Source organism: Fulmarus glacialis, unplaced genomic scaffold (assembly GCF_000690835.1).
Source record: "Fulmarus glacialis isolate BGI_N327 unplaced genomic scaffold, ASM69083v1 scaffold27800, whole genome shotgun sequence".
Taxonomy (NCBI): domain Eukaryota; kingdom Metazoa; phylum Chordata; class Aves; order Procellariiformes; family Procellariidae; genus Fulmarus; species Fulmarus glacialis.
Genome location: NW_009187737.1, coordinates 3,508 through 70,705, shown reverse-complemented (window position 1 = coordinate 70,705; position 67,198 = coordinate 3,508). Strand labels below are relative to the sequence as shown.

Here is a 67,198-nt window from a genome sequence, read left to right as displayed (position 1 = left end):
GCGTGATTCTTCATTCACGGGAGCGCAGGGTGCCGCTGGGACCGTGCCTGGGGAAGCAGCGCATCACAGGTATTGTCGCTAAAACCCACCGCAGCAAGGCTTCAGACGCAATGCCACCCCTCACTAACCCACAGGCTCATACGGATTCCTTAAAAAAAAACCCAAACCAAACAAAACCAACCCCCCGCCCTCCAAACCAAACCCAAAGCAAAAAATCGCACCCAAAACAAGCATGCAGGTAACTCTTTAGATGCATCATACACATGCTAAAAAATAACAAAACGAGGAGCGTACAGGTGTGCAGTTATCAGCAGGGGAATCTAGCGGAGTCCTATTTAATCACACAATGCTGCTCTTCAGGCTTAACTGGCTTTATAATTTTATTTTGATTTACTGCACTTTTCCTCCTATCTGCTAGGAGATTTGGGAGACTGTCCAGTATTTTCTAGCGTGAAAGAGAACAAAATAGAAACAACCATTTAAAAAATAAAATGGGATTGATTAGACAGAACACAGACAAAAGTGGGCAATGGGCACCTGTCTCATTAAGAAATAAAAGGTTTCTAGAAAGGACCAATATTATTTATTTATTTATTTCCAAGTTGGTCAAGGAGGTAAAGTCTGGGCCAGCACGAAACAGTGGACATGGATGTGTCCGTCACTCTTACAGGGTAGCAAAACCAAAGCTCAGCTTCAGATCATTTCAGGATTCCAACAGGAGAAGTGTTAAGGAAGAGGAAAAAAACAGCCTGGGAAAGGCTGAGGTGACTGTGAGCGCATAAAAAAGAGGGTAAGTGGACAAGCTAGGTGGAAATTAGGTTGAAGCAAGAACATTGCTCCGATCAGGTGGAACAAATTTAGGTGATAGTGAGAACAGCGCACTACAAAGTGGACAGGTTTTCACCACTTCTCAACTTCGCAAATCTGTATCTTACCACTCAGCATCTCTACCTGAGGAGAAGTGGGGTAGTGTTTCCCACAGCCAAGTAGGATGGGAGAGGCCATCTCCCCACCATCCTCAATGGATCACTGCTGAAATCTCCTGTGACATTCTCCCTATGTAGTGACTTTCAATATAAAAAGAGCATGACCTAGAAATAATGGGTCAGAATGAAGCTTCAGGGAGCCCAGTATCTTATCTCTGACAGACAGCAGAATCAGGTGTCTGGGGAAGGATGCAAGATAGGGCAAACAAATACTACCACCTACTCCTGTCCAGGCCTCCAAACATACAGACAGAGAATCTGTACATTTAGTGACTCAACAAAAATTTCTCTCCCTATAAACTGCTCCAGTTTCCACTTCAGCCCTCAGCATCTACAATATGCTTCGGCAGGAGTTTCCAAGAGTCTTTCACTGTTTGCATGAAGATTCCCCTTTTTTTGTTACGGCTCCCGCTAGCTTCATTTGACACTCCCTGGTTCATCATCTCTTCAGATAAAGGAATATTCAGTCATTATTTTGTCTCTGCCGCATCACTCAAATATAGAGACCTTTGTTACAATCATGCTAACCATTACGTATCAGTTGTAACATTGCCATGCTGAAAAGCCTTCCTCTATTTTGTTATTGTCCAAAAAACATTCATTTAATACTTGTTACTAGCTCTCATCTTTACTGTCCTGAGTAACTCTCCATCATTGGCATCATTTGTCACCCCATCGCTTACGTTTTTCTTCATGTCATTTGCAAATACTTTCAAGAGCAAAGACCCAGCACAAATCTCTGCAGAGCTCAACTAGCATCCTCCCTTCACCGCAAAAGCTGTTTACTCCAATTGTTTTGTATCTTCTGACCATACAATATCCACATTGTCCATGTGAGATCCTCCTTCTTAGCCCATGTCTACTTGGTTTCATTTGAGGCTATTAGTAAGGAGTTCCAACAAAGATTTCTAGAAATTCAGTATAAACAAGATGACTTGCTGACCTGACAAACTTTGTGGTTGGTAAGGCAAGATTCCTTCATAAAAGCCATGCCGACTTTCCCAAAGCACGACATCTTTACCCGCAAGGCTGCTCATTCTAATTCTATTCTCATTAGCTGGTATTTCACACATCCCACATTCCAACACACCAGTGCCTCTCTTTGCTGCTGAAGCCAAACTACTAAGCAAGCACACGAGAAATTCAAACATTCGTCCAAATTTTTGGAATGTTAATTTGTTTTAGTTATTAATGGTTAGGTATAGTTTCTTACAAGCAGGCATAAATGCATTAGTGATTTAGGGAAAACCTGTGTCTTTATTTCCTATAATCACTATTTCAAGCACCTGCAAAAGCACATCAGCCATCTGAAAGAAAGTGTCTAAAAATTACGGTTGTGTATCTTTAATCTCTGTGGAGCACATTAGTCCTATTTACCTAGAGAGATACCATGTTTATAATTAAAGTCTGCTTTTCTGTCTTTTGTCAAACAGTTTGATGACACCATGTGGCAGGGAGTATTTCACATAAAAATATTAATCATAGTAAACTGGCTTTTTACCTCTGGTTTCATTTTCAGTGAAAGTTGAAGATTGAAGTGACTGTAATACAGTGAACACAAAGATTCTGAAGTTTAAATCATTTGGTGGGATTTTTTTAGGGTAAGAATAAAAAAAGATAATAGATTGAAGCAAGACTCCTTGGAGTGGTCAACTATCATTCATGCATACAATCATTTAAAGAAAGAGAGTTAAACGTTCAGACAAGTTTTATTTTTCTTTTTCAAAACTTTATTAGGTAGACTTTACTAGATGACATTGTAAAACCCCTTGTGTGCAAGTGAACGAACTCTACAATATAGGTCTTCCCGCAATTCATTAAATCCACCCCCACCCCCCATTTCTGAATATTGATTCTAAGACGGGTGGAGTGCATTCAAATGCTACTTTACATTCTTCCACTTCATCATGGGGAAGCACTTTTTCAGTTTGTTGGTAACAGGGGCTTGGGGTATCAGTGTAAGTGAAAGGAATGCGTTTAAAGGAAACAAAGTACCGTAAGTTTTGACTTACGAACTTCACTCTCAATACGGACACCAGATTCATCGCAGAGTCTTTTAAATTAAACTGCCTACCATGACCATGATTGTAATTAGCAAAGTGAAGCAGTACAGAGACATACCTACTACTGAATACTAGTGAGGTAACATTTTGAAAATAAAACTGTTAAAAAATTCACTTACTTTCAAAAGATCCTGTCCAGCAGGACAAACATTGGCAGAACACCTTCCCTTGTATCCATGCATGTACATGTGCATATACAACCTGTGTCTACTATAGCTTTTTAAAGAACAGGATTTTAGTTATACATTCATCAGGACAAGTTTAAAAATCAGACATTACTATGGTAGATTCAACAGAAGACTTCAGTGAACCGTCTCTAGACCTCCTAAATTAAAAGGCACTCTGAAGAGGGTAGCAAGAAATAATCCTTACAAAAAACATTGACACGAACTAAAGCAGCCACAAAGGTAGCACACTCAACAGTGATTATTGGTATACATTTAAAATACCAACTTGAAGATGGATTATTTGTAAAATATTGCCCAAGACTACCGAACATTTTTGTCAAGTTATTACAGCATGAAGACCACTGTTGCAGTACTATGCAACAAAAAATACAGTTATCAGCTAAATGCAAGAGAAAGATAATGGAAAAACCTTATCAGCATTTTGGTTGTGTGCCTGCTGGTTGTAAGAGAGAAGAATTTCATTTAAGGAAGAAATAAACAGTAACTCTCAAAATTGAAGAAGTATTTTGATACATGGTGCCTCCTATTCAATGGGTTATAGAATGACTTAGTTAATGCTAAAAATCGGAGATAATACTGAAATATTAAGATATCTGCAAGAGTGATAATTCACTTATAATTTTATTGCAGTATGGCTCTAAATCAAATTCCCTATCACCAAAACCTTCAGATATGGAAGCCGAATCCTGATTAAACACTCATGGGTGATGCTTCATGAAGAAATAACACTGCAAGTGACAGCTATATTACCAATTAAGAACTCCAGAGGGAAAAAAACCCGCCTCTCCTACAGTTCTGAGAAACTCAGGAATTAAAAGGTTCCAAGAGATACTCTCATCTTCATTTCTCCCTCTTTTCCCTCCTTCCTTCACAAATTCTTAGTGCAGGAAATTGAACATAGTAAAACCACATTTTATGATCGTGAATCTACAATAAATAGACCTTCTAAGCATAATTTTTCTTCTTGCCCCCTTATTATTAACCCAGTTTTCTTCTGATAATTACCTTTTTATAACTTCAGTATTTTTTAAAAGATAATTTCTACCAGAGGTTCATATAATTCAAGATAATTTTAGAAAAGTAGCTTATTCTTGGCACCTAACTTCCAATAGATGGACAAAAGTGGGAGCCATGTTAGTAAGAAAAAAGTGGTCCTTCAGAAAATCTAGATCATAAAAGGTAAAATTCCACTGTCTTCTGGGAAAGGAAGTACTTCCAGAAGAAGAAATACACCCTACAGTATCCATTTTGAAGCTATCTGAAGATGGCAAAATGAATACTATTTTTTCAGATCATACCTTCCACCATGCAATGAAGAGCTGGGCAGAGATCCCAGAGCTGCTCCACCAAGCTTGTTTGATGGTTTAGTCCATTAAGATACCCACCCCAGAGGAATTACCAACTTGTACTAACAGGGTATGTTAGTTCAATTTGGGTACCACTGAAATGCTGTTAAACTACTCCAAGTCCCAACCTAGGTACATCTAGGCGCATCTCTGTGCGCCATGCTCCTCAGCGCTTCCATCTTCATGAATTAGTGCGAACAGGGCCCGTTTGAGCCCTGCAGTTTGAAGGTACACATACCACAGGTTATGGTCTAACCTACCTTCAGCTGAATTCTTTTCTCCAAAAAGTTGTGTATCTTTAAGTGGTTGAAAACTCCTAGCTGGTTATGCTGGAAGACCAAACTCATTCTGACAACACATATGAGATGCATTTCTGCAGAAGTCTGAAGCGAGATGGGGGTGTGTGTGTGCATGAACAGCAAGTTAAAAAACTCAGAAATGAGATCAAGATCATCAGAATTAAAACAAGCATGCCAGATTACTTTTCTAATTTGTAAAAAGATAACTTCTTCACTAACATAACGTTTTTCAACTTTCTGAACAAACCACTATTGGTTACTTTGGCTTAACATGTCTGTCTGTAGGAGTCCACGTAACAGAAATTCCCATGTTGCTCTATGGAGGGGAACATCTTTCATTTGTTTCAAGCAATAAGGCACTTACACATTTAAAATTTTTATACAAAACACACTGAATACTAGAACTGAAGCACTGATTACATGTGTATTGCCTACCCCCAGTTTTTATAACTTCTTAGTCATCAAATAAATATACTACAGAAAGTTCTAATCACTGATGCATCTAGTTTGTATATAGCCCAAATGTGGAGTTAGAAATTGCTTTCTTAATATATCTGGCAGCACCCTAGTTGTGCCAGAAGCCTGTACACTAAAAAGGATGTGATCTATCATCTCACTACCCTCACCTCCTGCCATGCAAATTAACCCTATTTTAAAGGGAATTCTTCACCTTAAAATATATAAAAGTAAAGAGATGGGGGAAGATTTCTCATTGAATTGTCATGGAATTAAGAAGTTGAGCTTGGACAACATTCTAAGAAACAGAGATCATGTTTTCTTTTACTCGGCACCTATTATTCTCATCTCTACCATAGTCAAAAGAATTAACAAATACCTTAAAAAGTTATTTGGACTCAGATGATTACTTATGTAACAAAGAAGATTGTGGTGTTTAAATTTTAAAAAAAGCAAAATGAAAAGCCCTGAGGAAAAACAGATTTCGGCATTTTGCTTTTACGTAATTTAAATACAACAAATTATCTTTCGCTGGTATAGCTCAGCAAAGCATTACTGAAACGACTTCTTATGAGATCACATTTTCCAGGTCCAATTTCATCTTCAGCCATTTTCACAAGCCAGTTTCAAATTATGAAATTTGGAAGAGAAAGGAGAGCATTGAGATATAAAGTGTGTAACAGATGCAAATATGGTAAACATTTTATTACGAGATGGTAAACACAGTGAAATGTAAGTCTACCCCTGTCCTTGGAATTTCTGGACACGAAGCAGCAGAACCTAAACTGATAGGAAGAACTCTTAAGAGTGCATTTTTTATGCAAAAATATAGTCCATGACTGGAGACTGCTTACCCAGAGCTTGCATAAGGCATGAAAATGTTTCTTGTCTGCATCAGCACTTCTACAGGACAGGTTTAAAATATTTGAACAGTTTGTTTGGACTCTGTAAGTAGACTTTCCTTCTAAAAATGAGGTAAATGTGGCATTGCATTGCCACAACATCATGCTCAGTGACAGCAGGTTAAAATTTCAACAATGCTGTTTTCAGTCTGACAAATTTTCAACAAGATACACATTGAATGGGGTCAGCATGCAGCCGCGTTTAAGCAGGTATGTGCAAAATCCATGTTTATGCTAAAAATATAAAATATTTTACACAATAAATTTCTCCTCTTCTGACTTTGATCCATCCAAAACACTTCAGATTCATTTTTCAAGTTTTGATAAGCCAAATAAGCTCCAAAAAGGTTTTCTTTTGCACAATATGCATTTTTTAATAAACTAATCGCTATTATAACTACTTTTTTTTAAACAGATATGAAATATTAGAAATCAACAGCTGGAATTATGCTTAGAAATTTATGTATTTATTTTTTGCTAGGGAGTAAGTAATTAAACCTTATTACACATTATTACCTCTGAAATCAGAGCATACACTCCAAGATCAGTTTTTATTTCCCTACCTTATCATATTTCACCGTCAGGCTAAGAGGAGCATCAGTGATTAATTGCCTAATATAAGCATTCCATCCCTTACTGGAGAGAGAACATACAGATCCTGAGCCCTTATGCACAGAATGATAAGGAAGAATCAGCCAGGAAGCTACAGTCCTATGTAACTGCAACAAGCTGCATTTGTTAGTTTTATTAAGAAAAAAGTTTGGGGGTGTTGTGTTATGGCTGGAGCAGTACTTAAGTGAAAAACACTGCTAGTCTTGCAGTTGGATCAAGGCTTAGCTGTTTTTTCATGTAACAGTAGCAAGACAAGCCACCAAATTTATCAACAACATAACTTTTAAAATGTTATGTGCCCTCTTTTTCAAGTTTATGTGTTAAGTCCAAAAAATACTGAAGAACTGTAATTCCAATTCTTACACTGTGCTAGTATCTGTTACACTGGAGAAAGCAGAATGTTAGATATGTTATTTAACACTGTCCATGGATGTTGTTTCTAACTTTATTGGTGACGCAAAGCACTAAGAAGAAGGTCTCTATTGTATTAAAAGCTAGTATTCATTTCTCACAATTTGCTCTAATAAGAATGTCGTCTGGAAATTCTTCCCTACTCCCTTCCCTCTCCTGCACTTATTAAACAGCACTAGTATCACTCTGCAAGTGAGAGGACCAGCTCCATAGTAGTTTGCACTTCTGAAGAAGTGAACCAGATTTTCAAGTTGCTGTGCAATGGCTATTAACATGCTTCCAGATATTTTTATCGAAGTATTCGGGGCCAAATTCCATGCTGGCATAAAAATGGGTATGACTTTTCTGGTTTAATGGAGCTATGGAATGATGTCAGGAATGGAGCTGACCGCTGCAACTATAAGGCTGCAAAATTAAAAGAAACTAATAGTTTATATCTAATAGTTTCCTCAGGTAGGATTCTTTTCATCAGCAAAATCAGAGATCTAATATAGATTATAAAAGTAACAGTAATCCATGGTTCTTACCCACAACTTGGAGCTACGCAATTATCATAGAAAGCATTATGAATGATGCAAGCTTTGCTCAAGAAACAAAACACCACAACTAAATTTTAAAAAAACTCAGTCTGCATGGCAAACTATTTGGCCATTGAATATGAAACAGTTTCTCAGATCTAACTGGCAAGAGAAACTGTTCAATCACTGGAGAATTTTTATCTTCTGACAGAATCACTGCCCTACGTACACACCACTTAACATCACACAAACTATGGAAGTCTTTGGAAGAGCAGGAAGCCCCTTGGCTAAGAAGAATACCTGATGGTGATCCAAAACACCTTCTAGTCAAATTGGCAATAGTGCCTGTGAATTAATATTTTTAATAAAGTAAAACTGCATGTTGATCAAACTTTCAGAACCAATAAATAAATTAAAAAAAAAAACCCCTAACATACCAGGAAGAGTTACGAAGTCAGCATTAGTAACATCAAAATCCTCCCTTACTTACACATTTGCACTGCCCCAAAAGAAGATAACAGATCACTCAAAGTGCACTGTATTTTAATGACATTTGAAAGATATTAATATGCTGTTTATTACAGAGGGGGCAAGAACTGAAGACTAACAGACTTTTTTGTATGGAACTAAACCTGATGGGTCAACTAGAGCACGAGGCTACTCAGAACTGCACTTCTGCCTCTCGCTTGTATTCTTACTCAGTTTTTTCTTTTCACTGGCTAATCGATTTACACAAGGAAAAGCACAATTATTTTCCAGTCGCAAGCTCCTCGGTAAGTTCTGCAAATATACCTAACTCTGCTCAGAGAGGCCACAGCAGTCAGACGCATCCTGCCACTGACATGGCTGAGCAGCCCTGAAACTCGACCCAATTAATGAAATACAACTAATTACTCTTAGTGGGGAAAGGGAAAGCAGCCCCCTCCCGACTGGCGTGTCCAGCCCGCCCTCCCTAGCGGGAGCAGGACCGGGCAGACACAGCCCGGCGCCGTGGGGAGGACAGCACGCCTGCAAGGAGGCCTGAGCGCATGGGCAAATCCATTTCCAGGCAAGCTAGAAATAGAAGGCTAGCGTAGAGTGGATTTAAGCATTTCCTAGTCTGAATACAGGTATCGGTGAGCAAGAACTTCATGCAAGGATAAATAATCTTAAATATTAAATGCGGCGAAAGCAATCCCGATGATCAGCATACAGTAGCATGAAATCTGCCTGAGCAGGTTAATTCAGCTGCCTTATGAAGTTTTCTGCTAATAAAGATGGAGTAGAACAGTCTGATGGTTTCTTTAGAGTACAGTTACAAAAAACAAAAGATGTCTACATAATGAAAAACATCCTTGCATTTCCTTACAAAGTTCATTCCATTTCTTTCAAACTGATAAATTAATGCTTGTAAAAAAATGACATGACTTTGATGTCTGTCCATTTACTATGATAGGAGGAGAGCTGTTTAAAAGTTAACATTTTATTGAATGAAGCTTTGTACTAAACTACTTTTCACATTTCAGTTGGTTATGTTACATAATATTGATGAAAAATTGTATTTATATACTATTCAAGTGGGAATATTTTTATATTGATGGAAAAAACTTCCATATCCCTACTCTGCCTGGCTCTTGAAATTTTTTCCTGTTCTACAGAAAAGCAAAAGCAAGTATTATTGTCATACCTATTTTATTTTCTACAGAGAAAGCAAGATTAGACTCTCTCATCTTTACAAGGTCAAAGATGCCTCACTTTGCTATGCGTAGAAAATGAAGAACCATTTCCCTTTCATTTAATCTGTTCCGATAAAATCAAAATGGCCTAGATGAAATGATAATGTAGTAGCTGAAATGTGTGTTCCTTTCCTCCACCCACAATGACATGCTTTCTGAATATAAATAAGTGCAGATCTATTATCTTCCCTTTTATGCTCTTTATTCTAGCATCTTAATTTCAGATCTTAATGAACTCCCATCAGAAACTGAAAATGGCAAACACAGCAGAGTGAAAACAGCTACAAAGACTGTAAGAATATCTCACATATTTATAAAGAACCAGGAAAAGAAAGGAAATTAATCCACTGTATAGTTAATTACAGATAATCTCAAGTACTAAAATATTCTTAAATGGAATAGTTTGACACCATATTACAGACTGCATCGCAAACCCAAATCTATCTATCTATCTCACTCTCTGAGGTCTGAAGGTTTTTCTAAATAATACAAAAATATCTTCATTATTTGACATTTAAAGAAAGGAATAAAAATCCCTGAGTAAGCCAAAGACAACTGATATGTATAGACTCAGAAAACACACTCAAAACCAAGGCAAATTTTAAGGCAGCTTCCAACCTCAGACAGAACACAAATAGAAAACTGATGTGTCACAGAAGAAGAAATCTAATCAACGGGTGGATCTGCATTGACAATATGCTTTAAACTTTACTTCTAAATGTCATTGATTCCCCGCTTAATTTGCAAATCTTAAAAAGATACTATTTCTACTATTAGGACAACAGGGTCACCATGCCCTTAAATTCAAACAGAAATATTAAGTACTTGTTGACTACCATGGTGTGCTTGTACACACTGTTTCAACAAAAAAAAAAACCCAGAAGCTGACAGAAAACAAGCATACTAGCCAACTATGGTAAGCTGGTATTTCTGTTTCCAGGTAAACAAAATTCATCAGTTTCTTCCACCGAGGCTTTGAAGTCAAAGTTGAGTATCTTATAACAGTATTACATTGGTGGGGCAGAATACTATTTACTTAAAAATTACAACTAGATTCACACTTAATAACAATTTTCAAAGAAAGCGGTGCAAAGTATATCTCAAATGATATGCTATTTGCGGGCGTAAATTTTGAAGTCTGTAGACTCTTTAGGACATTGCCCATCTCCCTGCTTCCCCCTCTCCCCATATATACGCAGACACACACACATATATATGTATCTTCAAACACACACACTGAAAAAAAAATATCTTCACAGTACAAATCTAATCTGCTTTTAAGATCAGCTTGTATTTTTAAAGTATAAAGTAGATTATTTCTCTTATTTAGTTCCTTTCATTATTCAGTGTTCTGCTTACACAAATTTATTTTATTCTATTTTTTTCTGTAATTTGTACAATAAATTTGGATTATAACTGAAAGTGAAAAAATTCTCAGTAGCTGATTCCTAATGCTGAATTACATTGCTCTTGTGGCGATGTGCTGAGAAAGAGGTCTGGTAGCAAACAATGGTACTCTGAAGTTAGGACAAAAGAGCAAGGATAGCTATTCTCTTCAGATCTGTAACATGCCAGGAAGAGAAACACTGGAAGCAGAGAATAAGAATGAGTAAGAGTAAGAATTCATGACCCCTCCCCTCACCTAAAATTCACAGATTTTCCTCACGAGACATCAGTGGATGCTCTAAGACTTATGTAGCTTACTTAAAACAAACAAATGAACAAACAAAACGTGCTAATTCGGTTATAAAATTTCATCAACTCCATCTTCACACAACTAGTGTGTAGCATGTATATTATATGCTAAGTCAGAACAGAAGAGCAGGTTTCCAGCTTCCCTGCAAACATGTTTCCTTGTACGTTCTGTATCACACTTCAGGGATATCTTGGGACAAAACAGGCCACTGATAACTTCTTGTTATCTAAAGCCTTCAGATTTTTTCTGTACTGGGAGAGTTACAAAATGCTATACTCTAACAAATCTGTCACCCTCCCCCCCAATCAGTATTAATAGACTGTCATAAATTAAATACTAAAGTGAAACCAATCAGCATATTTGTAAGTATCACGGAGCTTCAATACTAAGGATATTTCCCTCTGAGGCACTGCAGTTTGGCGGTAGCAATCTACACTCTTGCCCACTAGCAGGAGGACTCAGAAGATAACCAGCTGTCGTGCTCTGGCATGTGACGGAGTTTCGGTATGCTGAACAGAATGCTGTGTGATGGAAGTTATTTACAGAAGTAGTTTTTAATACCAAAAGTAGTATGCTCAGTATACAGTAAGAGTCCAAACACTTCTAAGCATTTCCCCCTTAAAGGCCAACACTGAAGTTAAACGGAGCACATGTTAGCAGTTAAATGCTTTCTTCACAGGCCAAATCGGTAGTAGAGTTGTGGCTACAATACAGACTTTGATTGTCTAGTTCAGAAACTTAGACTCAAAAAACCCTCCGAAGTAATAATTAAAAAAAAAAAAAAAAACAAAACCCAAAACATTTAAAAAGCAGCAGTCAGGGGGCCCATCTTTTTCGGAGTGCACCAGAGCAAAGAGGCTTTCTGGTCTGCAGTAGTGTTTTCGGCTGAGGGAAGACGGCAGGAGATCCCCCCATTCTTCTTCCAGGGCGGTGGCTTTGACGCTGTTACCAACACTGTATTGCTCTGTTGCACAAAGCACTTATAGCCCTTGCAGGACCAGCTCAGTTCAGGTGAGTAAGGTCCATCCTTACCAGGGCATACCTGTCCGTGACCTTTTCCTCTGCTTTTTACAAAGGCAATAGATAGGAAACACAAATAAACCTGCCAAAAGAAGAAAATAAGAAGAAAACCATAATTAAATGCAATCCTTTGTGTGTGCATCGTGTTCTTTCAATGTACGTAGAGTATTCAGATGTGGCTTTCCACGTCTCAAAAATTCAGACACGGCATTTGGACAAGCAGCAAAAAATATCAGCCTGCAACAGTCTCTTCGGTAACGAGTTAAACTACACTTTCTGTTTACTTTACAACAAATTCCCGCTAACCCTACTCCCATCTCTGACAAACTAATTCCTGAACCATGCTGTTTTGTATAAGACACAAACTTAAAACTTTTAAAAGCACTTTGGCAATCCTTAGATCTAAATCCAAGGCTGATTTAACTATACTAGTTTTCAACCAGTTTCACATGCAATAGAGGTAGCATGTTATAGCTTTACTTTTTTTTTTTTAAAAATATTTATTTTTACAAACATCCTCATCTATTGTGAAGTAATACCAAATGTTTATCTTTGCCTGGGAGGGAACTATTTATTCTTAAAAGTCTTTTGAGAGAAAGGAAGCTGTAAAAGGAAAAATAAATAAATAAATCAGATTTATTCAAGTGAAAAATAGTTTGTCGTAAGAGGTACTCTTTAAAACCCAAATGAGAAGCATCTTCCCCCCTTCTCTTGCCACCAGCTGACTGAAATGGTGAAAGGTTTCCTTTTCAGACACCACTACAGTAACAACATGTAATAAAAGACTACCACAGTCACCAGGGTCCTTGCTTTGCTCAATAGGCTTGTAAATGGTGTAAAATGGTTTTCAGCTATGACACTGAGATTACTTTAACAGTTGTGTTGGCAGCAAATATTGCTGTAATTACCTCAAAACCAATCGATGTCTCTGGAACGGCTCATACCGCTGCTCTTGATCGTATCTTATCGGGCCATACGTAGGATGGGACTTCAATGGCATACTGGGTATTATTGCTATTATTGCTATTGTATTACTGCAAAACCCTCTTTAATATAAGCAAAAGAGTGAGTTTTTTCCAGCACAGATTATACCAGATTGCTGAGCAAAATATGCTTTTATCTATCTACCTATACATATATATAGATATCTTCAGTGAATCCAACTCAGAATATTGATACAGGAAAAAGATATGTATTCTTAGCCTAAATACTGAAATTATAGCAATATTCCTTATTTGGCCAGATGTAGTCTAGAAAAACTGTAATGGTATTTTGGTTATGTGCTGATTGGGTATGTACAATATTATTAGTGTAACTATCTTGGTGTATTTTGGCTTTATTATATCAAGATAAAGGTGCCACATCCAAACATGTCTCAGGGCTGGGCATACACTGCAAATTTTCAATGGAGTAAGTCGTTTGGTGAAGAGTTGTGAAGCTGTATGATCCCCAACTAACATATTACTGCCAACATAAATAGTGGATATGCACTTACATGAGCAAAATTATACATTTATCGTTACGGCTTATTTCATTTCAACAGGAGAATTCAGTTAAGCCAGGCAAAGAGGAGATTTGCTAGAATAACTATATCCACATTAATACAACTACATTAACAGAGCTTTGATACTATATCGAATGAGTTCACAGTAACGGATTTTGTGACGGAGTCCAATTTGGCAGCCTATGCACTGAATCAGATTTTGAGATTGACTCATCCCAATTCGCCGCTTTGTTGTTGTTGTTGTTGCATCTTCAAGCTGGAGGGCTCTTGGGACTATGCCTAGTGCCCCAAAAATCTTGTCACGCACATGGCCAAGATCTTAGAATTGTGATCCACTGGGGTGATTAAATGCAGGGTCGAAGTCAGCCAGCCCCCAAGACTATGTTTAAATTACTTTGGCATTTTTACTAGTTTAACTATACTAGTTAAAGATTTTGGTTCAGAAAACCAAATAATTGGGGAAAAAAAAAATAAAGCTAATAAGCATAAAATGCAAGTAAGAAAAAAAGATTGTAAAGACAAATTTTTTAGAAAAAAGTAATGTGCTTTATACTAAAACGTTATCTATGGAATTTGTACTTTGTGTCCATCTCTTTGAGATGAAAATACTGAGATGTCATACAGAAAGTCACTGCAAAATCAGAATTAGACTCATTCACATATGTAACTCTTACCTATTACAACAGCTATGGCTCCCAGTGCCAGTCCCAGAACCAGTATTAGGGGTGTAATGAGTAGTTTTCCAGCTGAAATGCAAAATTCGTTAAACAATTCAAAGTAGGCATTTTATTTTTCCCTTTCCCACCATCCATAAATATTTCAATATCAGACTCACAAAAGCTGGTTCATCTTTCTAATACTTTACCAAGATTCCTATTTGTAAATTCATCCCACTAGGATGCTAGGAGCTATCACCACTCAGCCAGCTCCCTGCACACATTTCTCTGCACCCTCTTCATCCACCGCAACTCTCCGAGCGCAGCTCATTTTGTACGTTAACAGTTAGCTTGCATTTACTTCTGTTTCCATTCTGAAATCCTCCGGCATCGACAGGAACGTGACAGCTATAAAGCTGGTATCATTTGGCTTCTCCGGAATCCTACTGCACAGCAACCACCCTGGAAAGATGCCAAGCAAACCAGCATCTTGGAGAGTTTAGGTTAGCTCAAGGTGATGAGACCATCACCTCTAAATATGCTCCTGCTTGCTTTAAAAGGCTATGGTGAAGTCCTCATGTACAGTTGTAATTTAAGTCTATTTTGGATCAACATTTAAAAGGATATGTTGCTGCTCTTACATGAGTAAGGCAGCGAGGTTGTGCAGCACACCGGCTAGAGCATAAGGCTAAGAACAAATAAAGCGTGCTCATATTCTTTACTTCTGATGAGTTCATGATCTGTAGAAACTCATGGAGGGAAAGCAGGGCTCCTTCTGAAACACTGAAGTTGAAACTGAACTTTGAATCCAAGTTATCCTTCTTGTTTGCATGCTTTCAACAGAATGGCAAAATTTGCCTGACTCTGTTGGCTGAGCGGTTGGATCAAAGATGTCACTTGTCTCAGCTGTTTGAAAATGCAGCAGGGCAGGCATTTTTACTGATACACCAGCAGTATGATCAGGGATTTGAAATAAAGCAATTCTCTAAGTTAAGCATGTGTTTGAAAGACCACCTCTAGAAAGGGAGGAAAAGTTGAGTTCGTTACCTCTCTCTTCCCTGCCCTTCCCTCTCTCAAGTCACTTGTATGAGATTTCAGTAAATGGATTACTTCATTCGATAATGAGGTAAACCTCTCCATAACCTGAGCCACTAATTTGGGCAGTCTGAGGGAAAAAATGAGGTATTTTGGAAATATTTACAGTGGTTAAATGAATTGGTCCTTTTCATGCTCTGTTTCGATAGCTTTTAAATTTCATAGGAGTGTTGTGGGTGGGAAACATTAATTCCTAGAAGAAAAAAATTGGCAAATATTATTGTATTACTCTAGTTGCTAGGCTTCCTAATGGTAGACCTTCTTGGGACTCCACTGCGCTGCATTCTATACACACAGAAGTTGTCAAATAAATTATTCAAGTGTAGACAGGAGAAGGAATGTAGTGTGATGGAAAACCTCAAGAAAACTCCAAAAATGAGCGATTAAGAACATTTAAAAACATTACCAGAGCTTTTAACAATTTCAAAGTAAAGTTTATAAAAGATTGTTTTAAGGTATGAACTCTCTTTACTTTATTAATAAACATGTAATTAGAATGTTAGAAAATTATGATGTTTGGTACCAAAATTATTAAAAACTTAAACCACTGAACTGGTGACTAAGTACACAGAAACAGAGGCTGCAGAAAGGGCTAAGCTAGCTTTTGACTGGAGTAATTTCTTTGCAGACACAAAAAACGGTTCATAAGCTAACTCCGTTTAAGAACTTGTTTACTTACATTTAACAAACTAACTCAGAGCTGAAATAAAGCATGAGTGAGTGTCTTTTTCATTCTGCCTGTGAATATGAAGTTATGAGTACTGTGTAGTTCTAAGACCTTACAGGATAAAATGGTCTTTCATCGTCATGGGACAATATCTTCTTTTGGTTATCAATGCATTCTTTCTTTCTAAAGGTTAAACTTTAAAAACAAAACAAAATACCTTTTCTCCTTATATATCTACCACATTTAAATCCTTTATCTTTCTTTACCTTTGTAAAATAAAATCAAGGAACAAGTTAACACGAGGTGAACAAGACTTGCACAAGTTACCATCAGTAAGAGTACAAACAGCATCAATCACTGCAAAGCAGCAGCTATGTACCTTTTACTCCCATCATTTTTATCAGCATTCTATGAAACGATTATAAAATGTTCTATTTTACACATCTGAATTGACATTATTTTATATCCAATTCCAGTTTGACACGTATTATTTGTCATAGTGTGAAGGATTATGAGGCTGTTAATCATAGAGGGAATCGTGACACACCAAGAAATGCTGCTGAGACTAAGGACATTTATTGCAGGCACTAAACTTCCCAAAGATCCACTGTCCTATGTCTGTTAGCTCTGAGACTGCTAGCAGAGAGAGCAAATGTAAAACTTGCCTCAAAGCTGAATAAAATCTTGGGTCATTAGTCCAGGTGGCGAACTCAGCAGTACGTTACAATAGCCAGTTTGGTAACATTCAAAGCTAGTTTTTAAGGATAACTTAAAAAGAAACAGTTGTAAATAGAACAAGCCTAAAAAGGGAACCTTTTTACAATTCTACTCAAATTAATGGCAAACAATTTCTCTACTGGGTTACTCAGCATGAAGATTTAGACATCTGTGGTAATCTAGTAACTGTCTTTGCAGGTGTCTCAGACAGGTTGCATTACTTGTGATACTTGATAGAGAATGATGTTCTGCAAAACGAAGAAATGTTCAGGGAAATATGAGGGAGTATTTTTCCCTTGCATAACTTTGGGTTTGGTTGCGGGTTTTAGGGTAATATATACAAACCCCCATAAATCCTTAGAGAATTCTTTGTCATGTAAAAAATTAATACACCAGTTTTAGAAAACAAATTTAATCATTAGCAGCATATGAGAAAAAAGTTTTGTCTTCCAAGTCTAAGTATCATTAGATGTTTAAGCAACAAAGCCACTGAAAGTATCTACTTACAAATCAAAACAGTCATATCTATGTAGATTGAAGTTCTAATACAAGTTTGCATCTGTTTTTAAAGAGTCCTATCAAGTGTATATAGGAGACTTCTTACAAATCAGACCGACTTAAATGATAAAGTTGCTAATGAAGGTTGGATCCCAGAAATGCGTGCTTCCTTCTGGTACTCAAAGCCATGCATACATAAAGTGAATCATGCACTCTGTCTTGGGACAGGAGTTCATGTCAGACCTGAAAACAGGCTGCTTTCAGAATCCTGTTTGAAATAGGATCCTATTTGCATGCTGTTTACCATGCAAAAAACTTCATTTGCTTTAATAGCATCATTACCTGTTGTGTCCTGTTACACATCCATGAAGTACCTAGCAATTGATTTTGAATATAATTCACCCAACTGAATTCAGGTGGCACTTCAGTGGCATCTTAAGTACATTTAAGACAGCTGAACATGTTTCTCCTTTCTGTGCAATTCATCACTAACTCCAGTTATAACCAAACATCCTGCCTTCAAGAACTTAGCCAAATAATTACTACGAGAATGAAATCTCTAAGTCCACTGGGACTGAAGGATAAAAGCAATTTCACCTTACTGTCCTGGTCACAGCCAAAGTTTCTCTAAAAAACATGCTGGCTAAAGAGGGAAAAGAAATGTCATCATATTCAGAGACCACTTCTGCTCCCAGTTTATCTTCTTCTCCCTGTGCTTTCTATTACCTTTACAAAACCATTGGTTTATGAAGAAAAGTACGTTTGAATTTATGCAGCCATAAATGCTTTTCCCTTATTTTTATTACAGAACAGTTTGTGATTGTAGGCAGAAACATTTGATTCTCAACAGAAACCATGACAGCATGCCAGCCTGCCATGAAGTGTTCTTTCCTTTCTACGCACCCCACCCACCCAGATTTGGTAGAAACAAGCCAAAGAACTTTCACTACAAAATCCCCACATTTGCTTAAATAAGTATTTCCTCTCCATAGCAAGACAATAAACAAAAAGTCACAAAAGAAAATCTATCTAGTAACACCTCACCACTCTCGCACTGACAGCCAAGATAATGTCCTTTTAATTTCCACTACTTAGCTAAGTATCAGAGGCTTTTTACTACATGAAATCCAACCTTTATTTCTTCCTACGTGTTACCTAAATTTAGAGACTACACTTCTAATGGCCTATTTCTCTGCTACCATCTCCTCTTTTTAGCATCCTCTGCTCACTCTCAGAATATACAGTAACACTTGCTGATGATAATGCTCCACTCTTGCCTGGTAAAGCCTTAATGTATTTACATTTACAGTTCTAGCTATTGGGACATCTCTGAGCCTAGGCGTGATCTCGAACTGGAATTAAACATTTCTCAATTTTCAACTTGATCTTAGATGATTACGACTAGAAAGCTTCAGTTCAAAACAAAGCAACAAAAAAATATCAAACATCATGACAAAGAAGAATCTGATGGAGGGTCTATAAAAGAAAGATATGAGAGGGTAAGCAAGCTATTATTTACTCAATTTTATGACAAAAGTAGTAACCAATGAAATTGTCAGCAACCTATTAAAAAAACCAAATCACACAAACACACAACAGAAGGATTAAAGTACTTTCTCTACATGTGACAGAGGTCTACATAGTGAAATCCTACAGCCTCTGCCAAAGATAATGTGGAAGCCAAAACTATAAATAATTTAAGAACTGTATAAATTAGTGAAGGATACATCTATTGATAGTTATTAAGCAAAGGTTCAGATACAAACCTTAACTAAGGAAGCATCCAAAACAATAATTACTGGAAATACACAGTGAGTGAGATCTTATTTCTAATTGACCACCGGGGGACAAGCTCACTGTGCAGCCCTTCACACTCTGCCATTAATTTGGGTTTTTTTTTTTTACTCCCCCCCAATTTTACATTTGCCCAATTTGCACAGATCAATTCTGTTGAAGTTTTACAAGGATAGCAGATCTTGTCAAATTTCCACCATTCAAGATGGCAGAATCCACAAACTAAACTGACACTGTATCACAGTTTGGGATTATACTGTCTCAAAAGAAAAATGACGGGAGATATAACCTTACAACAACATAATGCCTTCTTAAAAAAGCATGTGCATGCCCACACGTGTGCTTGTGTGGAAAAAAGTTAAAAAAAAAAATCAAGACTGGCTCACATATGCCAATCATAGCCAAAATTTAATCCAATGGAGGAAGAGTAGTGAGCTGAATTCCTAATTGTTTAAACTTTTCTTTTTTTATTTTCAAGCGTGAATTCTGTTAGGGCTCTGGAGTGTTTTGGTAGTTATTCATACATTGTATCAGGATCAATATTAAAATAGAGAGCTCTAGAGATGACTGAGGAATTTAGGGCCATGGGTATCAATTCACAATTCTTTGAATCATTGTCAACTTGGGTGTTAAGCTATTGTAAAAATGAGGGCAATTACTACATGTGCTGACAGGCTCAGCTAGCTCTGTCTCTATTCAAATGATGACCATTCCTGTGGAAAATAACACTGTATGACAGAGGTAGTCCTGGAGAGAAATTTTTAACAGGCAACCCTCTGAGAAATTTAAGCTGAGGCTTTAAGCTTTGCTAATCTTTCTTGGTTTACTAACTAAGGCAAAACACAAGTACATAACACTGTATGACAGAGGTAGTCCTGGAGAGAAATTTTTAACAGGCAACCCTCTGAGAAATTTAAGCTGAGGCTTTAAGCTTTGCTAAACTAAGGCAAACCACAAGTACACTGGCAAACAGGAAATGAAAGTAAAATATTTTATACCTTTTCTATGCGTGTTTTTATAAATATGAACATATACATCTTCACCACTGAACTTTGATATATGCACTTCCACACCGCTTTACTGCCTCCAAGTCACTGTTTGCAAACAAACTAATTTTCTTTCTTACTAGTAAAAGCTGTTTCTTTTTAAAAGGAAAAGGTTGTGCATTATTGTTTCCTAAAAAAACAGGGAAAATAGAAAGTAATTTTCAGTTTGCAAACAAACTAATTTTCTTTCTTACTAGTAAAAGCTGTTTCTTTTTAAAAGGAAAAGGTTGTGCATTATTGTTTCCTAAAAAAACAAACAGGGAAAATAGAAAATAATTTTCATAGTAGTTATGCACATGCAGTACATGCACCTGTATCTCAGACCTCGTATGTGGCATTAAAACATGCCAACTGCATATTCAGATACCTTTAATTTAAACCATTGCAAAAATTAAGACAATAATAATGTTATTTTTGGCAGTTCTATGTTTTGGTAAGAAACATTTATTTTATATTTTTGTATCAATTGTATACAGAAGGTTTAATCTTGGAGTAACGTTACCCATGATTCTGCATGTGAGCAGCACAGAATTGGTAATGCCTCTGAGCACAACCCCTTGCCATCACAGACACTAATTCCACCAAACGTACCAAGATCCATTTTAAAACAGCTTACATTGTTTGCCATTGTGGCTTTTACTGAAAGCTCTTCTGAAACCTTACTTTGAGACAGTCCTTGCAATTTAAGCTTAGATTTATTCATGAACAGTTTATACACATGTGCTCCAGTGCCAGCACTGTCTTTAATCTAAACTAGATCTTCACATGTGTTGGAATTTATCTCTACAAAAATGTATCAGAGTAGGCACATCCAATCATTTTGAATTTTTATCCACCTTCCTATTTACTTCTGTATCTTTAATTCACCTCTCTCATAAAGTTTGTTCTAAAGCCTTGCAAGTTCCTGAGGTCAAACTGATGGGCCTGGATGACTTATTGTCATTTGTTAAACAAGCATTCCAGGTTTGCAAGTCTCCCACAACTTTGCAGATCAGCAAGATTGGCATTCTTATTACCAGGCCTACGTGTCTGTGTGCCAACTCTTGCGTTACTCTAAAATGGAAATCACCTAGTTTTCTTACTGCAACATGTTTGACTCGGGAGTATTGTCTTCACCGCAGGTCTGCTGACTGCTATTTCCACACGTTCAGTGTCTTACCTTTACCTCTACATTCAACATCACCAATTGATAAGCTCAAAGCATTTCCTCATCCTAGGTGAATTCCAAGTCATCTCCTATTTCTATGCCTTCAAAGTACCAAAGGTCCTATTGTCCTTAATAGGTCCCCAGTTTTTGACACCTAATACAACCACTTCCTATAATGTTATAGATAGCTTTACATGCTGTAAACTCACTATGATGACTGAAGTTAATGCATATGCAAAATACAACGTAAGGTAATAATCTACTTTGTTATCTATTTTTCTTGTGCTTCTATAGGTCAAGACAGGTATACACCTGCTTCAAAAGCAAATTCGGAGTGCCTTTTTTTTTTTCCCCACATAAAAAGGGAAGTCAAGCTTTTGGCCTTATATTCCTGAGAGATAAATTAATGTATACAGTTGTATTTTGTTCTAAGCTGGATTTTATCTGAACAAAGCTAACAGTTAAAAAATAAGTGTCCTCCTATTTAAATGGGCTAACCTGAGTAGTTTGGTTTTCAAAACCAGGTCAGGTTCAAATCCAAACAATGCTTTATTCAAACAAATCCTTGACACAGAAGATCATTTAAAAATTTAAAAAAGGTTCCTGCTCTGATTAATTTCCCCTATATGCTTTTAGAATAACGATCACAGCCAGCAACATGCATATTGACAGTATTTTTCCAGTTTGCTTACATATTATTAAAAAGGGTTAGGACACAGAAGCTATCAGAAGAGGACACAATACTTTTCATACACAGTCCAGGGACTGCAAATGCTATATATTTAAATATATTTAATAAACCACCTTTTACATAGCTGAACAACAGGCTACCCATCCGATACTTTAAACCAATAGTTTTTATTTAACTGTTATTGGTGTCCCCCCACCCAATCACCTCATTGTGCAGCTCTCCACAAGGAACATTTATCCACTCACCACAGACAGAGCCTCGCACTAATCTCCTTAAATGTGGTCTCTCGGGGAGGTAGCGGTATTTGCATCCAAAGATACTGAGGTTTGAGGTGTGATCTCCGAAGAACCGGAGCTGGCGGTATCTCTCCCCACAACGATAACAGAAATTAGTGTTACACTGTGAACAGGTCATGTGGTCACACCCTTCTGTTCTCTGGATGTGGATCTGTATGAGTGGAAGAAAAAAAGAAAAGATTATTTTTTTCCCCACTCCCTAAGCACAGGAAGGTAGGCACTACCCCATGCAGTCCATGCGTCAGATGAAAAGACACCACACGCAACCCCCCTGCTTAACTCAGCATTTGCATTAATTAATACTGCAGCTGTTCTAACACAATAATGGTTTTCTAAGGCATGTTTCAGAGCATCAAACATGAGTTATAGTTGTTCCCAGATTTCCATACATAATTTTCTATATAATGCTCCTTCTTTGTTTAAAGACTCTTTCTATCAGATGAGAATCTGAGTGATCCACGCTTACTGAAAATTTGGTTTTTTTACTGAAGTAGACACATTAGCACCAAATTTTATTAAAAATAAAAGCAGCACAGTAAATATAGTTATAAACTCTGTCTGACCCCTCCACGGGTGGGTTTCCCTCTTATGCCACCTGTGGCCCCATTCCCTTTCCCATTACCATCACGAATTGATTTGGCATTTTGTAATAAACACCAGAAAGGCTCTGCTGTTAGAGTGAACGATTTGAAAAGTATGGGATTTTTTTTTCTTTTGTAAAAAAAAGAAAGATTCCACAAACCATTTAAAAGAATTACACTAAGCTTTCATAATGCCAGCAGTACAGCATGAAGCTGGGCTGCCTAGGTTCTACATCAATCTTTCTACTGATTGCCTACTTTAATAGCTCCATTCCTGTATTTCCATGTACGCTTCTGCAAAACTGGTACATTTACCTATTTTGCACAGATTTGCTAAGGCTTCAGTTTTAGTTAATAGTTCTGAGAGCCTTAGGAGAGAGGGTAGTCCTAGGTCTGAGTATTTCACTAAATCAACTACGATTACACACCTACTTCTAAATCTTGCCAACTAAAAATATAGCTAACAGGGTCGTAAACACACACTTTTCCTAGCTCACAAAATTGCTAAAGACCCGCCCCCGACCTGAGACCATGCTCCACAGTGGAACAGCAGATAAAATTACCTAATAATGGATGGTTGGAAGTGACCCTAGGAGGTCATCTATTTTAACCCCTGGCTCCAAGCTGACCTAATTTCAAAGTCAGATCAGATTGCTCCAGGCCTCATCCCACTAGATTTTAAAAATGTCCAAGTATGGGTATGTCACAGTCTCTTTGAGCAACCTGTCCCATGCTTCACCACCCTCCCTGGGAATACTTATTTCCCCTTACATCCAATTGGAATTGTATTTGTTGAAACTTGCGACAGATGAATGAATGCCTCCTGAAATTCTTATCCATGTCTACATGTATTTATTCTGCAGGGAGGTACAGGTAAAGACAAGGCATCACCCTCAGTGGCCCTGCAAGCACCAGAGACGCTGAAAGCTCAGGTACAACTGAAGCCTCTCACCTCAAGAGAGGCTTATGACTCCTGGGGTATCCCACATTCTTGAGGGGGCCAAGTGTGTTTGTTCTCTGGTGCTGATCAGGGTTCATCTGGGATCTGAGAAATCTCACTTACCCAAACAGCTACTGAAACTGGCACTTTATACATGTAACAAAGTGATATTTTCCACCAGCAATACTTCTGGTAAAAGATTCCAGGGCAGATGTAGTTAACAGTAGTTCCAGGTATACCTGCCAACAACCCTGTGCCAACATAGTGATCTCAGAATTCTTATTTCTACACTTTCAAATGCTTCTTTTACACATAAGAGGGGAAAGACATTCACAAAAGAGAGGACTGGGCTATAAAACATTACTTTCTAGGCGGCAAGTATTCTAGTGGACTTGCACTCATCCCATAGAAGGGATGCAAATAGACTGACCAAGCAATTATCCCCCGCTACCCTGAGGAAGCCTGCTGTATCACAGGTGCCCCATTTTCCAGAAGCACCTGGAAAAATACCATTGCTGATGAGCTTTATAAGCCGCTTGATTTCAAAACTTTCACATTTAAGCATTGACTGCAAGCAAAGTGGAAAGAAAACTTAAGCATAACACTATTTTCTTCTAAAACGGATAGTCAGTTTGACTTTTGCTTTTACTTTCCAGGTTTTATATGAAAAAAAAGTTGACCCTACTCAAGGAGCCACAGTTTGTTTAATTTAATTCCTAAGAGATTAACCTGAACTGAAATTAAGGAATTTTAATAGTGACTTAGTGTATTTTAACAAATTAACTTTAGAATTTAATTCCAATGAGTTTTTCAGGGGACTGAAATTCAGGCAGCAAATATACAGAATTTTGTAATTTTAGAGGTACGTTTCCTTATCTGATTCAGTGACATATGTTTATGTTAAAAATGTAAATGAGGGAATTAGATCTTATGACACTAATGAGAATTAACTGGTTGTTTTCTTTTCTTTTTGAATCAAGACTGTTGAATTCTCCTTTCTCTTCTCCACCTTACCAATCCACTGTATTAAGTTACCATCCATCCTAACTGAAAATCTGTACAAGCCTGGATCTGTAAAAACCCTCGATGCAAACAAAAACTACTTCACATTTCAAAAATAAATTAATTTTCTTTGGTAGTAAGAACTTCAAGGAGTTGCTGGCAATAGCTTTATACATTTACCATCAATATCTTTCAGAAATACCCACCTCTTGGACACTGCCTGCCATCCTTCTACACACGCTTTCCTAGAAGCATCCCAGCTCCAGTCAGCCAGGCAGCACTCCTAAATCACTTCTGAATCTATTTGTTTCTGCTCTAAATCCTCCAGACATACTGTCCTCTTAAAACATAAAGAAGTTGATACAGGATTTATTTTCTTACAGACACATATTGCAATTACATGTACTTTATTTTTCCTTCTTCAAAAAGTAAAGTATTAAAAATTTTTTAGTGAATACTTACCTGCATATATATAACTGTCTTCAAAAGCTGCAAATTTGGAACAACTGGTTATACTTGCCTATATTTTTTGTTGCAAAAAACTTTCCGTTTTTTAGTGAGGAGAGACAACATTAAAAAAATGAAATAAAAAAACCCCGCAACCTTAGATGTGGGGCTTGGACTCCCTATCATACGCACACAGACTGACAACGCCAGATGAACTTCGTATGATTCAGTCAGGCTGCTTTCATGCCTGAGACATGACATTTCACCAGATCAGCTTCAGGTCTGGTTCACATGGACGTGCCTCCCCCCCCTCAGGATAATCCACTGACAGAGATGGATTACAAATCTATAGGTTGGGAAAGCAATCACCAATGGGTCAGATATCACACAAATGTTCCTGCTCCGTTGGCAACGCCGCGGCATGCAGCAGGCAGCCGGGGGAACGCACGGGGCCGGGAATGCGGCTCGCTATAGTTAGCTACAGGCGTGCGGGGTCCAGTGCCTTGTAACTGCAGGCTCCCCAGCAGCACGGTATGGGTGGAGGAGGCAAGGTGAGAGCACAATGACTGCAAGCCCAGTTTCTGCCTCCAAGCATTCAGTCAGTGCTACTGGCTTCATCCTGCACCCAGAGCCTGCTCAAACCCAAAGACATACCCTCACCTTACGTGGAAAGGTTTAGTCATTCAGAAACCCAAGAATGGCTCCCAGAACAAGAGGGGTGAAAATTACACACCAATGACAAAGCACACAGAGCTTAGAGTTTTAAGGAAACAACTGAAGTAGCACAGTGGCTATTTCAGACCCTCACTTTACCCCCTCTGCATGTTACATGCCCTCTCACAGCAATCTTCCAGGGAAATCACTTCCAAGAGATCTGAGGATGAGACTGGTCATTTCTCCTCCGCTCCTGAAGAAAACCTGGTGCACAGCTTTATCCCTTCATATACAAAAGCAAGGACTCTTCTCCCTCCAGAGGATGAGAAATAATTTGCAGAGTGCCTTCAAAAACTATGCCCCGAGTTATTTGACAATGCTCATATTAATCAGAACTGTGAATCCACAGGTAAGAAGTACATACTCCTTGATTTGCATTGACATCCTTGTTTACTTAAATTCCTGCCACTGTTTGAAGCATCCTAAGCTAGAGCCTCTGTTTGGTGTTTCCTCAGACAGTGATGTTTTTGAAATCTGTGGTAAGATAACACCAACATGAGGTACTTCCTTGGTTTGCTGTACCGTAAAAACACTTGCGGAAAAAAAGGCATTTTGCTGCAAACATATTGTTGCAAGAAATTGTAAAAAATAAAATAAAACCTTAAAACAGTAGTGGGGAAAGACAAATAAGGTTATAGATTTTATGAAAAGCATCTAATAATAGGTAGCAAATTTGCACTCATTAGCCAGCTCCCTCTAGAACAAGACCAGCACTTTTTGGACAAGTCTTGTTGAGAAAAATGGTTTATGCTGAGTTTCTCAAAATAGTGTACAATAAATTTGGAAAAGGTTCCATTAAAAACAAAAAATACGTCAAAATTAATTTAAGATATAGTTTTTTAAAAAAGTAGCATTTTGTAGTATTTCCATACTGACATATAGTCACAACATGAATCTACGATTATGTATTTTGACAGCCTGTAACATTTTTATTTGCTTATGTAAGCATATCTTAGAGAGACCAGGTAAATATAAACCATTCCTATTAGACGCACTAAAGCTGTGTCCACGTACAGGAAAAAGTAATCAAGTTTCAGCTTATTTAACAGTGCCTGTTAGTACTACTAGCACACTACAAAGGATTGTGTTCTCTCAAAGCACTTACCAAAACCACTGAAAAACTTGTGAATACTTGCCTAAGGATCTGCCTATATATACACACCCACCATGAGAGTGTTCCCATTTTCTCACCTGCACGCCCAGACAAGATAATTGTGCATTCTACTTCTCCTTGGTACAGCTACTTAAAGAAAGAGTCTGTGTGTATATGTGTCTGTGTGTATATATAATTATCTCCAGAAGATATCTGTAAAATATGGTAACAGTTTACACTGTAATCAGTATCACATTTTGGAAGTTACCAGTAATTTTACAAGTTATCTCAGTAAAGAAATTCTACCTCTACTGAAGTTTCCACCTCTAATTTCCGTTAGCTTCATTTTTGGTGTAAAGATTGAATACTAGTATCTTGAGATTGAATACTAGTATCTTGACGCTTAAAATTTTATCTTGACTTTTCCTCCATCTCTTTGTCAATTTTGGCTGCTGCAAATTTTTAACCAAAACACGAAAGAGGTTCTTTAAGTAGAATACATGCACATATCAAAATAAAGTGTGTTGTCACCTGAAACATTGCTATATGGATCTAGAACAAGGATAAATCAAATAGTATATTACCAACTCCATTTTCTCTGTCACTCTTTATTTGGAAATATGATAGTCATCTGATTCAATGTTATTTTATATAGAGGTTTTGGGTGGATGGCTGGAGAGAGAGGCAGAGAAAGTATTAGCTCCAATCCCCCGACTCCAAATTTTTAACTGTTGGTATGTTTATCCCCATGCGCCCAGATATCTATTAATGCTTTGATGAAGAATACTGCATAAGATGCATTTTTTATACCTACTCAATAACCGATTAAGAAAGAAAAAAGAAAAGTACCACTAACTGCTCGATAAGTGGTTCTTTCGATTACTTGCTAGTTACAGATTTGATTTAAAAACACACAAACAATGTGTTGATATAAACATTTTGGAGGTTGTAGGCAGGAATAATTTTTTTCAACTCTGAAGAAAAAAAAAAATATCAGGAGTGGGGGTAGCAATACAGTTTTATGAAAAGGTTGAACTCCCTCTTCAATATTCACTTATAATACCACATTACCAGAAAGGACTTGTTAACAAAGATTCTTTTTCTGTGCTAGTTTCATAACTTTCCATACTGCCTCCCAACATGCAGGACGTTTTATTTTCTTTTGATTAAGAACAGAAACCTAAAGTCTTTTTGAAATTAATAGCCAAACTCATGCAACTTCAGGCTTCAAAATTAGTGACTTAACCTGCATAAGTTTCAAGCATCCAGCCTTTTCTTTTGAAGATGGAGAAAACAGTTGTACATTTGGCATTTTAAATTTAAAACTTAATAAGGATAAACACATTAGGGTTAGCAGTTTTAATTCCTTTATTCCTTTCTCTTTCCAGCTAGCAGCTCTCTTCCCCCTGCTTTTCCACATTCATACTTTTTTGTTTCGTGTATTTGCTGCTTCTTTTTTTGGACAACTTATTTCAATAGTTACATCACTCACATTGTCATAAAATCTCAATCTGGACGCAAGTCAAAGAATTAAAAACAAAACACATACTTCTTCCCACTCCAAAAGGAACAAAGTTTGTAAAAGGGTTTTACTGTAAGACTTCCCAGAAAGTGAACATTTTTAGAACTGGCTCAAACCTATCAACAGCAAGCTGTTAAAACTCTGTTAAAATGTCACGTGTGTGTGGGAGGAAGGGTAAACAACCGACTGTTGATTTCAGAGCTTTCCGAATTTTTCTTAGTGTTTTGAAATCTTTCAATTTCAAGCTATGGCATCACAGGTATTTCTTTCCTCAAGACCAAAATAAGATACCTAGTAAACTGAAAAACATTCTCTTATTTGCACAGGGTAAGGCTCAAAGTGTGACAAAAGTATACTTTGGACATTCAGAAGTAAATCTTCCAATTCAGTATTTATTTCCTACCAAATGCTCCCATTTCCTTACTTTGTCCTTTCCATGAAGTAGATGTAGAGCAATAGATAGGTTCAGATTAGGTACTCCCTTTCAAAAAAAAGGACAGTCTCCCACCACCATGGTGCTCTCAAGATTCTGACTTACTACTTTGTCAGTAGCTGGAGATAAGTGCTGTGAAAAAAAATAGTGAACAAACGTAACGGCCGCCTTCATTAAGGGCAGCTGGGGCAGGGGTGTGCGGGGCTGTTGCATCTCATTTGAGTAGTGGGAAATATTTCTTATCCTGGAAGAGATTAATGACATTTTCAGGGTGTGGGACTGCACTTCAGTGTTGAAAATTAAACTAATTCCTGAGAAAGGCTTGTGAAGAACTGGCATTTATTCCTAAAAAACTTCTGGTTTTGCCAAATCTTAAAAGTCTCCCTTAGTTAACTTGTTGATAGAGTACTTTCTGCCTTAGTCAGAAATTGAATTCACCCAAGCTCTTTGGAAAACCTGATAAAGGGCATCATATTTCTCTAAAGCTTTACATTTCTTTAAAGCTTTATTTTAGGAATAATTTATTCTGTAACACATTCATTGTAAGTATACATCAAAGCCCCCTCTTATAATTTCCATACTGTTTCTTTTACATGCAGAGATTCTGCAGAATCAGTGGGGGAACCAGCAAATAAAACATCTCACCTGTTCTTCTCAATGGGTCATTGACAAAAATCTGCACAGCAAGCGTCAATTTCATTTCCAATGCTGAGCAGAAGCGACAAATATTTACCTTAAATACGTATTTAAACAGTTTGAAGCCGCTACCTGCAAGCCAAGGGAGAGCAGCTCACCTTGCATTTTGGACACTTCTGGGCATTCCTCTGCCCATGTTCGATTTCGTTGGCCCAGTGACGCAACAGCTTGTCTCCCTTCTTGTATTCTTTGCAGTTAACGCCTTCATGCCAGGGAGAGTGGCACTTGAAACACCAGACAAATTGGCAAGACGGACACTGGATCTGTACAAATAAGAAAACACCACACGTTTGCAAGCTGGGTGCTGACCCAACTGGAAAGCTTGTTTTAAAACCACTGCTCTTCCATTAAGAGAGTAGCTGCCCAGCAAAGATCTAACATCTTTTGAAATGTCTGTTTTAAAAAACAAAAGAAGTTGTGGAAGCTAACTTGTCCTCTCTCTTTTTAAAAGAGAAAAAATACAGAACTAATTGCTAAAGCCAGGAAAGGCCCCAATCAAACAAAGCACAACTAGCTTGGTTTAAGCATAGGAACTGCTTCCTGAATTCAGCATGTGGCTCAAATGCCAAAAGGCAAAATCCACGAAGCTTATTCAGTTGCCTCCAATACATGTGTGAGATCACCTGAAAATTAGCAGCCAGTTTTCAGTGCGGTGGATCTCAGTCTTCTAGTTATAAAATTCACTGCCAAGGCCATTACCAGGGAGTACCCGGTCTTCTGAAGGGGCTCTACAGAGCCCAGAATGGGTTATGAGGCTTATATCAGAAATGGTCCTGGGAAAAGGGGCCAAGAGCAAAGGTTTCAACCAAGGGCCACAACTACCACCTGGAAGTCAGGCACCTCCTTTTGCTCTTGATTGCGTAAGGGCGAGCTGAGGCTGTGCCAAACAGCCCGCTTGCCACAGACCACACTTAACGGCAAAAACCACAAGCCAAGCTCCTTAAATTGAGAAAGGATCTATTCTTCCCACTCCCTGGGTTTTAAATCATTGCGTCAAACAGGTACCATCGTCATCATGTTTTCCTCCAGAGCCTGGCTATTTTTTTGAAGAAAGCTATGGCAGCTGCTGTGTTTGTAGAAGTAATAAATAAAGGCACATCGCAGGTGCTTATCTGATGAAAGACAGGCCTCCTACCTGGATCGTGACTAAGGAAAGCAAGAACTAGAAGCCGCATTAGACACAGGCACATCTAGGCTCCTGCAACATCTTCACATCTGCTGTGTTTGGCAGCAAAACATCTCAGCCTGAAAGACGGGAAGGCACATCTCTCAAGTGACTGCTGAGCCCTGTCCACCAGCTCCAGTTGCAGCCATGCCTGGCACTGCCCTGGCTTTGTACCAGCTGATGGACAGGACTGAGGAATTCAACCAGCCAAGAAAAGGCTTTTTGGTTGTATCTGTGTCGAGACCTGGTTCACCACCGAACCACGGATGTGTCTGTGCTGGCCATGTGTGGTGTGGAGGTGCTGTCCAGGAAACTACATCCTAGGGTGTAGTCACATGTGAAGCCCCCAAAACGTATTTCCAAAGTCCTCACTCCCCGCAGTTGCCATGCCCTCTGCTCAGACACACCGACTGCTGGTGTGCTGCCTCAGCTCCAGAGAGAGTCCAAAGCAGGCCCTCTGATCTCCCGTAAGTATTTCGCTGGGAGGCAGCCAAAAATTATTCATATGTGCAATTCCTACATCTGTCACTACCGGCATGCTAATACAAAGCTGGTCTGATCTCTGATGCGTGACTGAGAAATGAAGCCGTCTGCTAACCTTAATACTATTTCCTAGAGTTCTATACCCAGAGATAGCATTTAGGTTTTTTGTCTTTAACGGCTCACATTAAAAACCTAATTGACACAATGGCTCAAGCTGAGCATTTTTGTGTCCCTAGCTGACCCATTTTTCAGTGGTTGTCTTTAACTTCACCTGTAGAAAGCAAATGTGTTTTTACACTGCAGCAGTGTCTAACAGTCATAGCTTCATTTGTATAAAGTGATGTACCTCTGTCTGTGCAGCACTGTTAACCAAGTATTTTACCTTTAACAGTGGACTATATGATGTGCTGCTCAATGCATCACTTCAGCTTACCTCTTTATGCCAATCCACACCTATAGATCAGCAAGTGCAAGAATGGGAGTTAATGATGAAGAGAATTAGTAATTTTCTCACTGCCCATAAGACAGCATTTCCCCTTCCAGGATCCTTTGCCTGGGCATAAGGCTAAAGTGCAAAGAAGGGAAGCAGCATCAAGAAGTTGATGGATTTTTCTTATTACAACACATCAACATTTTAGTCAGTTACCATCTACTAGTCATTATCCTTGCAAAAAAAAAAAAATCATACATGCATTTAAGTGTTAGAATACATACGTTTCCTTCATATACGCAGACTCAAAGAGAGTGTAATATTAAAATGGATGAAATTCTGATATCCTGTACCTGGTGCAAGTATGACTTACTGCTTTTCTACAGCTACAAAGTGACGTTTTTGCTAAGGCACACAGTAAGATACCTCACACAGAAGAAAACTGCACTTATCACATGCTTCCTGTCAATGAAATAAGTTACTGAAGACACAGGTAGGCAGCACAAAACCACGAAAGAGCAACAAATGAAACTTGTTTGTTTTTTAAACAACATAATAAAGCTGCAATGTGTGGATTACAAACATTATTGCTTTTTGCATGAAAACACAGTAATGTCTAAGGCCAAGATAAAGTATAAAACAAAAGCAATACAAAATATAACCAGTGCCCTTTCTCTGATTTGTTGGTCTACTGGCCCAGATGCTAAGCCAAAGGAAATACATTATCCTGCATCTCTGCTTCCCAGATGAATTCTTCTAATAAAAACAGCTTAATAGGAAAGAGGAAAATTCCCACTCTGAAGAACCAAAAGAATAGCATCTTTATTGCTACTAACCAACGTAACACAGAGCACTGATCTATGTTTCCACAATCCCTTAGAAACCAATATGCACAAGATAGATAGATTACTAGCGACTACCCTGCCCAATATCTCCGTATCTTTTTTCTTCCCCCCTTCTTTTTTCTTCTTCCCCAAGCTTTGAATTTACTTTTTTCAATAATGCATGTCACAGTGACCTACTGCTGGGAAGACATATTATAGCAGGCATCGCATTGTATTACTCAGTATTTGTTATGCCCCAGCCAAAGATGAAGCGTGTAGCCACAATTAAGTGTTCTGCAGCCTGAAAGCTTTTATCAGTTGCAGTATTCAGACATTTGAGATGGAACATGAATGTTAAAAAATACAAACCCAAACCAACAGATCTGGGAAGCTACAAGTTAAAGCTTCTTTCTTAAACAAAATGCAAACATAATTTAAAACATAAGTTTTGTGCATTTGGTTTTGGGGTTTTTTTTTGGTGAAAATCTGACACAAATTCATTGCAGGCTCTATCTTTCTATTATAGCATGTATATAACTGCAAGAAATACAGCAGCCACCAGGATATATATATAATCTTATACATGCACACTGACATCAGATGTTTCCAAATACATCACTTAGAAAGTACTGAAATACAGGATGAGGCTATAACCACATGAACTCAGAGTAACATTTGTTACCATGAATGGCCCTAACTGAAGTAAACTAGTGGGAACTGTCTACTTCATTACCAGGTTTGGAGTTCCTAGCTTCCTCTTCCACCTGCCACCCCTGACAGCACCTTCCACAAAACTGAACTGGTAAATAGTTTTTACATTTTGAATGGGCCGCTTGACTTCTCTGTTGTTCAATACTGTCTGAACATACATTAAGCAGGTAAAGAAAAGTTTGTTCTTTTAAGTACTTATGAACGTTATTTTTCTTGGAACCAGTGGCCACAAAACAAAGCCCTAAAACCTATTCAAACTTGGATGCAATGTGACACCAGTGTGCTTGAGAAACAGGAACACAACAAGACAATTACAGCAGTCTTTCAGATTCTTGTTCCATCCTTTCTCTGCTTTTCTGAAAGAAAAGAGTCAAGTATGATTTGCTTTATGCTTCAGTATTAGTGCATGAAATCACCATAACGAGGACACAGAAATGCTATCTACATATAATTTAAAGCAGTAAAATATATTATAGTCCAGCAAAGCAGACAAACTCTACCTGAAAAAAACCCAAAACATTAATCTAGTGTTTTTTCAAACACAAACATTTTTCCATTTATTTTACGACTTCCATTTCAGTCAATCAGAATTGAAAGGATGAATAAATACACAAACTTGTATGCCATCTGGAGGTCAGCCTCCCTTGAAATAGAAAAGATTACACAACTTCTCATACTAACCCTTTTGGTTCTCAGCTTTCTGAAACACTGACCTTTGAGGCTAACATCTTCCATTTTCTTAGCTAGCCTCTTTACTGCAAACTATTGTAACTATCATTTTCCTCACCTCCCAGGAAAAGACCTTTAAAAACTGGGAGGTAACAGCAACACAAAACGTGCTTGATGCGAGACGACGATAGCAAAACCGACTGCACATTAAAAATATTCTGAGAACCTGAAGCTGCAAAAAGCTTAGTGGGATTTTCTGCTGCTTAGTGGAATGCTAGCTATATAATAGGACGGCTGAATTAATTGTGCAACTAACTGATTACATGAATTACAATCTCTAGTTACAGCTACAGAGTCACTTTATTCCAAAATAAATATGGGCTCCTGCCAAAACAGCTGCCGCCTCCTCGTCACCAACCCATCCCCTCTCTTGTACCAGCTGAAAATAAGCAACAACAAAACAAACAAATCTTCTCTCCCATTGGAGCTGATCTTTGATCCAGCTCCCAGTGTAACACCAAAACATCAACACAAGCAAAAGCAAGCTGGCAGGAATGAACAGCTGAGAGCAAAGAGGGAGAGTGTGGCAAAATCACCATGTCCACAGCAGGCTCAAGGCAGATTGAAGTGATGTGTAGCCATGAAGATACCTGCTACTCAAGGTTAAAATTTGATCCAAAAAGGGGGGAACTGATTGATATGAACTACACATCCACTCTATCACAGCATCTTTGCAGGTACAGATTCCTACGAGCTCTAGAGCAACAAGTTTCAGAAACTCTTGAGTAGTTCAAACAAAAGATATTTATATAACAACTGCATTGAAAAAACATTTACATTTCCAAAGCCAAGCACTCAAGCCTTTCTTTTATGTGATGCTTATCTTTTGACAGAAGTGAACAAGAAAACTTCATTATGAATCTCACAGATTGATAAGGCAGAAATAAAGTCTGCCTTACCATGCTTCTTCATGGCAGGTGGCAGGTCAAAGAACTACCATTAAAACAACAGGTGAAATCCAGGGCTTAGGAGAAAAAAAACCCAAGAAAACCCCACAGAACAAGCCAACATACTCACTCTTGTGAAACCTGTATCTGTTCCATGCATAGGAACTGAACTACCAATTTTTCAATTTTTGCCCATTTCCTTTGCACTTTGGCATACCAGCTTTGACCAAAGGTTTATTAGGATCTTGTCTACAACCAAGTCTTAACTCCCAATTTAGGTCATAAGAGAGGGGGCAGGGGTATTTCCTTACTTAAAGCTGGATCTATTTGTGATACAAATATTTGATATAGGAAACTCAATAGTCACACTACTGTGCTGTGCTGTCTTAAGTGGCACTAATGGGAGAAGAAAGGTTTGGATAGCAAGTTTCCCTTTTCTTCCCCTTCTCTCCCAACATACATCCACCAGCTAACTTTCTGGGCTTAGCACACCAAGACTTTGATCTCAAAAATGAAAAACAGCAGCAGCAAACTGAACTGCTGGGCTTAGATCAGTTTAGCTTACATAAAACAGCTATAGTAAGGAAAATTAATCTAATAACTCTTTAAATTTAGACAGTTAAATTTATTTATAATTTTAAATAGTGTATCAAATTTCAGCAATGTCATTAATCACATTTCAGAAGTATCTGTTCAAATGTACTCTTGGATTTTACAGTGTTTTTCTGTTGCAGGAGAGCGAGGGTACTGGCACTGAGCGCTTGTGCGCAGTGATCCTACTAGTAGGCTTGTGCATAGACTTTCCCCACGCATGACTCAGTTCTGAAGGCAGCACTTCCAGTGCTGGTGCAGAATTCCTCTCGTGCAACTGCTGTTTACATTGCTTGCATGTGAAAATGCGAGTCTCCCAGACTGCAGTCAGATGTCTCCTATGCTATATGCAGAAGACAATGAGTCTGTACCTCCGAAGAGCCTATAATTCAAGGCACAGACAAGTTACCATACAAACAATCACATAAGAATCTAAGAAAACTGAGATAATAATGGTCCACAGCTATGCATGTATGTAATTACTCACATATACACAACCTTATATATAGCCTTCCTTTTAAATCTTATCCCTGCAGCAAAACTCTTTCTTGTGCTAAGCTTAAAATAAGTCACTAAAGCTGTACCTATGCCAGAAAACAACACAGGTTCAGGGAGTAGGTTGAAGCCCTGGACTATGATCCTCCATGCTGTTTGCTAGCACTTTCCTAATTATATTTCTGACGAGCATCAACCAGACATTCTTCCAGGCAACACCTGGCCACAGCTCAAAGGACACATACTGCCAGGGTCTGTTCCCAGGAGGAGACCTGAGCTCTGCAGATCAGAGCTACACATAATGCATCACCACAGGACCAGGGAACCACTTCTGGCTTGCACTATTTCATACATCACACAGCCTCCCATTCCTTCTGATTACGATTTGTAGGGAAGTGGTGGGAACATTTTAACTATAGCATTTTAACTTGTAAAAAAGCACTGGTGGGCAGAACCATTTTGTGCCTTGAGGAACATTCTCAGAGTTGGCATCCCATGATACAAGAGCTGCACCACCTGTGATCCACATCGGTGGGACAGTAACAGCCTCTGGCGCCTTAAGCGAGGCTGCCGCAGAAGCATTGTAACACCTGATCTACCCTGGACCGCATATCCTGTCTACATCTGAGGGAATGCTAAGCGGATGGGTGAAGAAGAATGGCTGTGGGCGGAAGGAATTTTACGTGCAATTTCAAATCTCTCCACCCACCTAAGATGCCAAAAATCTAAAAACATTGAGTCCAGACTGTGTGGTATGTAATTCATGCACTGCACAGATATCCATAAGTAGCTCATAACTCAGAGTTAGTTTTACCAAGGTTTTTAACTCCACTGCATACACAACCTTCTACCTTTTAATCTCCACACTGGGCTGAATCTTATGCTGTGTAATTAGGGCTATCTAAACAATCATCTAAACTCCTACTGAGGAGAACTGGTTTGTCCGGGAAAGGCCAGCTCAATCATGAAATTAACCACAAATTTAATAACCGGATGGAAAACTAACATAGAGCATGATGCTGCAGACAGAACCTTCATCTTCTGGAACTGAGATGGACCTTCAGCAGCTCAAAACTTCTAACTGTAATCTCTTGGTTTTTATCTTTGATTGAAATCACAGTGTAAGAAAATCTTCTACTAAAAGAAATGCTGGAAAAGTGTTTTTTTCCCATATTTCTCAAGTTTTCTGTATTGTCAATGATGAGACTACGGTAATGTATAACCTCTGGTAAGGGACTGAAGAAATCAAAACCAAGAAGCAGAACAGACAAGAGCTCTAGTTCTAAGGAAGGAGCAAGCCAACAGCCTAACACCGCAAATGCCCAGAATTCATTTGCTCAGAGTTTGAGGCAAACTTACCTTTGCTGAAGCTGTGTGTGTCTAAAATTATCAGCTATAGTGAAAAGCTCCCTTCCCCAGTCTCCTCTGATCATGACCACATTGTTTGCATGTCAGAGAGAAAATACACTTTAAATTGTGTGTCAGGACAAAATTACGCCACCTGCCAAAGAAATAAGGACTGAAGTTCAACTGCTTGAACTGTTAGAAATCAATTAAGTAGTTAATCAATGATGTACTACAGATTCATATTCCTAATCACAGCTTGCACACAGCCCCGGTGATGCAAGAAAGCTCATTTAATGCCCACCAAATGATGTCCTACTTTTGCGGTGCCATCTAACCCACGGCCTTGGCAAGCATGCTCACTTTGTATTTGTTCTCCAATTTGGCAGGGGTAGGAATGTGGCCTCTCCTCCGGAAAGTTGTAAAGTGCTTGCACTGAGGGCATGGCTTGGTGCTGGAGTCAATGCGGCTGAGTTCCAGGAAATATTTATACTTGATGATGTCATCATGGGGCAGGTTATAGAGGACAGTTGTTTCATCCAGGTGTTCGCTGCACTCTGTGATTGGGCATTTTATATCCGCTTGTCCCAGCTGCACCTGCATATGGAAAAACCCAGAAGAGCTGTATGACCTTTTGCTTGGAAAAAGTAAGCAAGCATTTGTGAATTTTGTGAGAAAATTTCATTTCAAGTACTGTAACAATCCACAGACTATCAAGCATATCGTCTTAAAAGTATCTGACTTACTCCAAGCATACTGCAATTTTTCCAGAAGGTATTTTCAAATCCAAGCAGAAGAGCTAATTACCCTTATGACAACTGCAGTTATTAAACGTATAGTCTCAGTGTATGTACATGGCTATGTACTCCACGAAAGCAAAACACGAGCCCTAACTAGCAGCACTCATCCAGCATTCCACAGTTTGTGTGTGATGGTCAGCATTCCACTATCACAGCTCATAAAGGCTGTGAGAAAGCAGGCAATGGAAACATTTGTATATTGTTTCACTGCAAAACGTGCTGGCAATCACTGCACAGTGAAACTAAAGTCAATTTAGGATCATCAGAGTCTAGCAGCTCTGACTCAATGCTAGCCCTGAGCTGGTTCCTGCTCAGCAAGCTCAGTGCCTCTGCAGTCTGCTTCCGAGAAGCTCCTTATATGCCACACTGCATACGCACAACGCGTTAGGTGAGCCTGGGGCTGACCAAGCTAATAAATTTTCCCAGAACTCAGTTTAAAAACAACCTCCCAAAACCCCAACACCCCTCCCCCTCAAAAAACCATAAAAAGTCAACCAAAACAAAAACACGCACAGAAGCAAGCTCAAGTTTAACAGGACTGAAACTGTTGTTGACCTAATGAGCCCTGATGGTCCCAAGCTGGTTAGATATCCGCAACGCACTTCCAGAGCTCCTGGATCTGAGAACAGTGCTGGACCCAGGTCTGCACCCTTCATGCTTGGCAGGCTTTAACAGCTCGAACTCCATGCCAAACCAGCAGATCCTACTTGGTCTGGGAGCAGCAGACTTGGCACTGAGCCTGAGTTAATAAACCCTGCTGGATCTTGAGAGTCTGCAAGGACCCAGCTTGAGCATGTTTGTGTCTGCCTCAAGTAATCTTGAATGAATGAGTGTTGACTGTACAAGTGGAGCTGACCACCAGCCCAATTCCTTCCTCAGTAAATATCTCCAAGCAGAGAAAAAGGGGTTTAATGGTGTAACAAGCATCTCTTTCTAGGAATTACTGCTTCAAGGTTGGCAAGATGCATTTCCCTAGACTGCTTATTCTTTAACATGCTCCATTATGGGAATCTGCCAAACAATACGCTAAATATGATAGGAACACCCCAGATTTGGATGCAGATCTTGCTGCTGCATCGTGGTACCAGAAGACACCTCAGAGACTCCATTAATGCAGTATTTAAGCTAAGAAAGGAGGGGAAAAAACCAAAACCCAACACAACCTGTCATTCTTGCCTCAGCAATGAAGCCATATGGGCTTTAACTGAATAATTAATTTAGTCAGGAGCCAGAGGATGACAAACAGAAGAGTCGTAACAAAATGGTATAAAAGCCAAGGCTCATGCTGATTTCAAAAAAATCCCTATTGCACTACCTTTGTTCTCTCAGCAATGTAGCTAAACCCAAGCAGAGCATGGCTGAGAAGACCTCAGCAAGCAATCGCTGCCGTGGTGCCCTGTGCAGCCTCAGCTCAGGGTGCAGGCAGATCTGCCTGCGGTACAGAGGAGAGGCAGCTCCCCCAGCAATACACCCATTCTTAGGGGGGAACTTTCCTGAATTTCAATTCCAGCTCTAAAAGGTGAGCAGAGCTCTACCACATGCAAACAAAGCTAGGCTCAAACAGTTTGGCTTTTACGTGGACCAGTGTAAGTATAGGAGGAGTATGTACTCAAAGATACTTTAAAAAAAAAAAAAAAGAAGAAAAAAAAAAGAAAAAAAAGAAAAAAAAGAAAAAAGCCCAAAGCCTCACAAACTACATGCTGGGGAATGTCCACATTTTATACCTGTAGGACACTAATTCACCTGTAGCAGCACGTGAAAATTGAACTTGAGTGCATGACATCACTAGAGTCACTCTTCTCAGAAGAATCACACAGCACATGGAGCTGTGCTTAAAAAGCAGATGATGATCAATCCAGCACTAGAGCACTCAAAACATGCTAAACTAGGAAAATAATTTGCTACAGAAATATAAAAAGCTATTGCACTACTGCAAGGATTAGTATAAGCTTCTGTTTAAAGAAGTGTAGGTACAACAATTCAAAATAAAATAGTCAAATTAATCCCATCTACGACTACTTCAGGGTTTCGGGTTTGTTTTGGTTTTTTTTAAGCATTAGGGAAATACTAAAAGAGGCAAGCCCTTTTGCTAGGAGTAAACTAAGCTACAACAGAGTAACACTTCACAGTCAGAAGGCACATCGTATCTGGCATCTAAGTCGGTACTTAAGAAGCACTGCTTATATTAAATGCTAGTTAGAACAAACCTGCATTAATAAAATGAAGGAATACAAAGCTGAACACTTTCTATATTTCATGCCCACACAGAATATGATTAATATATGTGGTAAGAGTCAAGTGTGGTTTCAGTGTTTATTTTGAAAATATGTTTTACACCCACTTGAAGTAAATAATTTTTATCCTCTGTAATAGTTTCAGCCTTTCAAGTTTGGCAAAGATTGATCCATTTCCTGTGTTTTGAATGGGACTGAAGTGAACAGAGCTGGTTTGCTTATTAGCAGTAACTTCAATGGAGCCTTGTCTTACCAAAACAGTTCATCTTTGTTTGTGCACTAGCATCAGCAATTGATGCAAGTACAGCTTTAGAGGTAGCCTGTTAGGCTACCTGCTGCTGCAGACCCAGGAGGTGCTATGGAATGGGAAAGAAGAAGAAAAAAAAATCTCTTATAACATGGGTAAAAATAACTGGTTTTATTCTTTTCCTTTTTTTTTTTTTTTAAAGAAATTTTGAAGCGTCTTACCCTTCAACATCAGCTTATCACAATGTCAACACCCCCCAGTTTTAAGAAGTCTTTGAATTTCAAAATACCATCGTGTATTAAGAACTTAAGAACTCTCAGTATACACAACAGCATGGTGTATTTTCACAGCATGAGGAACGACTCAGATATGTCTAAAAGCAGCTGAGCTGCAGTACAGTGTTAAATGTCAGGCAGCATCCAGTTCTTACACCCAGCTGTGCTTCCTTCCGTAAAGCATCTCAGGAGGGGCGAGCTCCGCTTGCAATTCAGAAGGAGAAAGCAGGCTCTCGTGACTTTCATCCTACAGAAAGGTAACATTTAAACTATCAGGAGAGCAATACATGCCCCCCACCCCCACAATTATTGACATTTTATTTTAAAAGATGGGAGTAGGGGGTGGGAAAGGGACAGGACCCAGACTCTACACTGGTCCACTTACTGCCCCAAAATGCAGTGATACCAGAAAATAGAAACACATGGCATGGTACTTTAAGTTAGAAAATTATTTCCACCCCCCGAGCTTTCTTTTAAAGGAAATCTTTGTTAGCTGCACAGAAAGCAGAGTTCAAGCTACACTGGAAGCACTGATTTATACCTGTCATTTAGCCTGGCCCAAGCTGGATGTAACATAACCTGCGCAGGCTGTACTTGGGCAGCTGTATTCCTTAAAGAAGGGGCCATTCTACTTGACACATACAAATGAGCATTTTCTAACTGAAACTTTACTCTTAGTTCAGAGACGCATACGCTAAATAAACCAGTAAATTTTTCTTACTTCTCACCTATTAATGCTGAAAGAAAAGTAAAGTGTCATGTCTCACCTGCACCTCTGTAGAGAGATTCAATTTCTACCAGTGTGCCAAATTCTCCCCTGTAAATTACCAAGGATGTTATGCATAAAAAAAAATATTTTGGAAATGCACAGATGGAAGTGAAGGGACAGTCTGGTCTACAGACCTTCATATTCTACAGGGGAAGAAACAAATGGATTAAAGTTCCCTTTATTTATAAGCAAAATCCCATTGCTTTCTAGTTCACTGGAAACATTGCTCTTTCATTTTTGCTGTTAAGTTGCAAATCAGTGAAGAATTAGTTTACTTGTAGGTTTGGGAAGCGGCGAGTGTAATTTTGAATTTGTTTTCTTTAAAAAAAAAAACACAACATGGAAAATACTTGAAGCGCTCACCATGTTTCAAGACTCCATAGTGGCAGGTGCTAACTAAATGAAATCCAAGTAGACATGATTCAACAAGTGCAAACCAAAGACAGTGCAAACTTTTACTAAGCATTTTGCACCTGCCTTTAAGGTTGTGGTTCCATGACCATTTTTGTGGTTTGAATACTAACTTCAGCAGTCCAGATCCCCTACCTTTGATTTGTGCCAGCGATATCCTGGCATTCTCCATCAAACTCCTTTTACCGGGGGAGTGTGGGAGGGTAATCCTATGAAACAGATTTTTTTTTCAGTCCATCCGTCCTCCCTCTTTACTATCAAATGGTACAAATCCTCAGTGCTGCAAGATAAGCAAGAATGAACAGCTAGAAATAATAGTAATTAGATTAGGGGCTACTTGAGTTGTATCACCACCAAATAGGAAAACAGCCTGGGTTTCTTGTGTGCCACCTCCTCCACTGGACATCTTCACGCAAATTCTTGCCATTACTTCACAAACCATACTCCATGGGGTGTGTTTCACTTTTTTCCTCCCTTTTATTCATTTCTCAATACAGCAGACTTGCAATAAATTACTTTCTGAATCCCTTTCTCATTAAGTCGCCCCACCGTCTTTCTCTGTCAACCACCACCTGTAACCTCACTCTAGTCAAGAGCTGTCGCTCCCCTCCTCCAGAGGGAAGGGCTTCACTAGCCTTAGCAGGGCGTATATTGCTGACCTCAAAAGGATCCAGAAAGAGTTCAAAATGGTGAGGATCTCCTGCGCGCTGGCATTGAATTAGTAATTGTTATTTTTTTAGTCTTAATTCATATTTTCTGCTATGCCAGGAAATATCCGAGTCACCACCAAAACAACTAGAATGACCAGTCTTTCTTCATAGTCAGTGGAGAATGAGGAAGGTGCTTGAGGCGATTCAAAGACAGTGGCAAATGTCAACGGCACCTTTAAGATGTCTAGGAGAAAAAAAATCCCACTTTTTCCCACCTCAGGGACTAAAAGTAGCCCAAGAAACCTAACTTCTCCCAGCACCAATGTTTGACAGGTATTCGAAGACAAAAAAACCCCAAAGAATTTCTATATATATTTGTGACAGATGTCCATTTTAAGTTGTATTTAAAATGGCCATTTATTATTAATAAAAGTACAACCAGAGACTTCCACTAAAAACAAAAAAAAAAAATCAGATTTCTATTGTGTCACAAGCTCACATGGACCAACCCTGAAAGGGTCCATCAGGATGTCCTCCTTCACATGTCCTCTGAGGACACAAAGTCTTTGTTCTCCTTTCACATTGGTATCAGGCATCTGGATGAAGCTATGATAATGACGTGGTGGTTCCTGCTCCATGTGACATTTCGAAAGACAAAAACACTTGGGCCCAAATGTTGCAGTTATGAGCAGACACCACCTCTTCTAGCCACATTGTTAACAAGATTTGTGTGAACTATCACACTGTCAACACTAAAAAAGACACAAAAAGAAGCGAAGTCTCAGGGCCTTTGAAGAACATATTACTATCTCATCCTTCAGGAGGAAAGGCACTCAAAAGCAAGAAGCTGGGAGAGAATCACGGCATACATAACTGCAATCCAGCCACCACCAGTACATCAAAGATTTGACCTTTCTGCTCCAAAAGCATGTCTTCTGAATGCTTTACAACGGATATTTAAATGTGGCATCAATTTAAATTCTCAAAGCTCAGCTAGTTTTCACAACCTCAGCCACAGGCTGAGATTCCAGCTTCATCCGTAACACTGAGGACCGCTTTCGGGAGCGCACTTACACAAACCCACGTCCCCAGGGTGCTGCGGGATGGCGCAGCCACACACCAGCGAGGGCCGCAGCCGGCTCCACCTGTGTGGGCAGCGACCAGAGCGGCTTTAGCCCCAGAAACCAACCAAAACATTAACTGGCGAAATAGGCCCCCGCAACCTGGAGCAAAAGCCCACACCAGGGTGTCTGTTTCCCGTTCAAACTCTTCTTTTTCCCTCCATAGTCACATACAGGACTCTCCTAAAAAAAACTGTGAGGATAAACTAGCACGATATTCTTCAGAATACACCTAAACTCAACCAAAACCTTTTTCTTAAAGGCCTCTTAATTTGCTTTTTCATTTGATGACATGCTGACATGAGGCTCTACTCCTTTTCCCTTCCTTGCACAGGACCAGGTGTTACCTGCTCACATAGATTTGATATTAACGGGAACATTCAGGTTTTATTTGTCCTGTTCACATAAGGATAGGATTTATAGAAAAACAAATTAATACTGAAATTCTCCTTCACAAGATGTAAACAAGTAATTATCAACCTGCATGAGCTCCCCCTCTCCGCACTTTCATCTTCTGTTACTTTCTCTAGCACCAAGTGAATTAAAAAAGGAAACGATTTTACCTCAGTAATGCATTTAGAAGAACTACGCTGCATTAAGTCATGCCTCTGCCTGCTGCTACCCATCAAACCTAGTGCATGTCATCAGCATGTATGGAGGTTATGTGCTTTCTGCTCTGGCTTTTTGGCATCCACGGTGAGCTGAAACCCACAGCAGAGGCAATGGTTAGTCCCGTGGCCAGACAAAGCCGGGGCTGGTACACCCGGGCGGCTGCCCGCTGAGCTTGGACACTCTCTGACAAAGAGGCACGCCAGAGTTAGAAGGAGAGATCGGCCGGCAGAAAGCTTTCACAACCTCTGGGAGTCCCGGAGCATGCAAGATAAAGCAATCTTTCATCTCTCCTCCCGGGGCATGCGTGCGGGCAGAGGGAGGGGGAAACCCCAGCGGAGGAAGGTAACCTGGGAGGAAGCATGGCAGAAACTGCAAACCTTGGAGGAATCTGACCCAAACCCACAGGTCTCTCAGCATTCGTTAAAGGGAACAAGGAAATGCACAAGAGCTTTCTTATGTTGTCCAGGTGTGCATATTACCAATGCTAGCTAAGTATGGGTAGAGTAATTTTTCTATTCCTTAGAAGACACATTCACTTTTAGTAAAAGACTTAAAGATGCTCATGAAAGAAGAGCTTTGAGGACAGCAGACCGAGCCGGATACCTGCCCTTTTTGGGGTGGAAAACAGAGGCAGTTGCTCCTGCCTAGGAGTGGGACCAAAAGACCACACTAAAACTGAGCAGGTATGGGAAGGGAACCAAGGGCCAGGAGACCATCCGTATACCATGACACGCTCGAAAAACCTGGCCATCTCAGGAGTGAGCTCTGCTCACAGGGGCTCAGTAACATTAGGAAATACAAATAGCGAAGAAGCAAGACCTTCATAAGGTAATCATCTGTTGGGCTTCCAGCATCGGAATAAAAATGTCACAGCCAAATAACACAGAACAAAACCAGCTGATTTTTGTAAAATAAATAAGATAAAAATCTATCAATTAACTCTTTGATCAATAGCCTTAAATCCAAGGACAACAGCCTGCTCTCCTACAGCCAGCATAAGACTTGTAGAAACTGTCATCTGTGTTTGACTTTGTTACCAGCCAAGCCTAACCCAGGTCCATCCTGCCCATCTGAGTGCTCTGGTAAGGCACAGACAAACTGCGAGAGCCCAGGCTGACACCCCGGGAAGGCGAGGAGTGAACAGGTCGAACGGGACGGGACGCAGGCACAGCAGCAGCCACGGACCATGCAGCGCAGGAGCCTTCCCCCTGCCATGGGGCAGCACCCCTCACTTTCAGCATGCCTGACCTCCCAAAAGCAGGAAAGTCATGACGTGAATGTTTACTGTAATTCATTTAAATACTTACCTCAGAAAACAATAAATTAGAAAGAAAAAAAACCCTAAAAAGTCCCAAATCCTATTCTCCCTTTCCAACTAAGAAGATTACCAAAGTATGCTCAGTTACTTGAGCAGCTGATTTTTATGTATATGCTGCTCTCTTACAGAAGCAATGCTTGAAAAGGTACATAGCTGTTTCCTCCTCTTGCTTACAACAGAAAGTCCTGGACAGTCAACTCTGATCTCTGGTTCAGACTGCATTAACCCAGATTCAGTTCAATTCCAATGGAATAATACTATTAAGCATTAACAATAATTAGTATCACAACCAAATCCTTCCCCATGCTTCTCTTAAAGGTGGACAAAAAGTTAGCAGCCATAAGCTGTTACAGAAGAGTGAAAACATGTGGTCTCAATCTTCATTGAGAAACATCACTTCAGTCTCCAGGTGGAGCCAAACAAAATCCCTCAACAACAGTGACAATTTATCCTACAACTATTTATGTTGAAAAAGTGGAGATCAATTGCTCATTCTTCTATTATTTAGTAGGCAGGGTCCCAGCCAGACCAAAAGCTGGAAAAGGCTCCTGAGCTCGCATTTGCCAACCAGGGTTCCCCCTTCAAATAAAATAGGGCCCAAACCACCATATATTTGCACAACCTATTCAGCAATCTGTATTACCGAGCCTCTAATACAGATAAGCCCAGCTGGTATCACCAGCAATAGTTAATCGAACCTTTGGTTTCACCAGCAATGGCTGCAGTTATGTTTTACTGGTGTACGTACAGAAAAATTTCATGGTACTTAGTATTTTCCCAACTGAAAGTGGTGTTTAGCATAAAATAAAGAAAAGCTCTCATAATCAAGGGAAGGAGGTAGGAGAAGAGAAGTATGCTCCCACCTATCTCACTACTCCATCCCAGAAGATGGCTACAAAACCTAACAGAGAGTTGCCATGGATGTGGGTGATGACTTAAAAATACCGAGAACTTTTAACATAAATCTCTCAACTATTCTTTTGATCTACAATCCCTGGCCTGCAGAAAAAAGGACAGGCATTTTATAACCATTCTTAAACTGTCCTGCTTTCCTTAAGAAAGCTACCTACAACTATTTAGTTTCCATGTCTTTGCTAGGTCTGAGATTGTAGGTGAGTTTTCTTGTGCACACATTAATAAGTCAAGAACGAAAACATTCATATCAGACATGAAACCAAACTCTGCCCTCTTGATAAATTTAATATAAAAACAGCAGAGTTGCACAGGTGCAAGCAAAAGCAGAAGAATGCCTGAAAAGTACTTTTTAACTGGCAGATGATTGTCAGGAATGACAGTAACATACCTCATTTCTAAGATTCAAGGTGGAATACATGAGATTGAAATACCACCATTTGGCTTCCCTTACAAACAAGGTAATTTAAAGAAATTTGTTTATGCAACCAAGTTCTTACAAAATAGTTAAGATTTAAATTATAAATATTTTGCTCTGCCTTCCTGAAAAGAGACCTATCTCATCCTACCAGTACCCATCCACAATAAACAAAGCTGCTTTTGCTGAAAAGCTATGCTATTAAAGCTACCACAAAGTGAAACAAATTGGTAACTTCTACAGAGTTAAAGCGGTAAGACGACAGGTGTGCACGCTGACCCATTTTCAGGGTTAAGTATTTCCTGGGAAAGGCTAACACAGAATGGACTTCCAAGCTTCTCCCCACATACCATCATTTGGACAAACCCCAGACACTGTGCTAAAGCTCCAATTTCACATGACTTTATGAAGTTATTTCTCATAATGCATTGTAAGTTTAAACCGCATTTTAATACACATTTAATGCAATGATGGACAGAGCCACAACAGGGAGCAAATATACAAGATCAAGAAGTGCAAACAGCACAGCCTTCTCCAGGGAGCTGTCTGAGGCAAAAGCTTAAGCAGTAGTTCTAATCCATACTTGGAGAAGCAGAAGTGAAAGCAAAGCAAAAGTGTCACCCCAGTTATCGGAACAAATTATCCATCATCAGACAGTTAACCTGATACCTAGAGATACCTCAGCAGAAAACTGTGGCACAGAAGAAAAATCCTCTTATGAAAGTTGAAAGAACAATTCTGCCCCACAACTGATCTAATCCAGTAGAGAGCTGCACTCGTCTAGCGCGCAGTGATTTCTAAGCAGGGTATTTAACAGTCAAACTGTCAGAGTTAATTCTCCTGCTGATCAAACTCCAGCTGTAATTTGGGGGTTGTTACAGTGTCAGGTCAGTCTCCCCGATAGTCTGCCAGAATTGGGTCCCAACTGAAGCTGGAAGACAGCCTTCACTTCGATTAACGGAGAGTGTTTGTGTATTGATTGCTGCAGGCTTTGTCACAAGCAGGTAGAATCTTTACAACATCACAAAATCATTAGAAACAGCAAAACAAGGGGGGAAGCAGACAATACAGGTGTTTTACACCAGGAAAAACAAACCGTATCTGTGTTCAGAACAATATATTCCGCTTGCCACTTTTTCATAAAGCAAAGAAAACATGAAGCAAGCTCATTTAAATTCCCCTAAAGGCAGCTCTATCAGCTGATTAGGCTGTTAAAATACTCATTTTCACATCAGGTTTGCCACAAGAGAAGATATTACGACTTCCCATTTGTTCCAAATTCTCTTTAAAAAACAAAACAAAAACACTACTACTTATGCATCTGCGGTTTATATATATAAATCCATGTTAAAAAAAAGTATAACAACATAATATATCCTTTGCTACAAACCCTTTACTAGTTCAAAACATTGATATGGATTTGACAAACCTGATGCATGCAGTGTCGTGTTCTGAGAGACCTGCTTTTGCTGTGAGGCACAAGTGAAGAATAGAGGTAGAATAAGTCAAAATGCCCCAGGTTAGACCCCTGGCTAAAATTTCAGAGTTAACAGTGAGGAAGAGATTTGATTCTTGCAAAAATACTGTTGTGATCAGATAAGGCTGTGGAAATACTTGCATGTAGGAGAAAAAACACAAGCTAAAATAAGGCTTCCCTTCCCTGCCTCACCATGTTTTTAATCACTTTTGCTCCTTTGAGGATAACAACAATCCCACCCAGGGCCTGAATATGAAGAGAAAGGCGGAAATAACTGTTGTAATCACTGAATTCAGTTCCCTGCAACCATCCTTTCTGGCTGGTTAGAGACACTGGCCTGGAACAGAAAGACAAAAGACGACTTGTACCCACACAGACTTCTCTTTCTGGAAGTTATTACCCTGTATCACCGGGAGTATCACCAAGATCTCCAGTTATGTGATCAAACACCTACATGGACCTGAAAGGTTTGGGGTTCAGGTCCAGCCAGACCTCTCACATATCAGCTGGTCCAGGTATCCCTCCCCAGGTCTCAGACCCCTTCAGCCACTCCATCAGGTCACAGTCAGCCAAGACTGCCATTATCTCAGGCTGCACCCTGCCTAATGGCTAAAAAATTATGGAAGAAGTCAATATAGCTTTCCTTTCTCCCTCTCTGCCTTAGAGTGCAATCGCAAGGCTGCAAGGAGAGAAGCTTCAGCCGGCTAACACAGGAGACTGAAGTTTTTAAATTAGTTTTCCAATGATCAGGCAGCTGAATTAATTCCCCATGACATACGATCACCAGTTCGCAACCCAAGAGAAAAGTGGGAAACACACAGCCAAGGAGAGAGACTCTTGCAGAGATAGCTGGCCACCAGTTGTCTTACCTGTCATGTCAATCTACACCTTCAGATCATGTACCAGGTACTACTCGTGTTAACTTTGTTTACCTTTAGGAAGCTACAAGCTTAAAATATGCTCAGCAGTTCCCCTCAGTGAAAACAGTTAACAGCAACTACAGTACCAGGGTTGGAGGACTGCACCCGATCCCTTCTCCATGCGAGTCTTTGCATCAGTGTTTTCCCAACACATGTCCTGTTCTGACAGGAAGCAGCCTATATTTTGGCATAGCTAGGTGATTATTAGGTTTATGACTACTAATGTATATTTTCCCATTCTGTACAAGTACTTAAAATGTTCAATAGCGTGCATGGAAATCCTTCACTGAGCTTCAGGTCTGAACCCGGCATCTGCCCTGACACCAACCCCGCAGCTCTTCAGATGGTCTTCACACTCTCCACTTCTCTGTTGGCACTATTTCTGCTCTCCTCTCAGCTGTCTCCCTTAAGGATACAAGAGTCTTATCTGTGAAGCTAAAGCAAAGGGAATAGTTATGAAGTAACTAGGCTTTCTAAGATGAAGAAATTCCTTCTAACGAAACAACTAAGTTAATAGGTATCCTCAGCAACTTCGGACCAAGAAGCAGGGAGGAACTCTACCAACAACTGTCACACATGCTATAAAACACTGTGAAGCAGTTGACTATAAAACAATGATTATAAAAGATATACTATGAACAGAACACCTCATTAACTTGACATACACTGCAAAGAGTTTTTACTGAATACATTTCATTGTTCTGTTTCAAGAGTAAAGATATCGCCTCCAGAGACTCCAACTTAACGGTTATGGTAGGATAAAACTGCTTACAATTGGAGCAAAACCACTATTTATCATTTCTGTAGATACTGCCTATCTATTTACAAACAAAACTACTTCAAACTTGCCTAAACCCTCCCTCCTCCCAGGGAGAAAAGAAAAAAGAAAAAAAAGAAAAAAAAAAAAATCAAGGATTATTGACTATGAGGGTTTGTGAAGAGATGAACAGGTTATTAGACACCTTGAAACATCACTTCTGCCAGCATTAAACTTTTGCAGGGCTCCAGAAACTGAGTTGCCACACTGAATGTTTAAAGAAGCAGCTTTGTTCCTACCAGTAGGCATTAGAGCTTTCGAACCACCACCAGTAAGGACTGCAGCTTGGGGACTGGGGGGTGGGCAGCTGAAGTGAGGTGAAGGAGGTATCAAGTCAACTATATCCATGTCCACTTCTGAAACCACAGACTCCAGTAGTAATTGAATTCAATACCAGTTGAGGAAATTCTAGTTTCATTAATTATTTCTAAAGAATATATATAGTCCTCAGCGGGAGAGAGGTTAACAGGTAGGAACTGAAGCAGCACAGGAGGAGAAAGAAATTGTTACAAAGCATGGTAACAGAGAATGCAGGAGAGGGCTTGTACACAAAGACACGCATCTCTCCAACGCCAGATTTTGCAAGAAAGGATCGACAGCTTTTGTGACAAAGAGACAAGAAAATAAATAGAATGTTTGCTAGCAAAGACACGAAAACTTTTCAAAAGTATCTGATTTAGCATTTCATTGATATTTTCATTGAAATGGAAGCACACCACATAATGTTAAACACCACTGACCTGTCTATCCAAGTATGACCTCTCCCAAAATACTAGTTTTGTTTCAGATTTTTAATGGGATAAGAACTACTTTTTTTAAGAAAAATAACCCAACAGTTCTTCCAGAGCAAATACTTCTACCTAGTAGTTGCAAACGGCAATTACCCTCTGTGGTTAAGCAATCGCTGACGATCACTTGCCACCAATACAAGCTTCTGTAGAGGCCTGGCTAGCTGCAGTGGTTTACCTCTGAAAGGGGAAAGCAGTCTCGGCTGCTTTAGCTTTTTTGGGGAAAGGAAGTCGACGAGAAGGGAAAATTCAGGAAAAAGAAAGAAGAGACACCCACTCAGCCTCTCCTAGGAAGTCCCTGCCTTTCCCACAAGTCACATCTTTTCTCTCCTGCAGTTTTTCCCTGGAACATAATGTCCTCTTGCCTGACATACAAGGGGAGAAAAAGTCTACTCTTCAAAATTTTCTGAAACCAACTAATCTCCCTCACTTTCATAACACACATACAGAGGCTGGCTACCCTCTGAACTGCTCCTCCTGCCCCGTACCTTCATCCAGGGAAGGCTCCGCACTTGTAAAGTCTCCTTTTAACCTGCAGCTGTACCAAACAGCGGGAGCTACTGCTGAGAACTGCTGTTGCTGCCGCCCAGGAAACTGCTGCCCCAAAGCACATTGATTTTCCGTGCAAAAGAAAGGCAGTAATGTTTGTATTTGTGACTTTTGTGGTTTTGGGAGCACACCCGAACACCAAGATAAGTGATGTGTTTGTTACGTACTTTTCACCAAAATGCTGCCTGCAGCAAGGGAAACGGGTGGCATCCTGCTGCAGAACTAAGTTCTGAATTGTACCGACATTTCTCTAAAAGAATCAAAACATCACTCTATGAGAACAAACATGTCTCTGTTAATTTCCTGGTAAATTCAGCAATTTTGGAATTTCTGTCCCTGTGTGCCTACTCTTGATTCCCCACCACGACCCCAATATGCTATAGGTTTTTGAACCAGAAGTATCATAAAAGCTGAGAATTTCTGGCAGCACCAATAGGTGCTCTCAGAAAAACAGCTCTCAGTCCCCAGTAAAGGGCTTTCCCCGACGGTTAAGATTTCTAGTACTTGTTAAAACATGTCTCAGCACTTTCCTTGGTGGCAAGAGATCTGGCTCAGCGACTGTCCCACCCCCTTATTCCCAACTGGATAGGGAGGGATGGCAGAAGCATCCCTCCAGAGCTAGTCCCTGGTGCTAATCCCTGCCCAGTACGATCAGCTGATGGCCCGCTGTGCAACTCCATCATTTCCTACAAACACACAGGCTTCCTAATTTCTAGTACCAAGTAACTAATGACACTAACATTAAGATGCCACCTCTGAAATTCAGTGGTTAACTGGATGAAAGCCACTCTTTGACTTTTCTGCCTCCCATACTCTATGTATTCCCCACATAAATCCAAGGTGACATAGTTGAAACAGCTGAAAGAGCATATAAAAGACTAATTTTTTTTGTCAAACTTCATTTGGGAACAGGGTAAATTTACCTGAACAGCAAGAAAAAAAAAGTAACTAAACAAATATGTTAGAATTTGTATTAAAATATAATCCTGTAAACCTGGGTCACTCAGGTAAAAATGACAAATCTGAAAAAGCCAAAGGATGCTTACACTTAAATCCACAAGCCACTTGCTATCAAGCAACGGTAAGGCAGTATCAAGGGAAAGTTTAAGAACATTTTATGAAATCATTAGATTTAATGAAACATCTCTTATTAAAGGCAAAATTAATCCTTTGTGGTATTCTGGTGCATAGGGTATCCTAATCATAAAGCCATTTTTAATAATGAGGTCTCTGGAGTCTAATTTCAACCTCTGCTGAAATACATGTTTAATACAAATATTTTACTGTAAGTATGCTAAGAATTATAGAAGACTGAAGAAAAGACTTACATATAATTTAAGTGGAATAGAAAAGTGCTTGAGTCTTCCAACTGATCAATGATTCCCCCAAATGATCAGTTACATCTCATGCTTTCACATGCAGAACAATTGTGCAAATTTTGCACAATGAACAACTTATTATATATGAGGAAGTCTGACAAAATTATATACATCAGGAAACAGTAAACATTAGTAAAATTAGGAAAAAAGTAAGAAATCCCACACCAGTGCTAATTTCCATACACTACGCACATTTTGTGTGTTAAGTCTCCAAAGTACAAATGGCTACGCTTAAAACTAAGTGCAAATTACAGTTCCATTTGATTTCTCATTTGCAAAACAGGTTAGCAAGTCTTTCACCACACAGGAAGAATGAGAGATCATAAAAGCATTTTTTAATGTGCATCCTCAGCTATTTCTGCACACCAAACCTCTAAAGAAAGTTATTAATTTCTCATTATAGCATATGAATGTCTTGCAAATAAGAATGTCTTTTTCCTAACGTCACCTTGATTTACCACAAAGCATAGCTCCTAGTGACTTTGAGTGCCAAAGGTGAGTTCACAAACTGAGTCACTGCAATAAGTGGTCATTGCACTAAGTGTGAAAAGTCTGGACTTGGCTAGGATCACCTTGAAAACCTCTAATACTGCCAGGAAAAAACGACGACGCCGTTCTACCTTTACTATTACATTATTCTCTCTCATCTCATGGCTCCTAGACTCATGAAAGCTGTAATAATCCTCCTCCTCAAAACCAGTTGCATGGGAGAGTATCAGCTTCTACGCGCTTTGTCAGCAAGCTGGAAGTCAACTGTCATGTATAAAGGGGAAAAAACCTGACGCTTGAACATGGGGAATAACCACTAGCAGTACTAGGCAGTTACTTTATGCTGATCAGCTGCTTGAGAGATCTGCCAGGAGAGATGTCGTCTTAGGCAGAGCAAATGCAGACAGCAAGCAGATCCCTGCAGCCCCAGCAGCTGCCTGCAGGCAGCCTGCCCCGGCCGGCAGACACCCTGCCGCTGCCCTCCCCCGCCCCGCTGCCTCGGCTTCCCGCACCTCTTCTGGCCTCTCTGTGCCAGGCCTCCCCACGCCAAAGCGTTCTTACTCTTCGCCAAGCCAGCCCCGGTTAGCCTTCATCCTCCACATCAGAAGCCTTACAGGGTTGCCATCGTCATGCAGATTGCCTTCAGCTCCCACGTCGTGGCACTGCATCCAGAAACAAGGCTTCCTGTCCCATTCAATTTAATTCCTCTGCCACCTCCATCCTGCTGTTCTTGCTGCGTTTTGGTTCGCCCGCTCCTCCTGGACAGCAGGAAAGAAACATGTACGCAGACGAGAAAAGTGCCACCCTACTCCGGGATCCACTGCAGTGAGGCCGCACCTCGAATACTGTGTTCAGTTTTGGGCCCCTCACTACAAGAAGGACACTGAGGTGCTGGAGCGGGTCCAGAGAAGGGCAACGAAGCTGGTGAAGGGCCTGGAGCACAAGTCTTATGAGGAGCGGCTGAGGGAACTGGGGATGTTTAGCCTGGAGAAGAGGAGGCTGAGGGGAGACCTCATCGCGCTCTACAACCACCTGAAAGGAGGTTGTAGCGAGGTGGGGGTTGGTCTCTTCTCCCAAGTAACAAGCGATAGGACGAGAGGAAATGGCCTCGAGTTGCGCCAAGGGAGGTTTAGACTGGACATCAGGAAAAAATTCTTCACTGAAAGGGTTGTCAAGCTTTGGAACAGGCTGCCCAGGCAAGCGGGGGAGTCGCCATCCCTGGAAGTATTTAAAAGACATGTAGATGTGGTGCTTAGGGACATGGTTTAGAGGGCATTGCGGTGTTGGGTTGACGGTTGGACTCGATGATCTTAGAGGGCTTCTCCCACCTTAATGATTCTATGATTCTATATTACAGGGGTCTAAAATAGCCAGGATGGACAAAAAGTGAATATTGCTCAAGTCCCGCAAGACTGGAACAGCTCGATGCTGTCAGAACTACTAGTGAGTTAAGCCACCTAATAAAAAAATCTGCATATGTTTAACTGCAGTTTTTGATTCCCTGAATATGACATTTGTAAACATGAAGACAGACATCCTGCAATGCCAAGTTCCCCACTCAATCACTGAAACACTGAAGATTTTTAGTGAAATAGCCTAAATGTTTTTTTTGGTTTTTTTTTTATATACTGGCGGTTTTTTTTTTTTTTAATATACTGGCAGGAACAACAAAATAAGTGGGTTTCTCCAAAAAAAAAGGTCACTCTCTGAGGTATCCAAACCAACTCTTTGCTAGGATTTTCCCCACAGATTCAAGTGGGATGGAATACTTCCATTTGGAAGAAACCAAGAAAATCTAGAAATCTGGGTCAGGATTGCTCGATTCTAACAGCAGACAATAAATTGCAACTGTGATACGTGGAAGATATTTCTACTCAAGAAAAAATGCACTTACTGAATTCACATGAGACTTCAATGATTTTCCTCCTTAGCTATGACAGCAGACAAACATCTTACAATGGAAAGTGGTGGACTCATGTCCTACATGGGAGTAGACAAACTGCATACATGCAGCATTGACAGCCACGCAACAGAAGTACTTTAAAGAGACACTTGGAAAGTAAAACCCATTGACCCACAAAGTTGAGTGCAGTACAGCAAAGAAAACCTGGCCAACCAGCAGAAACTGCTCAAGAGATCCAACCAAAAAAGTGGAAACAAAAAAAAAAAAAAGAAAAAAGTGGAGGGAAAAGCCCACAAAAAGTGACTAGGACTGCCACTAAGATAGGAGCATCACAATTCTGCCTATATTCCAGGAGTATTACCATTTCCTGAGGTGTGCAAATTCAGAAAGAAACTAATAGCAAGAGTCCAAACACAAAAATCCAAAAGGAAACATGACAAGAGAAAGGAAGCTATGCAAAATGTATGTATTTCCTCTTTCATGGAATAATTTGTAGTTTAACTTCAGTACGAAGGTTTAATTATCATCATAGATATTTGTATTGTTACAGTAATCGGTGTTACAGTATACAGTATTTACAGGTTCAAGGAAATTTCAATAATCAGGTACTGCTTCCCCGAATTTACGGTTTTCAAGCAAAAAAGCATTTTTAGAATTTTACAAGTTTGCAACTAGTTTCAGATTAAACCATACTAAAACCCACCACCTTTTCCCCCAAAAGTTGAGATAAAACTGATTTTTTAGGTAGTTTAAACTGGAATTACAAGTAGGCACGATTCCAAGGTTTTTCCACTACAGTCACTATAGGACAGCTAAGACTGATCAGCTATCCTAATTCTGTATTTTCCCAGTTTAAAAAAAAAAAAAAGCTATGAGCAATTTCTTGTTTGCTTGGGTTTGCAACATGTAGTATTAGCACAATTAATATATCTGTTGTACAACCCAAGACATGATACATGCAGATAACTTTTCTAAATCCTAACCCCCCCCAAATATAATTTCTAAAACATGAATAAGTGGTCAAAGCAATAGTGTGCTAAATTAACACTAAATTTCCTACTGCCATGTGATGTGTTCTCTAAATTGGGTAGTGACAGCTGCTCTTTTTTAAATGAAGCCCATTTTCTTTCTGGTCTCATTAGTGCAGCCCTACCTGCCCAGCCATATTAGTCACTTCCTGCACGAGCACTTGAACACCTACATGGAATCAAAACACCTCTTGCTACATCCATCACAGTGTACAGGTTTAACTGAAGCATTAAAGCTGCAATTGAGCAAACCTGTCCCCCGTGCCACAGGGTGTCACCGGCAAAACACTCTGGATAGGAACTCTCTTGCTTCAGAGAGAGACTAACTCCTTTTCCCAATGCCCTACCATCCCCAACCAAATTAGGAGGAGTAAAAAAAGGAGGAAAAGCAGACAAATGAAGTCTTAATCTCATGGTTACTCCACCCTCTTCTCCTCACTTCTAGAGCTTGAGAGACAGGTAAGAAAAGGGAGAACAAAATCAGCAATTCTTCTGCTACTTGAGGGAGGGCAGTGTCTTCAAAAAGCTTTTTGTAATGATCAATGTAAGATAATAGTACGATAATCTTCTGTTACAGGCTTTTATGATTTTATGCTTCCAAGTTTCACAACTCCTCCACTTTACCACCAAAAATATCTGTATAACAGAAGCACAAGGCTATTGAGCTTGATTTTCAAAATCAATGTGCCGAAATCACAGCTGAGTAACCGAGTAACATAGGCTAGTCCAGAAAAGAGACAAATCCCAACTTCTCCAAGCCACAAGTATCAATGCTTCCCATGACCCTGCAGTAAGGGGGAGGTGGGAAAAAAAAAAAAAGCTGCAATTTCACTGCTGTGAACATAGTTCAGCACACACCCCCACCCTCCGGTGTACAGAGATAGCAAGGAACGGTGAAGAGCTTCTTAAGCCAGCTGCAACTGATGTGTCATGAAGCTTCAGCCTTGGCATAAGTGTCTTAGTTTAACACTACAGAGTGACACCACCAGTGCAAAGCATGGCCAGCTCTCAGAGCAATCTGCTACGTGGATCATACTTGCTCAAAAGCAGCTGCACAGACAAAAGGATGTGACACCTGATTACAAAGATCCTCCTGCAAGGAGGTCTTTCTCTCCTGGTCACTTATACATTGTCAGGAAGAAAAGCAAGACAAATACTCCAACAATATGACAAGAGATAAGAAGAGTCCATGGTCGAATAACAATTCCTTCCCCCAAGTCACACAGCATACAGCAGATGTCAGATTTCTTCCAGTAAAAAAAACTTTCACTTTAATGGCATTGATGAATTATCTATGTGACCAAGTTAGTCTGAAGTTGTATAAACCTCTAGCTTTTCAGAGCACGACTGCAAATACTGTAAGCAAAAGGATCACCATGGAAAGGAAATACCATTTGAAAAAGCTCCTGACAGTGGAAAGGAAGCTCATCCAGGAAAGGGAAGAAGAAAGAGACCAAAGTTGGAAGCTGGTGAGAACAGAGGTCACTCTCCAGGTTCTTTACAGCACTCATTAGATAAGCATATACCTTTTGAAGAAGCTCAACTTCCTGCCATAAATAAAGGTTTTATAATCCACTCAAAATACCTATCAGCCAGCCATTTACTTCATTTCATCTGCCTTTTCTTATTCCTTGGGCAGTACTTTGTGTTTTTCAAGTGTCTCAACAGACCATTACACAAGATATACTAATATTTGACATACTCCAGACATAGTTCTCATCAGGCTTTCCACCATGGCTTACATATATGAAGTAATCCATTAAAAATCATAAGCTTACACCTTTCAGAAATATTTTTAACGTTTCAATGCCTGTTGGTGTCAGCATATATCAGTCTTCATGTTTGTGTAAGGTTTGTTCAAATCCAGAAGTAGGCTTGTTGTGATCAGATTAGTGCCCGATACTGATTTCGGAGCCAAAAATTAAATCAATTAGTGCTTCCATCGAAATTTATCTTCCCAGACAGACTTCACTGGTGAACTCGGAGACACTATGTGAAACTAAAACCCTGCAGGAGACCAGTTTAGTCAGGTATAAACCTAACTTAACAAGAATTGAGTAGTAATATTCTTTAATGCTACACAGTCTTTAAAGGTGCAAACACATACAGGACATTAAAGACAAGATGCGTGCTTGGCTACCCAGCCTCTACCTCTGTGTAAGATTTGTTGATTTTCCCTGTGGATCTAGCTTCTGCATACAGCAGCTATGAGGAGCACAACCGTTTCAACAAGTTCATGCAGGTAGCTTGCAGGTATATTTTGTGATGAATACAGAAACTCAACGTTTATTGCATCTCAGCAGCAAAGCCCTCCCTATGTACACCAGGCCAGGCACAGAGCCAGGATGGATTTCACCAGAATCTCCAATAAATCACCACACAGCAAGTCCTTTTTGACAGCATCGAAGGCGCTGGCTTTGAGAACCGCCCAGATACTGCGCCGTTCTTCCCAAATTCAGAGAATGGAAGGGCTCTCCCAGGTCCTTTCCATCCATCCCAAATGCACAGACTCATGCTGATTTCTAGCCTAACTTAATTCATTCCAATTTTTACAGTTTGTGTTGTGCCCAAACTTCTTTAGAAGTGCCTACCCAACTTAAGCCCTCTTGCATTTAGAGAGAGCAGTCATTTCTTTTCCCAGTTCTCCTTATACTAAAATAAACAGTGCTGCATCTGTGCAACAGCATTTTTCTCCCTGCAGTCCTTCCTGGTTCCTGCCATTTTTCTTAAACCCTGGTGCCTGAGATTCCAAACAAAGCCTCACCACATACAACAGCCTCATTGCTCTCCTCTCTCTACTACATCCTCAAATTGCGTTCACCTTTTTAGTGGTTCCATCACTATTAGCCACTCGCATCATCTGTCATCATTAACTCAGATTTGCTGCCTCCTACTAACGTTCCAATGCTCAGGCGGGCTCCTACTTGAAAAATGAAAATTGTCAAAAAACCTCTTCCTTGCTCTTTCTTTTCACCATAAGGACTGATAAAACAGAATTATCCTAGATCAAAACGCAATAGAGAAACTAAATGGTAAGCTAGCATCAGAAAACTTACCATCTGGTGCCAGTTCGTTATTGAGGCAAGGAGAGGGGACCCTTGTCTCCCCCCCTTCCCCCAAACAAACCCAAACAAACATCTCAATGCTTCTCACTAAGAAACATGCTTCTAGCTTGCGAAAGTTGTAGTTACAGCCCATTCACGACAATGCACATGCTAGAAGTGTGGATTATATACAGCTTAGAAAAATTCTATATTCATTGTAAAAATAGGCCTAAAATTTTTATGGGTCAAAAGCAGTACACCTACAGAAACATAAAAAGTCAATTGGACTAGAAAAGAATATATTGGAATAGTAATGAATTGATTTTGGTTGTCTTCAAAACGAGTTTATTTTTTTGTACTTGTACCAAGAGACTGTATGACCAAGCTCAAAAAGAACCCTCACCAGCAAAGATCTCAAGATGATGCATACCAGTTCTTCCATGACAATGCTGTATCTTTTTCTGTTGTGCATTTCTAAATAACAGCACATTTAGTAACCATCTTCAGGCATTTTGTGTCTTTGCAGAAAAACAAGAAAAACCCCAAAACCCACACAATAAAACCCAAAAATCCTTGTAAGATTTTGAGCTCTGCATCTTTTCACTTGTTATTCAAACAGGTAAGGAGCAACAAGGAGAACTTCCTTTGAGAGCTCTTTGGTGCAAGAAAAATTTCTCTCAAGAAAATAATGATCAGGCTTGGCACTGCTTGGCTGCAGCAAACTAAAACTGTTGAAACAATCGAGATCAAAAAAGAGGTTCCTCATCTGCAAGAATATTCACGTGAAAAACTTCACTTGTAAAACTACCTTAGGAATAATCTGTTCTATGTTACAAAACACTTGGGGGTGCTTTAAAATTCCAGCTAGTTGAGAGCTTCTTATTTAATGATGCCACAGGCAGCAGAGACAGGAGTGGTGGGTACAGCCTGGGCTGGACTGGGAACCTCAGTGCTGTGAGCAGCTCAGAGAAATGCTCCAGACCATGCCACCACGCCTGTCCAAGAGCTGTGGGTGCAGACGCACCTTTGGGCACTGGAGAAGCCATGACTTCCCTCTGGATTGTGAAAGATGAAACGATGCAGCAACAGGACCAAATTGCAGGTTTGATTTCATTAGGCTCCAATGAAAACCTCCACGTGCCATCATCTTGAACATGTTCTGTCCCCTTCCCTCATGCTGCCTTTTCAATCGTTTTGTTCCGACAAGCTGTCACAGTTGCCAAAATAAATGCCCCTGCTTAGCCATGGACACTTTATTCAGTACTGCCCTGTGGTGAAATAAACATTTGCATACTGTGCATGAGACAATTAGGAACTGGATAAGACCAAAAAAAAAAAAAAAAGTAAAAAATGGTTGTGAAAAGTCAAAAAAAAAAAGTAAAAAATGGTTGTGAAAGGTCACTTCTAAACCAGATCATTTTTTTCTGCTGGTGGATCAGATGATGCAGAAAGAGTAGGGAACAAGTTGCAGGTTGGGATGAGCGGCACTGCTAGCTAGCACTGTACACCTTCAGCTTTAGACAAGGTCTGCTTTTCTTGATACAGAAAGAAAAAGAATGAGATCCAGAACTCATTTTAGATCCTTAATTTACCAGAAGTGATGGCTTGGCCTTGTCTCACTACCTGTCTTGGCTTGGGTGAGGTTCTCATGAAGCATTACACCTCTGGAATACTTCAGGCAGGATTTGCTGAGTTACTCTCACAAAAAGAATGACAAATTAAGCCTTCACATGAAATACCTACTTCACTGAGGCAAAAGCACTCAGTCATGTCCATCAGCAATAGTCACAACTGACTGCAAGGAAGTTTTAAATCTTAGAGACTGGGAAGATGCTAGTAATTTAAAATAAAGTTACAACTCCAGATAATGCCTTGAAAGAATGGGCATCTTCAGAAGTTTGAAAATTACTCTTTAGGTGTTACTGAGAAATACAACAGAAGCAAGGCTGAATCTACTCTCCATTATACAAATGGGTGAGAATTTCTGAGGTTGCTTAATTTCCACTGCCCATATGTAAGGAAAATGGGGACCATAGATATGTGCATACTTTGAAACATCCAGATTTTAATACTCTATTTCACTTCGGTCACTTTGAGGTCTAGATGGCCATGTACGTGTCAATACCTGTATGTGTCTAACAGCAACAACATTTGGACAGAACTCCAGTGTTTCACAAGTGATTTTCTGCCTTAATCTGAGTAGGATTAGTTCACCACAATAAAATATACTATCACCACCATAATTCTGCCTGGAGTCCTAACATCTACATTTTGTAGTTGGTATGCACACTTGGCATCTAAGTACTATGGGGCATGTTTGCTCTTTTGTGGATCCGTCCATTCCAAAAAACTTAAAGTTGCACATTCTTTCCCCTTTTTAAGCTGCATGCTAATACCATAAAGTTAACTAAGCACAGTTTCCAAGCTATTGCACAACTGAGCTGCACATGCACTTGAAAAAGCACTGAGCAGTTTATGTACTTGCTTCCACAAGGCCTCTAAAGGAGTACTTCTAAGCAGACAAATTATACCTGGCACTGCACAGGTGCGCTGGAATGGAAAGGCACAAGGTGTCCTCTCCCCAAAGCGCACCCACACAGCAAGCAACATTAAAATAGCTGAAAGCATTAAGAAGCCTTCCCCCACCATTTCTTTGCCCCCATACAGCAGCGATAGTACTGACAATAGCGAAGCACTTCTGTTCGCCCATTCAGGCTGTAACCGTGTCACAGATGGCATGCTGCACCTACCTACTCCACCCTTCTCTGCTACCTGTAGGGTATAAAAGTCTTCCAGCAGTCCAGTAAAGTACTAACCCATTATTTTCCTGGAAGTTCTGTACTTTAAGCTGTGTTTAAAAGCCATTACTTTTTTTCCTTTTTAAGGTTAGATTTATTTCCTGCCCGCCTCCATCCAATAGGAAACCAGAAACAGAGCTAGTCCCATTGCATGTCTGGCCACCATTTACCAGAATAACTGGCCAATATTCTGCTGCAGGTTTAAACAGAGGCCAAAGATCCACCTTACATACGGAGGCCACCAGTCTTCATGATTCCCTTTCGTTTTACGAAAGCATACCCTGAGCAAGTCCACCTTCTGGGGCAAACCGATTCTTACAACATCACCAAGCCCTTCCCCATCCTGGCAATCGTCTTCTCGCTCTTCTTCCTTCCTCGTATTGTGTGAGCAACCCCACAGAGCCACATCGCAGCTGAAACAGTTTGGATAGGACTTCCCTCTCCTACAAGCTAAAGGGACAGAGTCGTTCAGACCCCCATCCTACACACCCGAGCTGATACACCACCATTCCTACGGGATCAGGGAGCAAAACCGATAAAACTAGAGAGGTACCTGCCTTTGCTGCCATTCGTATCATGCCAGTGGTAGAAAACAATACACAATAGCATCAGCATGACGAGGCTTGAGAAAGTTAAACTTTGCCCCTTCTATTTTCCACTACAATATCCAATATAGTTTGTACTGTACTTAATAAAAACACCACTGGGGAAAAAAGTCCACAGAAGAGAAAAGGTACTTTTATTATTATTTCAATCTGACATTCCTTAAAAGAGTTTTTTAAGTGCACTACAGTCTACTAGCAAGCTTGTAAGGAAAAGGAAGTGGGATAGCTTTAGAAATGTCTTCATCTTTTCATGAACTTGTAATCTAGGAAGTGCACAGCCTTTCTCACAATTAAGTAAATAAACAAGAGCAACCATACATCCCAACAAGCTTGTCAGTGAAAATATACACCGATCTTAAATTGAAGCAGTGAGGTGGTTACTAAGGTAAATGTGGACTCTAAGCCATTTCAGGTTCAGTTCCAAATCTGGCTTAAGCTACTGTTAAACTTCTGACCTTCTGCGCTGAAATCTATAAAAGTTTTCTTCTCTACAAGTAAAGTGTTGAATTTGTTTTTCATCCTAGTTTTTTCCTATTTCACTTACATTAAGCAACTGCTCTCACAAAGCTTATTTACCTATACAATAAATGTATGTGTGCCATAGCAGAAAAACATACATTTAAGAACTGGCTATTCAACAGGAATGTTGTTATTTTTATGTTCACGTTATCTTCCAAATAAAATTCATCTCTTTGCCTTTACGAAAAATTTTTCAACTACTTAAAAATGGACTCAAAAGACTCTTCATCGCTAGACAAATTTGTCACTTTTTCTATACTAGAAAAAGTCATAGGTACTTGGCTAATAAAATCCTACAGACAAGGACTTTTTTTTTAAAATATAATTCGTAAAGAAAGTATTAAAAAGAAAGAGCAAGAGAAACATAAGTGCAAGCAGCTAAAGCATACTGAAAGACAGATAAACCAGCATAACTGGGTGGGTAAGTAATGCCCTTCTTCACCAGTTTAAATTCTTTTGAAGAAACTACATCCCTTACAACTCTTAATCATTTTGACAACGTACTTATATCCTGGCCATGTAAGACACGTACTTTCCTCAAGCCTGGCTGGTTTAGACAGCAGGAAGCAAGATATTTGTACAAGAAGAAGAGAGGAATGAAGGGCCAAGAGGCCCCAGAGCAGTTGGAAGAACAGTTGTTCTGGGTGGAGAAACAGAGGAATGGGGCAGAGGTGAGCTGAAGGCTTCACAACCCCCATTTAACTCCTTCATTTCTCTTTGTTTGAGCAATTAAAACCCAACAGTTCAGTTTTCAACACGTTTCACTTTAAAATCCCTGGACTGAGTCCATACCTGTGCCTGGTAGCTCCTGGGAACAGCTGGTGGGAGCAGCGGGAGGGAAGGCATGCGGCAGACGATCTCCTCATGACTCAGCCTGTCATGGACCCCAATGCCAACACCACCGACAGACCAGCGAGGTGCAACACACTGGCTGTGGGAGGCAGCTGACAAACAGGGCTTCTGCTTCACAGAAATTCCGCATTTTCAGAATTAGATTTCAACCCAAGCCAAAATAAAACCGGTTCTCCTTCGTTTCCCACTGCAATTTCACACTCATAGGAAGTCTTCACCCTTCAGAATCAGCTTTACTATCAACACCAACAAATTCATGACACCACTGTAGGACTCGCCATTTACCTTCACCCCTTGCTACCAACATCAACAATTTCATGACACCATTTATCCTCACCCCAGGAACGCAGGCCTTCCCCCTTTAGCAAAACCCTTCCTGCAACTGTTCAAAGGTGACACCATCTTTTCTACTCCCAACATCTCTGATCCTACATATCAGAGTTTTAACAGAAATCTTCTTAGCTGTAAGAACAGCCACTCTTTTTCCCCTTCACTCCGTAACAGCATGGCTAAGAAACGATGGCCGCATATTCCAGCTCTACATCTGGCAAAGACTTATCCAAACAAGAGGAAGTCATAACTACCCATGTACAGTAAGCTTGCAGCTACTTCTACACAGAGAACAAACATACCACACAAAGTGGTGGTATGTTGACAAGAGTATCTCAGCCTACACACACTAAGACAGCTAGGCAGTATTACCATTCAATAACATTGCTCAAAACTAGTTTTCTTTAAAAAGAATTTAAAAGTATTTCCAGCAGTGCTAGATTTTGTAAAACTTTGTTCCAAACTTAAGTTTTGGCCCAAACTGGATCCATCAACAGGCATTCAAGAGGGACTAAAAGCCAGCTATATGCCCAGTCAACTTTAATGCTTACAATCTTACAGGTACTTGGGTGTCATCCTGAACTATGACAGCAACCCTTGGGCAGCTGGCTATGCAGCAGCATTTCAGCACTGGCACTGCATACAAGACGTCAGGAGAACAGGACAGACTTTCAGAAGCTGTTTGCTGAAAATGACAGTGAAGAAGTTTAGGTGCTCCTGCAGCTTTCAGGCTGCTCACAGCTGATGGACTAAGTCTATCTGCCTCCTCCTCCTCCTTCTACTCAGGAACATAGCCACCTTACAGTGGCTGAAGTGGCTGGTTTGGTTTAGAAAGCCTGTAATCTAGCAGGTAACATACTCTTTTCTCCTCCTGCACCTCTTCCTCCTTTGGAAACTTCTGTGTTCTTGCAAGGTCAGCTGGAGGATGGTCGCTCACCCTGCCATCACCTCCTGGTAGCCAGTCTGCAGCCCTCCCAGCAACTTGCTAGCTAGCGTTAGAGCATGTTTTTGGATTAATAACCCTCGCAAACACAGAGCTTCTCCCCAATGAATGACAGTGGCCCTTCTGAGCTCTGGTTTGACTCAGGGCACAAGCAGCTCATTAACCGTCAGATGATTCAGCACTTGGTGCTTACATTTCTGCTGCCTGGTTTTCATCAGCAACCAGACTACAGCTTTGAAGGTGTATCATTTATATGATACCATCAGACGCCCGAAGAGGCACACAGGTGTCAAGTCCCTCCGGCTCCAAGACGGTACTAGTTTTAGGCAATACAGCCTGCTCCTAAATTCTCCTCTTCGCTACATGGCTTTATAATCACACTCCCCACAAAAATCCTGACTGTAACAGCGTGCTGCATTTTTCTCCAGGTCTTTCAGAAAGAGATCATGCACAGAAAAGAAAGGGGTCAAAACCAAGATCTCAGGTCACAGAGAGAAGATGACTGGTAACAGGTCCCGGACAGAGGGAAGACAATCTCCACACTTCATGCTCAGGAGACGAGAGCAGGATTTTAGTCCCAGCAAAACCAACCATGCACAAAACGTTATTGGATGCGGCCCCTCCCCGCCCCCAACAATCCCTTCCGATTTACTCATGGCCACTAATCTCATTAGAGTTCCTATAATTAAAGTGCCATAATATCTGATCAAGAATATAGTATGCTGTTTAAATTAACTCACCCAAAGTCCTTTAATATAAGAATGACTGCTCCAAGAGAATTACAAGATTTACAAAATAAAGCATCACTAATGAGCACAGGATCAAAACTGGATTATCAAGTTTCCTAATTTGCATGTAGAAAAAGCAGGCAGTCAAATCACCAAGGTTTCTGTGAAACTTTTACAGCCACTTTATAGGAAAAGTGAAACAAGTATAGATACAATTATATATATATATAGCTTCAAATATTTATTAGAGAACATATCGTACTTTATAGATGCTAGGAAACAGCAAATGTTATTTTGGTCTAGTCAATACTTGCTAAAAAGTGAGGAGTGAGATTGCTGTTCTGAATAGCCCTTGTCAGGTTTACAGATAAGGGAGATGAGAAAACACAACCTTAGCCTCTTTACCAGTCCAGGATAAGTTAAATATAAAAACCTAGTTAAATTTTAGGTCTTCTCCCTCTCTTCTTAAGTCAAAATTCTTCCCATACCTATTTGTTTATTTTCAAAGAAAATTTCAAAAAAACCACCACCCTCCACCTCCCCGGACACACAAATGGACAAAAAGCAAAACCAGGTGCAAATACTGCCTCTGACTCACAGCCTGGAGAGGTTAAGAAGTGAATCACTCATTTAGCAAACCTATGTCTGCACACAGTTTCTGGAATAACCCAGGTTTGGTGCCATGTTAAATGGAGAGGAAGATGGGAAGTGAAGGAGATGCAAATGCAATATTGCATCTGTGAGATTGAGTGCTTTGGTTCTTCCCCTCTGTCCCCAGTTTGGATGCTGGATGCACAAGTGTAGAAGCCCACAACTCCCAGCCAAAGGGGAAACGGTCCTTCCATCCTTCAA

General features: G+C 39.8%; 1 protein-coding gene across 1 annotated transcript; it reads right to left on the bottom strand.

Annotated features, from left to right (window-relative positions):
- Positions 1-11,727: 11,727 nt before the first annotated feature.
- Positions 11,728-38,013, bottom strand: RNF217 (ring finger protein 217). The gene is made up of 5 exons (XM_009576148.1): positions 37,774-38,013; positions 29,850-30,014; positions 22,273-22,474; positions 14,391-14,462; positions 11,728-12,294 (listed from the first exon to the last, which is right to left on the bottom strand). The coding sequence occupies exons 1-5, from the start codon at positions 38,011-38,013 to the stop codon at positions 12,221-12,223; spliced, it is 753 nt and encodes a 250-aa protein (XP_009574443.1). The 3' UTR covers positions 11,728-12,220.
- Positions 38,014-67,198: the final 29,185 nt, after the last annotated feature.

Coding starts and splice junctions, on each gene's coding strand:
- RNF217 (XM_009576148.1), bottom strand. CDS start 38,013: ATGCAGGTGCAGCTGGGACAAGCGGATATAAAATGCCCAATCACAGAG. Junction 22,475..29,849: donor AGAAGTGTCCAAAATGCAAG/GTGAGCTGCTCT, acceptor CCACTCATACAG/ATCCACATCCAGAGAACAGA. Junction 12,295..14,390: donor AGCCATAGCTGTTGTAATAG/GTAAGAGTTACA, acceptor TTCTTTTGGCAG/GTTTATTTGTGTTTCCTATC.